Source organism: Tinamus guttatus, unplaced genomic scaffold (assembly GCF_059628265.1).
Source record: "Tinamus guttatus ecotype Peru unplaced genomic scaffold, ASM5962826v1 Tinamus_guttatus_pri_ptg000215l, whole genome shotgun sequence".
NCBI lineage: Eukaryota > Metazoa > Chordata > Aves > Tinamiformes > Tinamidae > Tinamus > Tinamus guttatus.
The window spans coordinates 1947164-2016518 of NW_028288749.1; the positions used below are offsets into that span (position 1 = coordinate 1947164).

General features: G+C 51.6%; 2 protein-coding genes across 3 annotated transcripts; one reads left to right on the top strand and one right to left on the bottom strand.

Moving 5' to 3' along the window:
* Positions 1 to 245: 245 nt before the first annotated feature.
* On the bottom strand, positions 246 to 16887 carry RGSL1 (regulator of G protein signaling like 1). The gene is made up of 19 exons (XM_088524882.1): positions 16875 to 16887; positions 15957 to 16039; positions 15592 to 15666; positions 15168 to 15297; positions 14014 to 14118; positions 13566 to 13727; positions 12377 to 13380; positions 12076 to 12183; positions 10630 to 10861; positions 9364 to 9472; positions 8199 to 8392; positions 7650 to 7767; positions 7020 to 7116; positions 6407 to 6536; positions 5076 to 5256; positions 4197 to 4335; positions 3474 to 3598; positions 3194 to 3306; positions 246 to 473 (listed from the first exon to the last, which is right to left on the bottom strand). The coding sequence occupies exons 1-19, from the start codon at positions 16885 to 16887 to the stop codon at positions 370 to 372; spliced, it is 3222 nt and encodes a 1073-aa protein (XP_088381008.1). The 3' UTR covers positions 246 to 369.
* Positions 16888 to 20834: 3947 nt separating this feature from the next.
* Positions 20835 to 29442, top strand: GLUL (glutamate-ammonia ligase). Of its 2 annotated transcripts, none has more exons than XM_088524844.1 (7): positions 20835 to 20968; positions 25312 to 25502; positions 26491 to 26652; positions 27045 to 27191; positions 27628 to 27755; positions 27902 to 28101; positions 28716 to 29442. In XM_088524844.1, exons 1-7 carry the CDS (start codon positions 20835 to 20837, stop codon positions 29032 to 29034), a joined length of 1281 nt encoding a protein of 426 aa, XP_088380970.1. In that variant the 3' UTR covers positions 29035 to 29442. The 2 variants fall into 2 exon arrangements, with proteins under 2 accessions (XP_088380970.1, XP_088380971.1); XM_088524845.1 differs by lacking the exon at positions 20835 to 20968 and adding an exon at positions 24072 to 24202.
* Positions 29443 to 69355: the final 39913 nt, after the last annotated feature.

The window sequence follows — 69355 nt, forward strand, 5'->3', positions numbered from 1 at the left end:
AGGAGGGCAGCAGAGCCCTCTTTACTCTGTCTCTTTACTCTGGTTATGTCCTTGGTTGTACCTGGGCATTGCGGGGCCTGGCCGGCATCCCGCACAGACCCATCCAATTGCCTGATATTTTTAGCGGAGAATCGTTGTCCCTCCAGTTGCCTCCCAGTGCTTGTGGCCATGTGAGCTGCCCTTGCGGTTATCTGCCTGTGTTGCAGGACAGGAGATGCAGACAGGCTAGACATTTCTTTAAGACTTTAATTTGAAGCTGAGAAGAACAAGAGGTGCAAACTTCTCAACACAGACTAAAGGAAGGGAACTGTGAAAACCCACCTCCCTTCCCTAGAGCTGGACTAGAGAAGGAGATTCTGGTTTCTGCAGCTACCCACCCTTCTGCTTCTTGGGCAGCTTCTTTTTCTTCTGAGCCTTTGGCAGAAAGACCTGGATCCCTTTCCGCAGCGTGAACTGGATGATGGGGCAGTTGCCTGGTGAGGAGAAGCATTGGTATGACAAGGTCAGTAAGCAGATGATCCCAGAGAACCCGCTCCCTTGCTCCGCTGTCTGAAATAAGAGCCCCTTCAGCTCCCTCGGATGAGGCAGAGAGCATGGGCAGCCTTCTCCCCTTGGAATTAAATGGCGTTTGGAGAGATGAGGACCCACATGTACCCAGCTGCCCCACATGCATGGATATGCTCCCAGCCCTGCTCAGTTTTGTGCCCGTGGGGGTGGCTTCTCCCCTGAGCATCACTCTGCTCATACATGCTAAATGTGGGATTCGCGGGATGCATCCAGTCTCAGCAGGCAATAGTCACTGTGCCCAGCAACATAAGGCCACAAACGGTGCCACAGTGACACCTGGCGACCAGCTGGAAGCTGAATCCAAGTGCGGCATCCCGCTAACTGTGCGTGCCGCTCTCCCAGGCAAGAAGAGAAGTACCCTGACCAGCTTCTGTACAAAGAACCAGCCCTCTGCATAAGATAAAAGCAAGACATGGGCAGGAAGAGGACTTTTCTGGAGTTGGTAGATATTTTCCCCAGGATTTTTAGTGCCTTATAAAGACAACATAATAACACAACCAATTTTACCTAACTGAAAAGCAAGGTAAAGGTTATCTGTGATAAGCTGTGATAAGTCCAGGGAAGTTTTCCAAGCAAAGAGTTGCACATGCATCAGTGCAGTCAGAAGCAGCAGTTATTTTTTGGATTGCATGTCCATTGGGTTTGCTTCTGGCGGAATTGGAGATGCTGAATTGGAGTAGGCCTGCAACTCCTGAGTTGGCAGGTGACACAAAGCTGATGCTGGTCTATGCTGTATCCTGCAGTTACCTTGGCCTTCCCATGCCAGGGATGACAGCAGCTCTTCTTGTCACTTAGCTAGGCTGAATATGAGAGAGTCACAGGACAGGGCAGCAGAAATAGTAGGTCTGAGAGATTATATGTGCCTTTCTGTGATATGCCAGTAGAGGCTGCTGGACTCTGATCCAACTCAGGTTTTGGCTGTTTATCCATACCATGGAGCAGGTGCCATGGAGTTGTGGCTAGGGGACAAGAGGTTGTTGCAGGGACATTCACTTCATGATTAAATTTACTGACAGAAAGATCACCATCAATTTAGATAGCCCTGGAAGTGCAATGAGGAAGGCAGGGGTAATTATTTGTTAGTGTAGATGGGAAGTAAGGGAATGTAGATGGGAAGTAATATAGATGGAAAGTCTGAGGAATAATATGGGTTTGTGGTTTCTCTCAGCTGACACTTATCATTTGGGTCAATAGGCCTTACTGTGTATCTCAGCACAGAGACTACATCAAGCTGCTGTGCAAAGTGGAGACTCAGGCTGAACATCTTTATTGAGGTGAAAACTCTGGGTGTGAGAGTAGTTTAAGCTAATGCACTTGTCTTTGCAATTACAAGGAGGGAGGGAAACAATCACTGGGGTCCATTGCCCTAGCTCAGCTGATGAACTCAAGCATGTGACTGAGCCTATCTAAGACTTGCAAGTGTTTTGGCCAAAACTTTATGGTGCTAAATTGCAGAGAGCAGAACACAAGATATTTGACTTTTCTACCACTGAAGCAAGAGTAGTGCATGCCTATTTTGATTAAAGGGAAAATGAAAAATAGATTACTTCCCAGAAGAAACTAATTAAGAATCTAAGCTATTAGGTAGAACGACAGCACTTAATATCTTTTCTTTGTGTGTCCCCCCCTCCTCCACTTAGCATTCTTTAGTATGTTGAAAGTAACTGGATGAGGAGGGGAAAATTCTCTTTTTCTTCAGATATTAGTCTCTCTTCTAACCACTCCTTGTAGGATCTGCCAATCTACTCTCCAGTGAGCATCCCCTCAAATCTAAAGAAACCTCTTCTCCATTCTAGCTGTTCAAAGTATCCCTGAAGTAATGCTGCTAAGTCTGACATTCTCAGTTCTCAGTAGCCTCTTCTTTTTCTGCTTCATCTGATTTGCAGTCCAAAATACTGGTTGGTTAAATTTCTGTTTTAGAACCATGAGTATTTTTAACTTGTTTTTTTGAAGTAAACAAGAGTTATGCAATTGTTCTTTGCTCATGAATTCTCTGCACTCACTTCCCTATTCTCCAAAGAAATATCTAAACTCATTGGGCAATTTTGCCTGCCTTTGACAGGATGGAATGTTTCCAAGGATGCTCCACTCCCTGCCAGACCCACACCACGTACAACCTCAAAGCTGTGTGAGGTTGCAGAGCATATGTAATGTTGTTGCTTGGTCAGCTGGTTGGCCAAAGTCATGTTAGGGGTTGTGAGTGTTGAGAATATATCAGTGAAAATTCATGAGAGACCAAACTAGGGAAGGGAAGCTCAGGTATATTCCAACTCAATGGCTTATTTGGCTCTTCTCTGAGAACTACTTCCCCCTTTTCCCTTCTGTTTGGAAACAGTCCCTATATAGAGCACAAGAGAAACAATTGGCTCATCAGGACTATGTCCTACAAGTGGCTGGTGCAGCATGAAAGAAGCACCAAGCACAAACGAAAAGCAGCAGTAAAGCTGCTTTCAGCACTGGAGGGAGTGTAGCTCTTATAAGGGGACCCACAGCTGGAGATTTTTGGGGAGTTTGGATTCCATGAACCTTTGTGGGACTCCAGAAACTTAGGTCTGGAAAGCTCTGCTTTGGAAGGCCAAGATTGAGAGGACAAATGTGGTGCAGGGGGAACAGGCACTCAGCTTACCTGTACTGTGGATGACAGATGATTTGGGGAAGGTTTTTTTAACAGGCAAAGAGCTTGGCATTCTTTTTTTCTGGGAGACCTGGAAGCCCTTCATTGCCTTCCTGATGCAGAACCTGCATAATAAATACTAAAGTGAAAGCCAGCAAAACTTTGAGCAGACATCTACAGCCGAGCTCCTCATGAGCATCTCATCTGCATCTACATTGTGCCCGAATATGCTGCCAGATAGAGAAGCTGGCATCCCCACAACCTCTGCCGGTCTACCAAGTGAGATAGGTACCTTTTCCAGAAGTGCATCAGGATGGGGAAGATGACAACTGTAGCCCCGTAGTACAGGTTGCGGTCCAGTATCTCCTTGGAAGATAAACTCCAGATTAATTCTTTCTGTGCTTCAGAAATGTTCACCTGGGCGTAGAACAGACCTCACTTAACCAAAGCAGTTTTTGGCACCCCTGGAACACCAGGGTATGTTGTTGTTCCTGACTGCATTGCATTTCATGAGTGTCTAGGGGGAGACCTGGTATACCCTGGCTGATTTTCCTGAATACAAGGGCTCATCTTGTGCTGCCCTTTCCAAAGGAAAATTGGCAGAGCCGTGGCTATACCATGGGGTATACCATGGGGGTAAGAGGTGGCTGCAGTGGGGAAGGGGAAGAGGATCATGCTGACATCTGTGGACCGAAAGGAATGAAATGTAGGGCAATGCTTGTCCTGCTCTGGCAAGAGGTGAACTCACTCTTTCTGTGCCCACACATTTGCGTTGACTGCGTTAAGTGTCAGAGTGGGTCTTGAGGTGGATGAGTTCCCTTCCCATAGAGCCCAAGCAGAAATCTCTAGTCCTTAGAGCATGTCCTGAATCTTCAGAGCATGAGTGGCTGGGGCAGATTCAAAGCTCTGCCCAGTTCCTCTTTTCCCCACATCTGCTGGCAGCTGCTCTGCAGTGTTTTTGAGCAATGAAGAGAGAGCAGCCTCCAGACTTCCTGGGTGGGTCCCAGCTTCTTACCCGCAGTTTAGGCGGAATATCAGAGTCCAGGAAAACATTGCTGATGATGGTGACTTTGTTTTTGAGAAAGGCAACTGCCTGGTTTTGCTGCTTGCTGCAGTCTGCGATAGCTTTAGCTGCATCAGCCAGCTTGAAAAACCTGTGAAGACATGTGCTTGTGTCCTCCTCTGAGAAATGTGCTCTTACTGTTAGGTTAGAGTTATGATCTTTAGTTCACTGTTTACTGGTCCAGAAAAAGCAATTCATGAAATGTGGAACAGTTCAACAGCGGGGATGAAAAGCCACTTCCCTCTTCTATCACCCTCCTACTCATGGCATTCAGCTATGGGATGTAATGTTTGCTCATCTTCAGGATACGAAGGGAATTGAAACCTGGTCTCATGCACATCGTTGAGCGTAAAAACTGCTAAACTATTGTGCATTGGCCATAGCTTGCTTATATAGGCTTGCCACAGGACCAGAAGTGGTCAAAGGAGAATTACCAAAATCCGCATGTCAAGAAAGGCCTAATTAAATTGCTTGGGACTGTTAAATCAGAGATGCTTTTAAGATACACAGACAGAAACTCTTCCTGGTTGAATTGGAGGCCTCTTCAGGGCTATAGGGCAAGTGAACTCAAGCAAGTCAGATATAGACACCTAGGGGGGTGAGACATTGGTTGTTTCTTATGCTGCAGGGTGATACTCAGATACAAGCCTTGCATAGAGGTGCTGATAGGTGTTTAGCTGTGGCAGTGCAGACCTTAGTGTGTGCTAATGAATCACTGATCTGGCCTTTATCTCCTGCCATGGGACAGGCACTACCTGAAGGACACGTTTGGGCTCCTGAGCCAAGGGAGACTTGGTGGCACCTGAGAAACCAGTAGAAAGAAGGACTTACTTGTCAATCTCCAGATAAAAGTGGAGATCATTGACAAGAAAGTTGACAGTAATGAGACGGTTCTTAAAGAGGCGACGTTTCACCAGTATCATCTCCTTGTCCTCTGGGATGGTGGAAGAGGTCGTGTGTGAGCAGCAAGTGCCCACGGTGCTGCCGTTCTGTGTCCCGTTGATGGGCAAGTCTGAGAGGGGAGAAGAGCTGCTGTCCTACTTCTTCCAGCACTGAGTTTGAGGCCATTTGGGCATTTGATCCTGAGGAATACTGATTTTTTTTCTCACCCCATTTGTGCTTGCTTTTTCTACATGCAAATAATTTCTTGAGGCTGTTTCTACCTAGGAGGACTTCACATCCTCTGAGCTGCTTTATGTTCATTGTTTTCATGGAGGATGACCACAAGAGATACATAAAGTCCATTGGTCTGCCTAGGGTATTGGATATACTATATCCTGCCTCCAACAGAGGCCACAAGCAGATAACTTGGGAAATGGAAACGGAAAATATCTGTTACTTCCTCCATATACAATACCCTCTGGCTTCCAAATGTTTTATACCCATAACCTTGAGATAGCTGGGGTTTCTGTTTATCTAGCAGTTTTAATAGATTTCTTTTGCAGTCCGGGTTAATAGATTGCTTTTCCAGTCTTCTCTTAAACCTGCATAAAATTTTAGGATCTATATCCTTTTGCAAATTGTTCATAGGCCAGCTATCTGTTGCATCAAAAAGCATCTCCTTTTCTTTATTTGAAGGCTGTCTCACTGTAGCTTCACTTAGTGAGTCCTAGTTCTTGGGGGAGGGATGCCAACTGCTGCATTTGTATTAGTGTGATGTGCGAGGGCATCATTGCATGGACTTAGAGAAATGAGGGGCAGGAGGACTGGCGCTAGCATCAGAAAGCAGCTGCAGTGCATGAATGCGTATGCGTGTGGTGTGAGAAATTCTGGGCCACATCTCCCAACTCCTGTGCCAAAGCACTGGTGTCCCTGGAGCGCCTGGAAGAGGGTGGCCACTTCTTTTCTAAGCTAACATTGGATACTAGCAAAGGGTCAGTCTAAACGCCCACCTGCAGAACTACTCACCTAAGAGAGACAACCCCATTTTGAACCTCTTCTCCACCCTCTTTTCCATTCTCTGCTCGCTTGGAGCAGATTCTTGCACAGCAATATCAGCCTCCCTGAGACACCTGCTTTTCTGTCTCTCTCTATATGCCACGAGCAGAGGACATGGGGAGAGGAGTTGATATGGGCTAGGAGGGCTTCCTCTGTTTACCTTTCCTAAGCCCAGGGCTGCCTTGGGGAGGGAGCAGAGGCGGGTGGCAGGAGTCTAGACATACTTTCCTTTCGATTTCGTACTTCCTTCCGGAGAAAGTCCTCAAACTCGGCACGGATTCTTTCGTTGTTTATATCCCTCCGGAACTTGCAGATGCTCTTGACGCAGCTGCGAATGGCTTCCCAGGCCTTCCTCTGTAGAGATGCAGCACAGCCTGCGTGAGCCCGTGCCACAGCCCAGGCCCTGCAGAACTGGGGCATGATCGGTGGCAATGCAGCTTGCTCTCAGGGAGAGCGGGGCTATGGTAAAGCCCTTCCTGCTCAGGCTTGTCCCCATGAACTCGAACACCAGAGCTCAGTGCTGTGAGTGGGATTTGTGACCCAGCCAACAGCTTTGTGTTTTGGTATTTCTGCGTTTCTCTCGGGGCTTCGGGATTCTCGAGTTTCACAGCAGATACTGTGAATCAATTAGCAAGTCTTGACTGAATCTAGTCACTTCCGTGCGGAGCAGCACTCCAGTCCTACACCAAAGCTCACAGGACTAAATATTGTCTGGCTTTTTGCAACTCTCCAGGTGCCTAGGACATCCCCCATCATCTAAGTGACTACCACTTGATCAACATTATCTTTCCTGCCTTGAAAACAGCCCCAGCCTTCTGGGAGGGAGTCTTTCCTTACCAGTTCGTGTCTCTTGAAGTTCCTCATCCCACGCTGCAAACAAGCAGGAGACTCGTGGCTACCATCTGGGGGGAACAGGTCCTGGTAGTCCATAAACCTGCCAGATGGGGAGTCAGAGAAAGCATGAACAGCAGGCAGAAGCACCAGCAGGACAGCGACTTGGGAGGCTGGTGGAAGGGCAGCTATGGTGGGGAGCAGCTGACAGGGATCTCCAGGCTTAGTAGTTTGAGGTGCCCCAGGACTTTTATTCATGGAGGATGCTGGAAGAAGCAGCTTGGGATTGGATTCCTTCCTTTGGTCTCTGCTGTTGCTGGCAGCGTGTTTGGGAATGTCCACCCTGCTCATCTGTAGCATGTCCCCTCCTCCAGCCCAGGATCCTGGCACATAGCGGCCAGTTGGTCCTTATGAGACAAACCTGCTGGCCTTGAACAAGTAAATCCATCATCAGCTTCAATGGAAGCTACATTAGGGTGAGGGCCTGGCTCAGATCTGGACATACTGGCTGACACTTAATATGGTACTAGGTAACAGTCGCTGCCTGTCACTTAGGGGGTCCTACAGGAAGAATGTGTTTGTTGACCCTCGGGAAATTTGGGAACCAGCCTTGGGCCGCCCGAGCCGAGTGCTCACCATCGTTCTTCCATTGCTTTCTGGACAAAGGTCTGTGCTGTGATCAGCATGGCCGAGCTGACTACTTTGGCCTCCCTTACTTCTCCAATGATAGAAGCACAGCAGTCCAGCAGCTCCTCTGAAAGAGATGGGCAGTCACAGCCTCCCTCATGCTGCCAGGAGAAAAAACTCTTCCTATCTTTACATCTGCAAGTAGCACCCTGCCCTGTCTCTGCCTGTTCTATCTACTGTTTGCTGAACTTGACTGTCTCATCCTTTTCCTTTCTACACCACGCTAATTGCACACTTCAGGAGTGAAACATCTAAAAGAGCATCTACAGGAGACAAGGCAGCTATTTCTGCCACTGCAGGAATTTCAGCTTGCAGTGCTTGGAAGATGCTGTTGAAGATTTAGACAGCCTTCCTAGAAATGTAAGTGCAGTGGGAGGTCTCAGCACACATGTACTCCATGAGACAGGGAAGGGAGAATTGGCAGGTGCCTGCATCCTGTTCAGGGAAAAAGGGCCCCCAGCATGAGCTGAGTAAAGCACAGGGAGGGAGGGTGCATACCCGCTGGGGTTTTGGCATGGAAGTAGAGTTTGACAGTGTTGTTAATGAGGATGCGTTGCTTCCGGGGGTTGGTCTCTGCGACCAGCTTTTCCACAGCCAGCCAAAAGCGCAGCGGTCCATCTGTGTTGTTCTCCTTGAGGAAACTCCTGAAGAACTCCAAATGGGCAGGGTTGCGCAGTACCTCCATGAAGTGCCTGCAGAGGAGAACACACCGGGAGAAAATGCTCCCTGTGCTGCCAGTGCCCTGGGAAATAGCCAGGACCAACCTGCAGGCCTATTTTTCCAATGAAACACTCCTGAATATGACAGAGATGTGTGTTCTTGTCTGGTACCAGTGAGGTACATCATCTGCAAAGCAGATGGACCAGCAAAGGCACTGACAGAGCACAGCCTCTCTTGTATGCCTTGCCCATCCATTGAGCCATTGGGAATCCTACGTGGGATTCTCCTGGCAAGTTGCTGTGTTTTTTTGCTGTAGTTGCACCCAACGAAAAGCTTTGCTGCTGTGCATGAGGAGGACATGGTCTCAGTCAGAAGAGAGGACTTTAACCAGAGAACTGAGGAGGAGACAGGACTTTAGCTCTTAGCCAGAGCCCTCCGAACCTGCAAATGGACTAGGGCAGCTAAACAGAGCCCGTGGGGAGGAGGAAGGTAAGGATGGGTTACCATGAGAAAAGACTGGTGGGAAAAGGAGGCCATATACCTGCTGAGAATGAGCATGAATTTGCTAGTGGATGGTAGTGGACTTTAAAGGATATTTTCACAATTAGCAAGGATGAGATTTAAGTGCAGTCAAGGGTGATCTTTAAGTACTTCTTTGGAGTTTGACTTGCTATAGTAAAAGTGGTATGTCAGTGTGATCTAGGATCGAGTTCATAAGACAGGAACAAGCTGCAAGGAGTAAAGCTGGCTGGCGAGATGAGTGCTAAAGCATTTTCTCTTTTCCTTTTTCCCTTCTTCTGCAGTAACCCTGCAGTCCAGACCCACATGTCACCCACATCTATATCTGAGAGAGTCCAACTCTGAAGCAGAGAGCAGTGGCACTAGTGACACAGGAAGTGTCACTGTCACCAGCAGTGACACAGGAAAGTACTGGGAAAATCTGCTTCTTGAGAAAGTGGAAATGTCAGAAAATAGTAAAGCTCTGTATTGCAAAATGCCATACCTGGGTCTTACAGTTGGCCTCTCTACTACGACAACAGAGGGCTTTGGTGCATTTACTTTGGTTCTGCTCACAGGAAGGGTCCTCTTCTTTCCATGCTTGAGGTCAAAAGCTGTTGGCACAGAACAGATTTGGCCACTTACTCAGATCACTGCCAGAGCCTGCACACAACTGTCCTCAGGGAACAGGCCTCAAAAAAGCCCAGGCTTCTTGGTTGCTGTGGGAATTCTCTGCCTCTCGTTTGATTTCCTCAGTGTCTGCTGAAAAGTTCTACTATTCCCACCCTTTCTGACTGGTTTTACATCTTGAAGGACATGCTTTTCAAGAGTGACTAGACCTCTCTCCCTCTGGAGATGTTCTCCCAAATGATGGGATGGAAGTGGGGAAGTTCCCTGCTTGTCCCTGTCTCCCTAGGGTGTGCTGGGACGCCTTCAAGTGTGTGCCAGTTATGAGTCCACCTTGGTTGTAGGTTGCCCAGACTCAACTCACCGCGTGATGGAAATTTTAGACAGAAAAGCTTGTAATTCTCGCTTAGCAGATCCATAGCCAGCAAGGGATTCTTAACAGCCAGCTCATCAAGTGTCATGTTCTGGAAGTCTGTATAAGATAGAGTAGAAGGGATGGAACCAATGTTTATTCCTCCTGTCTAAGCCCATCAGCACTTACTCAGAGTGCTATATCGTAATCACAACTCATCCTTTTTTCCCTTCTCTTTCCTATTCCCATCATTTACTAATGACACTGCATTTCTCAGATATGACCAAGACTCTACAAATTACCCAAAAGTTGTTAAAGGTGGCAGCAGTCACTCTCTCTGCACTGGCAAACACCCAGAAATTTGATGTCAGGAAGGTGATGGGGGAAGACAAAACTGAGGTTTTACAGCAGCGTGGTCAGCCCTAGGAATTCTTGGAGCAGGTCGAGGTGTGGAAGAACGGTGACGAGGGATGTTTCTGGCTTTGAGGTTCATTTACTTTGCTGTAGTTTATTTGACCTAGTGACCAAGGCTGGTGCAGAGATAGATGCACCATGTGCTGCTTCTGATGCTGGGGAACTTGGTCCCTAGGTCATTGCCAAAGCTTGGATTACAGCTCATGGCTGGCAGATACCCTGTTCCAGACTGCCCCATGTTTTCCATTTACCGTCAATAAAACAGCATGTACCAAAAACTTCTCTGTTAGTGGCACTGGTCAATATTGTTGCATGTACTTATGCTTTGTCTGCCTGAGTCAGTCTCAGCCCCAGCAGACATTCAGATGCTCTTCTTACCAATTCTGCACACTGGAGGTTCCAACTCCACCTGAATCGAGCCTCCTTTCCGGAGGTCCTGAGTGGCAACTAAGTGCCAGTGCTCAGAGGAGAGATTTTCCAAGTCCCTCATGCCATACAGGGCTTGGCTCAGCTTCAAGGATTCATTTATCCGCTTGACTAGGAGGATACGTTCTTCTTTCCCAGCAGCGTGTTCTTGCATCTTGCGCATCAGGAAACTGCTCTGTGGAGACTATGGCAAGAAGAGCAGACGCTGATTACAGGAAAAGAGCCAAGCCTGAGCATTTTCAAGGATCTACAGTGCTAAGAGAGGTAGGCAGGGTTGAGGTGGTAGCCTCTCATGTCCTTTTGAGTTGGCCGCTTTCCGTACGATGGGCTCTGGCCTTGGGGGGATCCCTCACTCCAGCCAGACTCTGCTGCTGAGACCCCCCTGCGGGTTTTGGCCCTTCACCAGTGGTGAGCACTTGGCACAACTCACCAAGCAGCGAGGTTGCCGTTTTCTGACTGAGTTACATGCTGCTGACAGCAAGCACCAAAATAGTCCTGCTAAGTCCCTGAGCACTTCCACTGCCATCAGAGCAGTGAAAGCCATGAGCTTGGCCTAGGGCACGGTGCCCTGCAGGCAGCAAGGCCTCAGCACCTGCTGAAGTGCTAATTGCACTCCCAGACCCGGTCTGTGCTCTGAGCAGTAATTTCCTTGCTAAGGGATGCTTAAAATCCTGGGCAGCTAATTAACTTACAGCCGGGGGAATTTAACCAAGCAGGGTCAGGAGCTGATAGATGCTAAGCAGCATTTCTGAAAGCACTTATTTCTCACTGACTGAGATGCCTAAATCTCTTCCCAAGCCAGGTCTTTGGGCACTAACCCTGGCTAACGCTGCTGGTTGATGTGCAGATAGTGGCCGCAGTGAGTAGAGCTGCCCAAGGAGGCTCTTCAGGAGCCCTGGGTGGGTGGGCTGCCCTGGGGTTCCTGTGTGTGAGGAGCTTTCATGGTGCAAGGCCAGCATTTGCAGTGCTGAGAAGCATGAAACTGGATTTCTATTGCTGGGAACGGAGGTAGTTTGTAAGATGAGTGTTTATGTGACTGTTTCCTTAAACCTCTCCTTTACACAGTGGAAAAAGTATGTGGAAAACTTGAGCGAGATGGAATCACAGGCCAAAACGCAGTGTGCCCTCTTTCCCCCAGCACTGCTTCTCGGACGGGGCAGCGCGCATGTGCGTCTGCCCATGAGTCAGACTTACAGAAGTATTTACTGTAGTCAAGGAAAAAAGGGGCAGAGTTTCTTCCCAGAAGTGTTTTGCTTGTGAGACTATTGTGGTTCTATGACACGGGACTGCGGCTGCTGAGTTATGGGAAGTTGTGATGGAGGAACTTTGCTCCAGGGAGCTGGAAAAGGTTTACCCTTGCATCCCTCTCATCTCCTTTTGAGACCCAGTGGTTCCTGCGTGCCTCTCTGGGGATCTCTCTGCCCCCCACCATGTCCCCTTTACCATAAACTGAAGGAATGTCGCATCATCTTCAGCCAGAAATTCGTCATAGAAGAACTCGAGCACCTGAGGAGGAGAAGGCAAGGTGGGCGATCAGGAGCACGCCGATCTGATCCAGCCGGTGAGGCAGCATGAGGCTGAGATGAGGCTCCCGCAGCCCCATTCCCCTTCTGCAGAACCGGGCTCTCCAGGGCTGCCCACCAGCCCAGGGAGGTGAAGACCAGGGGCACATCTCAGCCTGAGCACGGCCACTCTGTACCTTGCAAATCTCTTCCTGGGCTTTGAATATCCAGGGAGTGACTTCTCCAGAAGGCAGGCGGTCCTGCAAGTTCCTGAGGGTCCTCATCTCCAGGGGAAGAGGCTGAATGGAGCCTTTTCCCAGGTAAGTCTTGCGTATCCTCACCCCTATCAAATGGCGCAGCAAGAAACTGCCTTCATTACTACAACCCAGCACCACGCACAGAAAGTCCTCGAGATCATGCCACAGGTCCAGGAGACAAACTTCCACGGGCCGTTCCCTGCGCTTCAGGAACTCCCTGAAGGGCTGTCCTGCACAAGCCTCAGCACTCAGCGTCCATGCAAGGAAGCTTAAGGAGGAAGAGGCCTTGCCTGACCTTTTCAGGGCTAGTAGGGACGGCCGCCGGACAACCGGGGTAGAGAAACACATGTTGGAGAGCAATTGCTCCTCACCGAGTTCTTCTAGTTGAAGAAAGTGCTCTATGGTGGGGCAAAAGCTTTTGGGAGAGGTGTCTCCTCCGTTGTCTCCAATGGCAGTGTATGAAGGACGATCTGACTGCTGAGAAATCAGTCCCGGAGTACCTTCCTCCAGGTATGATTTCTCCATGTCCGATCTACACGTGCTCCTGCCTGGCCCTGGCTTTCTTTGTGATTGCTCCTTAAAACTAATTTCTCGACTCAGAAACATTTCCTGGGTGCCTCTTTCTTCTTTGATGAGAGTCCAGATCTCCTCTTTGGCCTTCTTGCTGCAATAGGGCCCCGATGAAGCCTGGCTTTTTTTAATATGCATTATAAAGAGTTCATTAAAAGAGCCGGGGGGCTGCTGTGAGTCGGCCTGCAATCGCTCCCGATACTCCTGCAGAAGAGGCCAGCAGGATTCCTCCTTCTCCATGCTCAGCTTGCAGTGAATGAAGAAGTTAGGGAGCCAGTAATTCTGAATCTTAAGCAGGGCCAGCGCCTGCATCTTGCTCAGGGTCTCCCTCCCGGTGCTGGTGGGCTGCATGCGCCAGTCCGTGCTTTCCTGCACTGAAATAGACACAGAGAATTATGCATGGCCCCATCCAGACCTGTTTGTGCCAGTGGAGCTCCCCAACCAAGCTGTATGGGTGAGGCTATCCCATTTCTGCAAGGGTAGGAAACCTAGGAGCAGACAGAATAAGGTCAGAGTCCCTGGAAGGGCGCAGCTTGTCACTGGCTCTGATGCTTCTTACCGATGGGTGTCCTGCAGAGAGCGAGAACTCTGGAGCCTTCCCGCAGGTGCGTGGCCTTCAGCACGTGCAGCAAGGACAGGTAGAGCTTCCTCTGTGTCGCGTCTGACTTATCGAGGCCCAGGATCCTTTCAGTCGTGAGCCAGAACTTGGTTAGCTCTTCCCCTGTGGATCAGACAGACAGAGTGAGGCGGTGGGAGGGAGTACCTGAAAGCCTTGCCGATTAGCAAAGTATCCTTCATTTTAAAGCACAAGGAAAGAAGTTGAGGGAGCAATGCAGAGAAGAGCCAAGGCAGTCTTGCTGTACGTGAGCTGCAGCTCTGCTGTTGGTTTGTCTTCCAGAGAGGTGTCCAAGACAGCATTTTCTCACGTCGCACCAGTGCTTATCCAGCCCACCAGCTCTGTGCTAGTCCCTTGCTGGGGAGGACACCAGCGGCTGCCTTGTGCCCACCTGCCAGTCCTTGGACAAAGGCTCGGAAGCGCCACATGCCCCGGCTCCCGCTGATGCACTTCTCGAGCAGCCACTGGTCAGCCCTCTGCCAGTTCAGCAGTTTTGCTGTGAGGGAGAGAGTGCAAAGTACAGTATCACACGGGTGCACACAGGGACAGGCCCAGGGCAAGGCCTCCAGCCTCACCAGCATCCTCCGGTGTCCCCCCGCACAGCCTTTGCTGCTGGAGGGAGCAGTGCTACAAGCCAGAAGCCCAGGGAGCCACATGGAAATGGGAGTTTTGGACAGGGTTGTGGTTATAAGATGTAGTGGACCTGCTCATGCCCATGATAACTTGCCCAGCTTCTCCATCCTGCCTCTTGCCCTTGCAAATTTCCATCTGTTTTGTCTGCACTTGGGATTCCCTTTCAGATGCCTTCATCCTGATGGTAAAATCAGCTGAAGAAGCAGCAGCAATGTATCCAAAAAAAGCACTGGAGCAAGCCCTTGGGCCTCGATAAATTGCTCCTTTCCCTGAAATGACTTGCTGAGTCATTGAGCCTTTGCATAACAACGTAGCTCGATGGGTAACTGTGACCATGCTTGAGTTGCAGCAAAGACTTCTGGGACTAAGTCTCTGAGCATGATTGAGGTTTTCTGTTTGTGGGACAGCCCGTGGGGTAGGTCAGCAGGGTGTTTTACCAGCATAGGGCACACCTTCACAAGAGGAACGCAATGCAGTGAAGTGCTGGAGCTGTGGGTACCTTGCCTGCCAGCAAACTGAAAATGCCATAATCCCAGCTTCCCACCTGTAGATACCCTCTGCTAATAGCATACACAGACTTTTCCATACACTGAAAAGATGAGCTGAATTTGGGCTGAAATCCTTCTCTATTTGTGAAGAGATCGGAGGGGGCTGATGAGAATGTGCAGGGCCAGAGTCTTCCAGCTGCTGGTCCCTTGGGCATAAAGACCACGCTGCCTTTCCACCCCTGAGCTTCAGAGGTCGGCCCCTTCTCTGCAGTGTGTCTTGGGAGCAGCGGGTGCTTCTGCCGTGTCCCACTGCGCTCGGCGGGCAGCAGACGGCGACAGGCGCAGCTGGAGGAAGCCCTGCTGAGCAGCAGAGCCGCCCCGCGCGTGTGGCGGCTGCGATTGCCTCAGTGCCGCGATGACTCACCTGCTTCCTCCGACCGAACGAAACTGAGGAGCTTCTGGCAGAGGACGAAGTGGAGGCACAAGCTGGATCTGCAGAAGTGAGGCAGCCGGTGCTTCTCCAACCAAGCCAGTAAGCCTGGGAGCCTGGGATCCTGCGTGGCACCCCGAAGGGAGGAAGAGGAGGCTGTGAGAAAGGAGCCGGCTCTTGCCCAAGGATTAGGGGGTGAGTAACAGGCTCATGCCATGGGGGGAAGCAGGCAGGCAAGGTGCCCCGTTGCTAAACAGTACTGCAAGACATCCCCTGCACTGGAGAGAGATGGGGACATTCGAGCTGTTGCTTCTGCCACATGCCCATGAGGCTGGATTGCTGCCTCTCCCCTCTCCTGCCTCCTTCCTCATCCCTCCCCTGTCCCCCCAGGATCGCTGCCCCGTGAGTATCTTCTCACCAGGTGGCTCGGTAGCTCTGGCCAGAGGTCCCACTGACCAGTGCTGCTGATGTAAATGGGTGTCTGGCCAAAAATCTGTATCAAATGAGAAGAGGAGAGCTGAAAGAGATGAAGGTTGGCAGGAGAGCGTAGATTCCAGCTGCTCTGGCTAGTCCCTTGTGAGCAAAAGGGCATAGTCTTCCCTTCTTGACCTTTTAGGCTCCCACTACCTCTTCCAAGCTGAGTGCCTCTGATTTTTCTGGTTTGCCAGCCTGAAAGTGGTGTATCCCCAAATTTTCTGGGACCCCTAACACCATGGAAGCGTGAAAATCCACCTGAGGAAGATTCAGAAAGGTCCTGGGCTTTATAGTGAGGAGTCAACTTACGGGAAGGTTCAGAAATGTGTTGAAAAAGTCGACAAACACATCATCTTGCAGCAGAACCCCCATGTTCGTAGAGGCTATGGTTGCTAGGGAAAGAAGAGAAAATTACCTGGGGTTTGCTGCCAGGCATGACAAAACACGGGAACCAAAAGAACAGTTCTGAGAAGCTGGAACAGCTGTAGAGGATACGTGGTGTGGGCTTGCCCTCTGCACGCAGGGGAGGATTTGGATCTGAGGCAGCCTCTGAAATGCTTTAGCTCAGGCTGCATCAGCTCCAGGCTTTGCTCCACTGTAAGCCAGAGGGTGCCCAATAGGATTATTTAGAAAATGTAAAGCTGTTCTCTCAGAGAAACGTCAGTGGGACAAAGTAAAGGAGGCAGTGTGGCTGGGAGGAGATGGAGCTGTGCTCCAGACCCCAGGAGCAAGCCTGAGGAGGAGATGGCTGTTGTGCTTTGGTGCAGCTGCTCCAGCCTCTCTGCCTTGGTATGTTGATGTCCTGAAAGCTCCTCTTCAAGTGGCACTAGGCTCCTAGAAATCACCAAGCATCGCTAGGCTGGAGGCAGACTGTTGTTCTGGTTAGCGTTGACAGTGACTCGCTGCAGACACCCTGTCTACCCGGGATCCCAAAGTCAGGATTAGTAATACCCAAGACTTTCCGGATTTGTAGTACCCAAGACTTCCTGTTATCCTGTGAAGTTTAATTCATTTCTGAGTGACGGGATGTAAGGGGGCAGATGGGCATGCGAAGGCTGCAGCCTGCTAGTGGAAGGACGCCCTTGAATCTTGAAAATATCCATTTTGGTGAAGGCACAGAGCACAGTTGTGTCACAGACAGGACCTAGGTTTCTGAAGCCTAAGACTTGGCTTTTCCCTGCTGAGATGGGCTTGGAGAAGCCAAAACCTCCAGAAAAGGTAACTCACCAGTGGCCGTCATGTTGCTGTGCCCAAGGGACTGGTCTTTACAGAGCATGTTCTAGAGCGCGGCTCTGCTTTGTGACGTGCTTGTCTCGCTGCTGCTGTGCTCTGTGGAGGCACAGCAGCCCGCAGCGCGGGCTTGGCCGTCCTTCTGGTGGGTTCCCAATGAAATGTCTCACCTTTTTAATTAGTAGCCCTGCAAGCACACTTGGACAGTCCCAAATGAAAGCTCTTCTTCAACATGTAATGTTTTGGGCAACTTCTGGGTCTTCAAATCAGGTTCTTGGTGACACCTTGTGATGGTGTGTGGTTGGTAGCAGTGTGTTTGCTCAGGTGGTGTCCAAAGTTTCCCAGGAGACACTCCTAAGTGTGCCCTGGACAACGGAAACCCCTCTTCTGTTGCCCTGGTTCGGCTTGCCTGGGCAAGAGGGACTCCAGCAGGAAGAGGGGAAAGGAAAAACTGCATCTTTCTCTTTTGGCAACGATGACCTCTTTCCTCGCTTGGGTAAAGAATTTGCTCCCCATGGGGAATACTTGATCCTCCTGATTTGTAATGCTGTGGTATCAGATCGGGCAGTGATACTGCAGCAAGCTGGAGAGGCACAGGGTATGTGAGAAAGGAGCTGTGCCCAGAGCTGTGGTGCAGGATAACGTGTGACTTCTGGATGCAGTAGCTGGACTAAAGTCTATCTGGAGAAGAAGTGGCAGTTGGCAGGGGCTGTGGGGAGACAGGGCGCCAAATCAGGAGAAGCCTGGTGAAACTACACTTGGAGGTTACACTCCAACCTGTAACCAGAGCATTGGAAAAATCAGGCCAGGGATTAGCCCTCACCCCAACAGCCCTTGCCTTACCTTGGTTATGCATAAAACCAGAGCGGGTTTTGGGACGTGTTTGGGACGTTGGTGCCCAAACTCAAGCTGTCTGCAGCAAGGCTGGTGCCCCTGGGACTTGCCTTGGAGTTGGCACCTGCCTGCAGGGCTACTGGTACCCTCAGGGCTTGGGGCGCCTTGAGGGGAGGTGGTCTGGCCGTGGTGTGGCCATTAACAGAATGCACTCTCATTTTGTGACTGTCACGAACTATTTGTGTCACTGTGGTTGCTATCCCTGGAGTGAGCTTGCCCCTGTTATTTCAGCCGATATGAGCAAAGGTTCCTTCGTGAGCCACCGCTTTTAAGATCACAGGTATCTCCTGCACAGCCTCATGCTGACTCTCATGCTGAAAATGCTCTCTGCACCTTTGTCATGGTGCAGAGGAGTTGGGGACACCTCACGAGGTGGCGCTGTCAAATCAGGAATGCAAAGCTGTCCCCAGGAACGGGTCTGCACAGCAGCCTGGCTCTTGGCCTTGCATTGGGTGTTGCAGCAGATGGGTTAGTGACTTGACAGGCGTGATTAATACCGGGACAACTTCTTTCCAGGGTGGATAATACTGCCTCATCCTCCTGAGTGAGAAATGAGGAGCAGCCTCTGGTTTTACAGTTGTCCCCAGGTGGAGAGTGCTGCAGACAACGTCTCACGGATGAATCACAAGCGTGATGTCAGGAGCCCTTATATGCCTGCATATGTCCACCCTGCACCCATGAGGACAGCCAACCTTTCTAGATTCTCCTCAGGGATGTGCTCCTCTGTGGGAGCATGGAATATGGGGACACCTGCTAAAGAGTTATTCAGAAGAAATCTAATGAGATCCTCAGAGACCCGTACAGCTCCCGTCTGGCTCCGGAGCCGTGCTGGGTTCCGCCGGGAGTGGATGCAGGTTGTGCTCCAGGAAAGGTGCACATGGTTGCCATGGAAATGTGCGGGGCCATTTCCATACGGCCTCTCCTGGAGCGGAGGCCGACTGGCAGCACGTGGACCCTGCTGCCCTCGCAGCCATCCCAGCCCGCACTGTCTTCTCGCGGGGCTGTAGTTCAGCCCTTGGCCGGCTCTGGCCCAAGCACAGGTCCCCTTGGGAAAGGCCACCCAGGTCTTTTCTCTCCCCTCCTTCCCCAGCTCCCCATTTCTGTTCTTTCTGCATTTTTAGTTTTTTCTGTTTGCTGTGGCTAATCTCCGGGACAGCTTTCAGCAGAGGCCCTGGAGATGGTCAGAGCGTCTGCGAGGGAGACGAATATTTTTTAAAAAAGGAGGCAGGCATGTGAGCAAAGATCAGATTTGGCAGGTGGCTCAGAGAGGAGCTTGGAGCAGACAGACTCTTTGTACACACAGATAAGGACACCTTTGCAACACCACGCACGTCACACAGGCTTCATTCCCCTTCGGATCCAGCCCAAGCCATTGGCCCTGCCGCATGGGGACCTGCCCACCCACATTGGCTATGGGGACATGGGCCACCAGGTACTTCCTGGCTGCTGACGCTCCTCACACTGGTGGGGTTGCGGAGGGGACACGGTTGGTCTTAGCCTTGCCCAGCGCAACCTGGCGCTGCTGCCAGGGCTGGCGAAGTCCAAGGTTGCCCAGATGTGGGGTCAGAGAGGCCTGGCTGCGGCGCCCGATGATGGAGCCGCACGTCCTCCGCACTCGTGGCTGCCGTCACGTCCCGCCGGCTGTCCCTCCGTACCTCCTGTGCCAGGACCAGCCCGTTCCCTCCTCTGCAATGGCCAGGCTGTAAAATCTGGTGTTGGTTTGGCACAAGGATCACGTACAGCACGAGCTCTGGGGGAGCCTGCTTTTATCCCCATGCACTCCAGGGTGTTCTTGTACAAGATACCTCGAAGACTGCAATGAGTAATGTGATGACACGGGTGGTGTTAGAAGGGGGCAAGATCCTTTCGGGGCCTATAACACCTTAAACTACGGTTGTGCAAGGTCCTAGGTTTGTACTCCAGCTTTTACTATCAATTTCTTTCTTGAATATGGTAGATTTTTTTTTAAGTCATTTTAATGCTTGGTTTACCGGGCATGTAAGACCTACTTGACTCAGCAGGGACACTTCTAGAACTTCCCATGTTCCTGCAGCTTCGTTGCCTGGTATTTACCATGAGGACCTGACCTTTTGCATTATGTAGCAATTACCTGTATTAATTGCCAGACCCTGATCCTACCACTGAGCCCCCTTGTCAGAGCGCTGAGCATTTCTGCGCCCTTATGTACTAAGCTGAGAAGAGTATTTGGGCTGAAGTTAATCTGCCAGCCGCGGCTAATGAGGCCCTGACCTAGCTGGGATCATATTTAGCAGCATGAATAATACTAATAAGAAAGGAAAAAAAAAATTGCCAATGCAGAGTGTGACCAATTGCCAACTGCGAGGGAAAGGCATGTGCTTAGCAGTCCCTGGGATATTCTCCACCCTTGTACAGAGCAAACAGGGCCAAGCAATTTCTAGGTCTCAAATCCCCGCTCTTGCCTGCTGTTCTCATCTTCCAGCTTCCCCAGATGCTTCTGAGGGAGAGCATGTGCTCTCCTCGCTGAGGACGCTCTGCTTCTGCAAAAGCTGCATGCCTGCATGCCTGCTCCTGCATGCCTGGCAGAACCTGCAAGAGGTAGGTTGGGGCTGCAGGGCTTCTTGGGGATGGGCTCTGAGCTGGTTATTGCAACGTCCTCTCTGCAAAGGGGACATCCTGTGCACGGGAAGGCCATGGGATGCCACGTCTGGCACGAGGGTGGAGAGCAAGGTGTGCAGGGCTCTCCCTCTCCGTTACAGGCACCGGTGGGCGGCTGGGCACAGTGACTGCCACCTACTTGCCATCAAGCGCATGATGGGTATGGGGCCACTGATGGGAAGAGAAAGGGCTGGAAAGAGAGGGTTTCTGGTCTCTCAGGCCTTCCTGGATGCTGGGGTTTGGCAGCAGCATGGGGAGGACCTTTCCTTTAGCATGCGCATCTGAGCATTTTTATTTAAGCAGCGTTCCCAAATTGTCCCTCTCCGCAGCACAGGTAACCACCAGCCCGCTCCGCCTTTGGAAGCCCTCTGGTGACCAGCACTCGGCTACCCTTGACCCTGGCAGCACCTTCAAAGGGAGGCCGCGATGGGCCCGCTGCGGAGCCTGCAATGTTTGCTCGCTTATCGGGCGGGCTGGCATCGCCCCTCTGCCGTGGGGGGTTTCGTCAGCCTCCTGCAGCGCTCGTGGGGAGACCGGGCGGCCACCGCCGCTTGTGCAAGGTCAGTCAACGCTGCACGGACATTTCCTCTGCCGTGCGGCGAGCGCCTCGGCCCCGTTCGGTGGCTCTTGTGTTTGGCTGTTGATGGGGCAACTTATTAATTGAGAGCTTTGCTTTTCTTGCTGGGGCATTAGGCTGATTTCCTAAATCTTGCTGGCCAGGGCTGTAGGGAGCTGCATCTCCAGGTCGTCCGCCTAGCTCGCCAGATGCTTTTCAGCCCTGGCAATTCCCGCAGGATATAAGCGGAGCCGGAGGGAAGTGTCGGGGTGGGCAACAGAGGTGTTCTCACAAATGAATAGTAGGAGGAAAGAAAAACATGTGCCGGTTGGGACTCGCCCCTGGAGCGCCGCTGCATTGTCTTCTGCTGGCTGGATGTGCCCTTGGAGCGGGGGCTTTGAAGGCCGCTTTAAATGCGCTCCTGGGAGGTGTCACCTGTTGGCATCGCGCCTTCTCCAGCTCCCCGACGAGGTTTTTGTCTCGCCGCACGCTGACGACAATACGGGTCACGGGAGCACGCAGCTGGGAGAAGGGACAGGCTGATCCCTGTTTCCCAAAAAAAAAAAAAAAAAAAAAACCCGCTGCCTGCAAGAGGAGGAGGGGAAGGCAGGCCAGTAAACAAGCTGGAAAGAGCCCTGCAAGCAGGGAAGGAGTCTCCTTCCCGAGCAGCTTCCCGGGAGAGGGCGCTGGCCTCGGAGCAGCAGGGCCAGGCTGTTCTCTGCTGTCTCGTAAACATGTTGTGCCGGAGAAGCAGGGCTGGGAGCTCCGGCTCCGAAATCTTTCCCAGCGGCTAGGGCTCTCCTAGGTTCTTTTTTTTTTTTTTTTTTTTTTTTCCAGCCAGCGTGCGCTTAGCAGGCGGAGCAGGGACATGGCCAGAGGGTTGCAAGCTGCCTTTGCCCTCAGGGCCCTTTGGAGCTCAGTGGGCAAAAAGAAAATGTCCCTGACCCCACGACGAGAATAGCGTGAGGGACACCCTGTGCCAAAGCGACTTCCCTCTGTAAACGCCCTGGGCTTGTTTGCAGCCAGTTCTGGTGGCCACAGTTTCTTGGAAATTTGCAGGTAGCACACTTCCAAGAAACCAGAGATATCAGAGCTGTCAGTGTCCCGATTAAACCCTCTCAGCAAAACTGGATAGAGGTTTACACTGCTCAAGACTTGACAGTCCCCCTTTACAGGAGTTATTTTGCTGCTGGGTCTCCCTGGACGGCTCATAACTGGCCTAATGGGGTCTCAAGAGCAAATCCTTCCTATTTTCTTCTGCTAAACAGCTAGATTCAGGTGACCAGAGCTGAACTTGCTCTGTATCTGGGGTTAAATTCTGCTCAGCGCCCTGGGCCAGTTTCTCTGGGTAAAACATAGGAGGTGTTAGTTCAGGAGGTGACATGAGGAACCAAGTGGTGGGTGGGAATGGAGGGACAAAACAGTGTCCCTCCAGGAAGGAGAGATCCCATACAAGACAGATGCAGTCACCTCACCCTTGCCACCTCAGGTGCCCATGGTGGGGGCACTTTCGTCCCCTCCTAGAGCAGTTCTTGGGGTGCTGGCTGTTTCTTGGCAGCCTCAAAGTCTGTGAGATCCTTTGTGCTCTTTCAGGGTGTTTCTGTAAGTGAAAACTTGGCTTTATGATAGGATGCAGGAACTGGGATATCGCTTCGGGCTCTGCCTTGCCTAAGTAATTGTAGAGGTGAAGAGCAACCGGATTTCACTTCCATCCTGGGCTGCTGCAAAGTGGTGGTGAAGAATGCGCCTGGTTCTGCCCACAGAGAGGGATGGACAGTACATCATGACAAGTCCTTAGTCAGCAGTTACATCACCTCACCCTGCCTGTATGTCCAGCTCTCCGTGGATGCTTCCTCCCCGGCTTCATGCAGCAAGGAGCATTGGGTGCCCAAGCCCTGGTTTTGGGGAGGGCCAGAAATTTTGGTGTCACCCCCCCAAGACTGACGTGGGGATGGGATCTGTTGCAGGGCACTCATGCTGGGTGACGTGCTTGTGGGGGGCCTATAGGTGCGTGTAGGCACATGCACACGTGTGGCAGCTCCTTCTGTCACCGCTGGCATCTGTATCTTGCCCATTAGGTGCAGGCTGGGAAGTGAGGCAGGCTGAGCAGGAGTGGGGATGGCAGAGAGAGCTCCCAGGGTGGAAAAGTACTGGGCAGTCCTTGTATTTTCCCGGGTGCCCCTTGTTATCCGTATGGATGTTTTGAGACCTGCTGCAGAGCTGGGGAATTTCCCCCCCCTCCACTGTCCCTCAGAGTGAGAGGCTCAGCTGCATGTCCAGCTGCTGGAGCCTGTTTCCTGCTCCAAGGGAAAAAACGGGCTCCTTGCAGGCTCTGCCTGTTCCCCCTCCCCAAAACCCAGGCGTAAACACCAAGGGGGGCTCCGCTTTCTCTCTCTATTCCGCTGCCCTGTTTATCCAGGGCAACTTATTTTCATGCCTGGGAGTTATGCAAAGGCAGCTGCTAATGTAAACGCGGCGGAAAGCCCTGGATTGGATCCCATCTCGGAACAGTTCCGAGAACTAATGAGGAGAGGGATTTTGGGGGGTGTGTAAGGGTGAAAATGGGGGGGAAAATCCCCCCTTTTCCCCCTGCCTGCCGCTGGTGTGTGTTCACCTCACCGCAGGCTGTCCCGGGGAGGGATGCGAGACCCTCTTCCCTCCCGAGCCCTTTGCAAGCTCTGTTGCCCAATTCGCAACCCGGAAAACGCTGCTTCCCAGCTGGTGGGGCAAAGTGGGAGGCAAAGCAGAACCCCCGTGCCCGGCCAGCCCCGGGAAGAGCCCCTGGCTGGAGGGCACTTGGGGAATGCTAGGTGGGCACCCAGACTCGCGGATGCTGAGGCAAGCGGGTCCCTAGTGCAGTGGGCCCCCAAGCTGGGTGGGTGGATGGCCCCCGGGGCCAGTGGGCACCCAGCCTGCCAGGGCTGGGGGCTGGCCCCCCAGAGGGGTGGTCGGCAGGGCCGGCGCCGCGGGCAGCGCGGCGCGAGGAGTTAATCCCCGCTCGCTGCTTGTTTTCTTGCCCGGGCGGCCGGGGCGGAGGCGGCGCCGCTTGTTTTTCCGCGCTGCCCCCGAGCCCCCCTCCCGCGGGCGGCCCCGCTCCGGCCGCGGGGCCGGGCCGGGCCGGGCCGGCCCAATGGGGGCGGCGGGGCCGGCGCTGCAGCCCCGTTAAAGGCGCGGGCGGGCGCGGCGGAGGGGAGCCGGGCTGGGAGCCCTGCGCCGAGCGGAGTGCCCCGCAGAGCAGGTAACGGGGCGGCCCCGGGGGGTCTGTGCGAGTGCGGGGGTGCCGGGGGCTCTGCGGCCCCCCCGCCGCGCCGCTGTTTTGCAGCCGCTGCCGGGTTCGTTTCGGGTGTTTCCCCGCTCGCGGAGGGACCTTCTAGGGGGAAGCTCCGGCCTCGCTGCTCTGGGGAGGGCGGGAGGCTGCTCTGTTTTGCTCTTCTGCTGTGGGGGCAACATTTGTTTTTCCTCCCCCCCGCCCCCTTATTTATGTTTTAAATATAAGGCTCGCTGAATCTGCAGCTGTCCAGAGGGCAGTGCTGGGGTGGGGAGCACCCCCCTGCCAGGGGGGCACGCAGGGCAGCGTGACCAGTCCGCCCAAGGGGACAGCGAGAGGATGTCGCGGCATCAATTTCCACATCACTCTTAAATTCCCTGGTGCACACAGATGTGAGCTCCCTGCAAATGCCAGTGACCCACAGCTGGCACAGTCCAGCCCCACTTGGAAAGGCTGGGCTGTTGTGGGTCTCCCCACCTGGGATGGGGAGACCTTCACCCTCCCCACGCCAGGGCAGTTCCCATTGGGATCATTTGCGCTGCCCCTCCCCACTGCTTGCACCCCCCTCTGCTCCGCGACCACCTTTCTGTCTTGCATAACCTCCCACCACCTGATCAGCGAAGGCAGCTTGGGCTGGTGAGCCCCCCTGCTGAAGCCAGACTATTCCAAAAAAGCCCTAGCTAATCTTTCCTGGATGCTCGCCCTGCTCTGGAGGGAGGGCGAGCACAGGGGTGTGCAGGAGGTGAAAAGTTCAGCAGAGGCTGAGAAGCTGTTTTGAAGTCTGCTGCTCGGTGGAAAAGACCAAATTTGTTCCCTTGCCAAAGCAGTTCGTGGGTAGGAGGCTGGCTGTTAACGGGAGGCTCTAACGATTGCCATTGGAGCAGGGTTTTCCTAGCTTTCCCTGTGGTACAATCGGTGTCTTAGGGTGACCTGTTGTTTTTGTGTGTGTGGATGGAATCTTTGCAGGATGGGATCGATGGAGGATGCATCCAGCTCTGTGGCGGAGCAACCTCATTCTCCTGAGTGAAGGGGGGTAAAATCTTGGAGCTCACGGCTGGGGTGTTGTGTCCTCTCTGCAGGCATCCTTTTGTCCACTCTGCAACCATGGCCACCTCAGCAAGCTCCCACTTGAGCAAAGCCATCAAGCACATGTACATGAAGCTGCCGCAAGGCGAGAAGGTACAGGCCATGTACATCTGGATCGACGGCACTGGGGAGCACCTTCGCTGCAAAACCCGCACACTGGACCACGAGCCCAAGAGCCTTGAAGGTGAGGGGACAGGTTCAGGATTCATAGCTCATTGCCCAAGAGCTGCAGGCATGCAGCAACAGGGGATACCACCTTCTTTAGGGGCATCAGGGGACAGTTTCTGGGGAGAAAGAGGGTAGTGTGGGTAGATGTGGGTTTGAGAAGAGGTGAAGACACCACTTCTCAGCCCCCTCCAGTTATCTCATGTCTTGGCTCCTTGGGGCAGGGAGCAAGGGGGTCATTCCCAAGTTTCCAGATGCAGTGGTTAAATGAGCTGCTGGGTGTTGGGAGCGCAGCCCGGGTGTTGCACTGGCCGTGCCCGCGCTGGAGGGGGCTGCTGGCAGGGAATCCGCAGCCCATTGACTCTCAAGTGCTCATTTTGGCCGGAAGTAGTTTGGCAGAAGAAAGTGCAAGGGAAAGAATGGAGCTATCCGGTGTAATTAAGAGCTTGTGTCCCTTAGAACAAACAGTCCCAGCTTACACAATAATAGCATTAGGATTTTCCCCAGGTTGCCATGGTGCTGGCTGGAGACAGTTATGAAATGAAAATACTGTGCGCGACTGAGCAGAATTATCTCTCTTTTTTTTTTTTTCTTTCTTTTTTTTTTTTTTTCCTTCCCCTTTTCCCTCTAAGGGAGTGGTTGGCACAGCTCCTTTGCAATCTTTGGTTCCTTTCCTCCTGCCCTCCCCCGAGGGGATGGAGGAGATAAGGTTGCTTGGGTAGAGTTCACTGCCACTCTGGCTGCGCTTCGACTTGGCGGCCAGTGAGGAGGAGTGGACAAGGGGATGGTGAATCCGGTGCCTCCTCCTTGCAGGCTCTACCGGGCTGCATGGCTGATGTTCCCCCTCTACATGAGACATGGCCACACGTGCAGTTTTTGTTGAGAGTAAACCTACTGTGGCCTGTTCTTGAGGAGCACTTGCGCCTCTATAGTGCTGAGCGGTGGTGGGGAGTCTGTCACCCTCACGGTCAGGACCTCGGTTTACAGCACCTCATTCTCCTCTCCAGACCTCCCCGAGTGGAATTTCGATGGCTCCAGCACTTTCCAGGCCGAAGGCTCCAACAGCGACATGTACCTGCGGCCTGCTGCCATGTTCCGGGACCCTTTCCGCAAGGACCCAAACAAGCTAGTTCTCTGTGAGGTCTTCAAATACAACCGCCAGTCTGCAGGTGAGCGGACCCTCTCGCTTCTCTGGGGGGTGGTGGTGGTGGTGTTTGAGGAGAGGGAAGCTGTTGGTAGAAGAAGGGGAAACAAGAGACCTGTCCAAATGCTGCTTGTGCCCTTGGCATCATACGAGACATTAAATGCTGCCTTGAAAATGAAGTACAAGGGCTAGTGGTGGAGAAAGGCCTGGGCTTGGGATGTTTCTCTCTACTAACACTACAGGGACCCAGATTGTAAATAGGGATGGTAAATGAAGGTAGAGAGTAGACATGGCTGCTGGGCAGATCACCTGGGGCCCAAGCCCCAGCTGGGTGAAGAAGGTACTTTGGGAGTGGATCCCTCTGCTCCGGGCTATGAAGAAGACACTAATGAGCCTTGTGCTCCTTTTCCATTCTAGACACAAATCTCCGACACACCTGCAGGCGGATTATGGATATGGTGTCCAATCAGCACCCCTGGTTTGGGATGGAGCAAGAGTACACTCTTCTGGGGACCGATGGGCATCCCTTTGGCTGGCCTTCCAATGGCTTTCCTGGACCCCAAGGTATCTTTCCAGGAGTTGGTATCGGGACTAGTCAGGAAGCTAAATGTTTTGTAATCCTTGTGAAATAGCTGGAATGCCTTAAATGAGCTGAGAGATTCGAGGTGTTTCTAGAACAGAAGGTCTCCAATAGCAGGCAGGATGTTGGCTAAAACTAACCCACAAGATGATGAAAGGCTACATTCAAATGCTCTGTTCAGCTTGTTAGTTTGCAGATGACAAACTCTTGTACAAAAGTTACAGAGCACAAGTTCAGACTGCTGGAAGGGCTTTCCTTTCATCATTGTGCTGTTCTTCTATTTCAGTGAAAAATGACTGCTGGGGCTTTTCCATTTAGCCTGAAATTTTGGAGAGTTTTATGTGCAATCTTCACAGAATTTGAGACTTTCTTCCTATTGGAAACTCATGTTGCCTTTGCTATCCATCTGTGCCATTGCAGGTCCATACTACTGTGGTGTAGGGGCTGACAAAGCCTACGGCAGAGACATTGTGGAGGCCCACTATCGAGCGTGCCTTTACGCTGGGGTCAAAATCGGCGGAACCAATGCAGAAGTGATGCCAGCTCAGGTAAACTATACTAGAAGTTTTGTGGAACTAGATGGTACAGAAAAATTACATGCAGTAGGAGATTTGCATGCCTCTGGGGCATGTGGCAGCATGCACCTTGCTGCCCATGTCTGCTCTGCTGAGCCCCTGCTTGTTCCTTCTTGCAGTGGGAGTTCCAGGTGGGACCATGTGAAGGGATTGAGATGGGGGATCACCTCTGGATTGCACGTTTCATCCTCCATCGGGTGTGTGAAGACTTTGGAGTCATTGTGTCCTTTGATCCCAAACCCATTCCTGGGAACTGGAATGGTGCTGGCTGTCACACCAACTTCAGCACCAAGAGCATGAGGGAAGATGGAGGTCTCAAGTAAGTATTTTTTCAAGCTGGGCTCATGGCATCAGCTTGCTGGGAGCAAGCTGGGTAGTAGCAAGCCTTTTGCAGAGCTTTGGCCAAGGGAAACGTCACTTTGCATTTTCATTCCTGAGGAGCTCTGGATTGCACACCGTGTGGTTGTCCATCCCCTTCTCCCACCCCCTTCCCTTCATATTGGCGCTGGGTGGGAAATTCAACCAGCAGTACAGCTCTACGCGTGCTGGTGGAAGTATGGATGGACAGGCTGCAGCTACCCTTTGCAGGTTGTCTAGCTCTGGACCTACCAGCACTGGTGGTGGGTTGGGGACCCTAACCTTAAAAAAGAAAGACTAATGCCAGGCTTAAAGAGCATTTGTGGTAACAAATGCTCTTGGCCAGGCTGGAAGCAAATACTGCATTCCTTAAACATGAAGATCCTGGAAATGTAAAACCCAAGTTGTTGCGTTTTGCTGGCCCTGATGTTCTGAGTAGCTTGTAGCAGATACGGCATCATCATGCGACTTGGGGAGAAGGTTGGACTTTCACTTGGACACTCAGTCCGGTGTGGCACAGGTATTACACTCAAATGCTTACAATGTTTTTTCCCCTCTTCCTTGCCCTCTTTGCAGGCACATTGAAGAGGCCATTGAGAAGCTGGGCAAGCGTCACCAGTACCACATCCGTGCCTATGACCCCAAAGGGGGGCTGGACAACGCCAGGCGCCTGACGGGCTTCCATGAGACCTCCAGCATCCATGAGTTCTCTGCTGGCGTGGCCAACCGCGGCGCCAGCATCCGCATCCCCAGGAACGTGGGCCATGAGAAGAAGGGTTACTTCGAGGACCGCCGGCCTTCTGCCAACTGTGATCCCTACGCAGTGACGGAGGCCCTCGTCCGCACGTGTCTCCTCAACGAAACCGGAGATGAGCCTTTTGAGTACAAGAACTAAGCGGACTGTGCCTACAGACACCGCCTTCCCCCCACACTTCCCGCACCCCTAAACTTCCCTTCTAGATGTAATTCTGAGGGCACAAGATGCCATGTTTCGTGTCCCAATAACTCTTGTTGTCTTGGGGTGGGGGAGGAGGGAGAGTTTAGTTTTATCAATGTCTATTTGTCATTGACTCTTCAAAAGACAAGAGGAGGAGAGGATGTTAGAAAACTTTTAACCACTGTTTTTTCTTTTGTCTAATTCATCTGTACATCTGATGGGGATCCACTGGCTTCCAGGGACAGACCACACAAGCAGAAAGTGGGCAGACAAGTGAAAAGCTACCGTTGTCACTGGCTTCCCTAAAAGTCATGTTTGGACGTTAGCCTCATTGCTGGCTCTTGAAGGTTAGAGCTCTTCTGAGGAGAGGGGCTGTGATGGAGCCCAGCTGTCCCACCTGCATGGTGTGATGGAGGAATTTTCCACCTCTGGCCACCTTGAGGTTTCCAGGAATCTTCTAGCATTGAGCTCAGCATAGGAGCATTTGGAAGAACTCCTTGTTCTGTCACTGGAAGTCAACTGATCTCTTGCTCATAACACAGAGTGAAGTAGTATTTTTCTATTTAAATATAAAAACAAAAAAAAGAAAGTGTTTTCTTTTTTTAAAAAAAAAAAAGAAAAGATGACTATGTTCCAATGACTTGGCCGGCTAGAGCAGGCAGGGTTCCTGAGGTTGCTGTTGGAGGGCCTCCAGGTAGGATTGAGGGTGAGCTTGGAGGGCTCCTTGGGGGAGAATTGGATGAGGATTTTTGGCATGGCATGCAGTTTGCAAGCAGCCGGTTCCCAGACTTGGGAATCCAGCACTAACGTTTATCAGTGAAAGTTGAGCAGCCGTTAACTGCTCGACTGTGTGTATCGAAACAAGGAAGGTGTTCTGAACTATGAGTTGGCTGGTCAACTTAAATATGTTCTGGACAGAGCTGTGGTTTTACCTTTCCAGTGGGGTTAGCATGTCACTAAAGCAGGGCTTTTGATAAAGAAACACGTTTTAGATTTTTTTTTCTTTTTTTCGTTACGTTCTTGGTTTCTAAAACTGAATGGTTTTACAGAGACCATCAGTGTTACTGTTGTGTTCTGGCTCTCAGACTGCCTGCCATCCAGCCATGACAGTGCTCGTGAGAATGGAGAAGCTATCAGCCTTCCCAGCCAGCCCCTGGCACCTCCCAGCTAATGCCAGGGGGTTCAAACGTTCCGGGATTTTATACTTGGGTATCTTAGATGGTGCCAGTTATTCCGTTGCATTTGGACTTCGTCAGAATAGTTTTTTATATATATAATAAAAAAGTGAGAACAAAACCTTAATTCTGGCTTCCTCCTCTGTGATTCATTTTGGCAACTTCTTTATGTGTTTTCTTGACTAGCCGAAGAGAGTTTGACCTTGATACTCTGTGTGCTTTGGCTTTTCATTTATTTTTGCTGTAGAATGCCATGTATGCTTTCCAGCAAAATGGGAGCTTTCTAGATAGAAGGGTTTTTTTTCTTTGTGTGTGTGTGATCTTTTTTTTTTTTTTTTTTAGTGTGTGTGTGTCTTGGGATGGGGTGGGGGGAAGGTGTTTGTTTGGCTTTTTGCATCCCTGAGTGGTTAATACTTGAGCTGAGCCTGGACTGGTTTTTTTTTCAGTTGGGGGAAGAGGCTTGTGGTGCAGACTTCCAGCCCCAGACTTGCATGTTCCGGCCAGATGTTCATGCACCTTCTTATGCTCTTCAGCACCAGCGTCCCAGGATGCAGCAGTCCCACAGAAAACAAAATGCCATCAGCTTTCATGAAAACTAGGGCTGGATAGAGAAGGGCTCTTCCCCATTTTCTCAGTGGAGGAAAATGCTGCTAGATTGGACCAGCCCTTGCTAGAATCCAGGCATCTAGAAAGGGAAGTGAGGAGCTGGATGTGCCACGCTGCTCCCAGGGCTCAAACCCATCTGCTTGTCTTGTGGCTCTGCTGCCTCAAGGTGCTTCCTGTGGGAATCAACAGATGCTGGGACGGGGCTGAACATTTCAGTGCCTTCCAGGCCTAGATCTGGATGAAGACAAGCCCCGAACCTCTGTTCTTGGAGGGCTCCCCAGGCTTGCGGTCACACCAGGAGTCTGGAGCCAGAAACACGAGCGCTGAGCCCAGTTCCTGCTGCGCATCCTTAAGCACAGTCATTAGCAACTGGGTCCTCCCCGGATGCTGCCAGCAAGCGGGGGAGTGTATTTAATTAATAGCCTGCAGTGGCTTGGGTTAGGAAGGGACTGAAGCAAAACAGGCACCGAGTCCCTTCCATGCCCATAGAGACAAGTGGAGTCACATCTGTGTGAGCTTTGCAGTGAGCTGCCTGGAGGATGCTCTCCTCCAGGCTAGCCATCGGCGTGGTGACAGGAACAGGCTGAAGTCCTACGTTCTGTCACTTGCTTTAAATATAAATTTAGGACAGGTGCTTAAGATTAATGGTATCTCTTGTGCTCTTCTGAAAAAAAGCATTTATGCATTCACTTCACAATTACCCAGTTAAAATGCAGCCTGAAACAATGAATATTGTGCTCTAAAATGGCTCTTCAAGTGAATATTAACAAATCTAAAAATGATAATGCTGAGAAAAAACACCCTCTTAGAGAAAAAAAAAAAGAAAAAAAAACCCTCTTTTTCTTTAGAAATTGTTTTCTGCCTCTTGCCTAAACTTCATGGCCAAAACCTACTCTATAGTTACCTAAACATTTCTTTCTAATCATGCATGGTGGAAAGGTGAGCTCTGGAAACCCGGAGATATCGACACTCAGGAGTTGAATTTACTGCTAATGTAATTATATAGAAAGTTTTGGCTTTTACTCTAAGCCTCCTAGGAGGAAGCAAGTCCTTTTTCTATGTATTTTGAGGACATGGGAATAAACAATGATACAGAAATAGTCATTGTACAGAAGAAAATGTAAGTATCAGCCCCAAGGGCTTGCTAGGCACATCAGCATGCCAGGGAACTGCTGACTTCCCTGAATGAAGCAGGAAAAATAGCACCATTTTTTTTAAGTGTTTGTTGGTTGCATTCCCTTTTAATCAAATACCAGCTTATGAGACAAAGTCGCTCCAAAATGCTTAATAGATTTGCTAACAAACAGGCCAGGATTCCCCTCCTCCCCCAATTCCCCAGAGCTGAATTTTAAGGCAATCAAAACAAGCCTAGCCCCAGCTCCCTTCACATGGAGCCTGCAGCGTCTTTTAACTCTTGGCTGTGCCACTCCAGCTACCTTGGGCATGCGAGGCTCTCTTCCTGAGAAGCTTTGTGAAGCAGGTAAGCCCGGCTGGGTTTCTTCTGACCGTTTACAGTTTCACACACTCTACCACCACTTGATATTTACATGCCCATCTCCCCCTCTTTTTGCGTGTGTTTCCATACAGCTATTTGATCTCTCTGTATCTGTCATTTTGGACAAATTAGCCTTAATTTCTCTGTGCAGTCTCAGCTCCTAGATGTGACCTGAACAGACTTCCTTGAGGAGATGCAAGCTGACCTCAGGTGGATAAAATATTATTGAACTGTCTTCTGGATGCTGTTTCTTGGGGAAGGAGAGGCATTCCTTGCTGTCGTTAGGCAAAACAGTTTGTATTTCTCTAGATGGACCATGAGGGCATTTCTCTGGGGAACCTTGGCTAAGGCCTGTAAGTCAGGGGTCTTTGGGGAGCATCTGTGTTGTCCTGGCTTGACTGTGGCCTGTAAAATCATGGTAGAGTTCCTGATGTCCGATTCAAAAACAAGCCACCAGGAGCTTTGAGAGCCTGTTCTAAAAACCCTGTGTGGTTGTGAATGCATGGCCACAGGACTGAGCCTGATGTTATCAGAGCAACCCTGCCTCGTTCTGTTCAGATGCAGCCCGGAGGTCCTGCAGCTCATCTGACTGCTCCTTCTTCCTGTGAACGCGCAAAAACTTCTCTAGATGGAAGAATGATAAATACCTCAATTAGCCGGTGTGCTTCCAGCCTGGAAGCGCTCAGCCAAATAACAGACCTGGTCAAAAACATAAAACTCTCTGGACACCTCTGAATAACTTGTGCCATCACGTGGAGCCCAGAGAAGGTGGTTTCCCAGCCCCAGCTGGGATTAACTCTTGTTGAGCTGCGTTGTTGCAGACTGGTGAGGAGCAGGAGGAGAGGGGCTGGTGATCCTTGCCCTTCTCGAAGGAGGACAGCAATCACTCAGGAAAAGCACATCGGACAGGGCGAGGGGACACAGATCGAGTGTGGCAGCTGGGCAGTTCCCATGCTTACAAGTTCATGCTGAGAAAGGTGGTGGAGCTGGGAGGGGAGGGATATCAATAATTCCACTTTAGATCAGCCGGGATTTCATGAGGCCTGTTCAGTAAGCTGCACTGGAGACACCCACTCAGGAGATAAGTGTGCCTGGTGGGAGCTCTTGGAAGGGGAGGGGAAGAGATTTTCTTAGGACTATGTGGCAAGTGCGCACTGGTGTGCTAGCCACCTTGTCTGGCTACTCCAGTCACCTGATTGCAGAGCCAAGACCCATGGTAGCCATACCACCAAGAAGAGGTCCTCTGCACATCAGCGATTCTTCTGCCTTCCTCCTACCTCTTGAGGAGTGACCAGCCACCATGCAGTGTGACCTGTTTCATGGTACTGGCTCTCACAGCTTTTAAATTGAGTCCTGAATCTGTTCCCTCATGCTGCTTTTCGGACGGGAGTTATTTTGAGGAGTGACTGGGCCAGCACTCATGGAAAAGCAGAGCAGAATCAGCTTTGGGTTATGCTTGATCCCCTGTGCCTGAGAAGAGGGAATAATGACCCTGTTTCATTAGCATGGACCTGTTTGGACCTCTTTGGACCCATTTACTGATAAAAGGGCAAATCCATTCATGGGAGTTAAGGTTCAGAGAGAGAAATAGCTTTCCCAAGGTCATGTGGAGTGAGGGGTGGCTATTAGTCACCAAGTGATGTCACTCATTTGGCCCATTTGGATGCCTAAATGCATCACTTCTTAATTGTCCAGTTCACAAATGATGGTGATCTAATCTCCTCGTGACTTTGCTCTGACCTAGTGGGGAGATGTGCAGGGACTGTGCTCATCTCCTGTGCAATGAACATGCAGGAGAACTTGCAGAAAAAGGGTCTGGGCAGTCCCAGCCTCATTGCTCTCCAATGTTTCCAGGATTTCCTTCCCTGCTGGATGAAAACATGGCCTGGGAACTCTCCTGGTTGCTTCTGGACCTGTGTTCGGACCCAAGACTGGGTACTTCTTGCACTTAGCCTCCCTAGACCTTGAGGCTTTATGTTCCCAAACCCCTGGCCAAGGGTCAATTGAAATGGTGCCCCCAGACAATCCCCTCTTCTGAAAATGCAGAACCTGCAAATCACTTGAAACCCCTTCCTCCCGAGTACTACTCTCTTTTCCATGAGGCTTCTGGCTCTGGGATGAGGCACTGGGACTAGGCAGTGCTCTTTCATGGCCAGACCTTTGCTTTCCTGAGGCAATGGGCCCTTTTCCTGAGACGCCCGTGTGGGAGATGCTCTGCAGGCCCTCGTGCTAGGCTGTAGCGATAAGGCTTGGCTCTTTGCCAGCATAAACCGTTCTCTCAGAGAAGGTGATCAAAGCAGTTACACGCTGGCCTGTACACGGTGCAGCCAGCAGAGACCTGATCGCTGATCCTGAGCCGGGTGTGGGGACCAGCCCGCGGGCTGGTGCAGGTGTTTTGGGGACAGGAGCATTTGTTCTTCTTTGCTGTCTCTATCTCTGCTGAATTCCTGCAATTTCTGGCTTTGGGGAGAAACCCAGTGAGTTGCCACCAGCAACCTGCCCAAGCATAGAGGAACCCAGAGAAAGAGGTGGAAAATGGAGAAAAGCCGTGTTTTGCAATGCCAACAATGAACACCAGGGCTTTATGCAGCCTTGTAGGAGAGCTGGGCTCTTTGCCTCTCCTCTCACTTTTCCTATGGTTTTCCTTTCTCCTGCAGGATACTACCAGAGTGCGGTGTCAGTGTGGGAGATGGCTCAAGCTTCACCCTGCAGAGCACAACCCCAGGCAGAAATCCAGTTTGTGATGGGGGTGTTTTTCCCCCGGCTCCATCCTGGCCTGCTGAGAGGCTGGCACTGCCAGGCTATTTTACTTTCATAAGCTGCATTATGTAACCTGTGTCTTGAGTGGGGACGCGGTGCCAACTCGGAATCCGTGGCGGGAAGGAGCCGCATTCCTCTCTTGCTGGGTTTAATCCCTGCCTGGTTTGCTGGGAGGAACTGGAGCGCTGCACTGAGGATTTTAATCTCTTGCCCCAGGTGGAACCAGCTCGTCTGTGCAGAGTCAACAGGCTGCGCCGTCCCTGCGAGCCCTCTCCCTGGATGCCAGGGGAGCTGGCCCGGGCATGCACGCCATGCCTCGGGGACCTTCCTCTCCTTCCCTGTTTGGTGACCTCTCAGTGCCCTGTGGTTTGGGCCGTTCCCGGGTGCCCAGGTGCCACCTCTACCACCCCTTGTCACACCAGAGCCCAAGAGCTGGAGGATCTGGGGCAGCCCGGGGCATCCATTGAGGGACCAGCCGGGGTAGGGGACATGAGAGAGCAGTGCCTGCTTGGCAGAGGGTTGTTGGCTCCCTGGCAGCCTGAGATGCCTGTACTCAGGGCCAAGGAACTTCTGGACCTGTTATGATTCATGGGCTGCACAGGTTCATGAGCAGAGGTCCTCTCCCCCCACCCTGTTTGGATTTTAATGACTGCACTAATTCCTTGCTGTGTGTTTTCAGGTCCTGTAGGTGAATGAGGCACAAAACTCCAGAATCATTGCTGGCAGCTTTCCCCAGTGCTAAACATGCTATTGAAATGAGAATTATTAATTAAACCCAGTGTTATGTTGCTTGCTTCTCATTGCAAAGTTGGGTGATGCTGGTGCCTTGCAGGGATGTTGAGCAGCTGTCCGAATTGTCCAGCTGCTTCTGTCCTGAACTTGGGTTTGGCCAAAATGCCTAAAATAGTGGGAAAGCGAGAGGATAGGATGCCTGTCCTCCTCCCTGGCTGAACTGAACCTGTAGGATTCTGGGGAGCAGGCTGGCACGCAGATATCTGGTAACCTAAAATGCTAGGAGTTCAGATCAACACTTGCTTCACCCACAAGAACGTGACTGTCCAACCCTCTCCTTGTTTAGGGGACCCGAGCAAGCCCAGTTTGACGTGAGGAGATGTTGTGAGGCTCCCATCCCTGTTCGGGAAGGCTGTCTTGGGACAGCTGGGCTTGGCTTGTCCCTGAAGCCATGAGGCTGCAGCTGGCTGAATCACCAAAAGCTATGTGCTCGCTCCGAAACGCAAGATATTTTCAGACATTTTTGCATCCAGCCACATAACACATGCAGGGTGATGGAACAGCTCCATTTTTCCATCTCTCTTTGTGCTCGGCTCTCCTGGCAAGTTCTCCATCCATTCTTTAAAATGCTCTCACTGTAGCATGGCCTGCCCTTCTGGCAAATAGCAGTGCCAGCAATCAGCAAATGACACCGTAGCTGTTGCTGCAGATATATGAGGAAGCATTGATCAGTGGGGAAGCATTTTATTAAGAGATTATTTTGGCATGGAAACTTTTTTTTTTCCTCCCTACTTTTGTTTTGTCACTTCTCTCTAAGATGAATAAAGTTTCTCAGAGGTGAGGTTATATCCCCTGTACTCCATGATGCAGGAGCCTGGGACTCTCCATGGACAGTGATTTCTGCCCGAATAGCATCCTAAAGATTTGTGGGATTCTGACATGGAAATGCCCTGGTCAAAGTGAAGTGTTTTGCCTTGGTTATCAGGTCTGTGCTCCAATGTGGAGGAAGAACAGAGTTGGGAACTATGGTATCTAATTCTCAAAATGCGAGTTGTAGAGCTCATAAACCCTTCTCATACTGGCCTCCCCACATAGGGAAAGTGTAGCTCAGAGAAGCTGTGGGATGAAGGGCCATATCCAGGGTTCTGTAGAAGGTTTCTACATGTGATGGAGAGCAGCAGAGATTAAACACAACTTGTGCTGCTGTGCACACCTCTGCATGCGGGTACCCAGGCCCTGGCACAGCAGGAGTGCTCTGAGTCGCTTCTGGAAGCCACCACAATGACCCCAAAGTGCTGAGATGGGATCAGCTGCAGAATTTGAGCCTGCACATGGGCAGACACAAGTCTATATGGCTCCTTCCTAGACAAAAGCTAGCAGCTGGTATCTGTGCATCCTTCAAAGAGGCACCCTGCATTTGCTGCGGGAGCTCATGCTGTGGACAGGTCACCTAGCTTGAAATGTGAGTGCTGGTGCTGGATGAGCTGAGCTTAGTAAAACAAAATCTTGAGGCAGACAGATGGGGCAGGGGAAAGGTCCAATGCACCAAAATCCATGATCCCACGGGCATCTGCAAGCCTCACATGACCGGGTTCCCCAAGAGCTGGAGCTGAGCTTGGTCGCTCCCAAAGCACCCATGCAAACAGCCAAAGAGCTCTCGGATACCCAAGGACTTGCCCTGCTCATCCTCCTATCCAGCTGATGGAAACTGCTCAAATGAAATCTAAAGCAACTGCTGCAGTACTTATTTTTCCTCTTTGTCATAAAGAATGGCAGTCTTTTAAATTTTTTTCTGCATGCTATTAAAGCAGCAGCTGTATTTCATCCAGCTGGCTGTGCTTTGGGAGGGGATCAAGTGTTCTTAGCCAGATCTGTGGCTGGTGGAAATTGGTGTAATTCTGTTCGAGCTCAGCACTAAGCTGCTTTGTATCGGCTTTGAATCAGGTTCCTGGTTTGGCAAGGACAAGGATTTGGGGAATTTTTGTGGAGGAAACGCTCTCGGTGCAGGTGAGAGAGTCAGGCATGCTGTGAGCAGAGCATCTGCTGCGGCAGGAGGGCTGAGGAACTCGGCAGCGCGGCGCGGTAGCGATTGCCACCCGGGAGCATTTCTGCTGCATGGAAAGGTCTCCGAGCACTTGCTGTCAGACAGCCCTTTTCTGCAGCATGCAAACCAAAACTGCCACAAGACTGTTGTGTGGAGAGGAAAATGCACGCATGTTCCGTGCATGAGGAAAACCAGGACGCCAACCTTGCCAAAACCGCCAGCCCTTCTGGGAAGCGTTAGCAGCACCATGTACTTGTCCCAGGGGGAAGCTGTGCTGCCTTTGCCAGGTACCGCGAGGCAGGCGCCAACCGTTCCCCGGGTTTGGGAACAGCTTGTGTTGAATGTCGGCAGCAGATAAAGCTGGAGCAGGTGTGCCCATGGCACTGCTCACCCCACCACAGGCAGATGCTACTCCTGCTCTGCAGGCCTTGGGTCACCTCCTTTGGCAGCACTTGGCTTAGCCAGGAGGCACTGGTGCTTCTTGGTGGCAGGGAGTCACGTCTGCCTGTTGTCCCAGCTGGGTTGTCCTCCCCAAAGGGCAGCGCTGCCCTGGCAGAAGGCAATGTGGAGCCACCACAAGCTGATGAGGCTTGCCCAAGAATATACCCTGCAGCCAGAAAGTGCCCATGGACCAGGAGCTGCCCACCTCGGGCAGCAATGCTGCTCCATGTCCTGGGCTCCGCTACGCTCTCCTCTTGATGTTCAGCTTTGCTCTTTCTGTTTGCTGAAGGGTAGCTCAGAGTGGAAAACTAAATCAAGAAAAGCAATGAGAAGGCCATGGGGGACTGGAGAAGGCTGGAGGGAGTCAGGAGCCAGGAGAGAAGGAACATGCTCAGATAACAGTGCATTTTTTTCCTTTTTTTTAAATGTAGGTCATGTATTCTGGTAATGAGGAAATACGCTTCTTTCCTCTGTAAGAAAGCCCCTTTTTTTCTTTATTTTTCTTTTTTTTTCTTTTTCTTTTTCTCCTCTGTGCACTGGGGCTGTTCCTTGGGAGCAGTGCAGAGGTGCCCTTGACGCAGCACTGAGCTGCATGGCAAGGGGAAAAGGTGACTTGTGCCCAGCCAGGATGTAGATGGCAGGAACAACAGCCCCTGCTCAGCCTGTGGAAGGGAACAGCGGCCTGGGCGCTTTCGCAAGCTTGCCTTCTCCGTGAGCTGAAAAGGAGACAAATGCACTGAATAAATCATGCCCCTGGATGGCTTTTCTGCATGACTTGGTTTGTCTTTACTAGAAATTATGTGAGGTTTATTTCATTACATATCTCCAGGTTTGCTTGGGTACACTGGGTTTGTCGTTCATTTGCATGGCTGCGCTTTTCCGGCGCTGTTGACATCTGCTGATCTCAGATTGCTTTCCAACCATTAAACCCTATGTGGCAAGAGAGAATCGAAGGAGGGGGAGACACCTCATTAATTTTTACTCCACCCTGCATCCTTCCCATCTCTTTCCTCTTGCAAAGACAAGGAGGAATATTGTTTTGCTCACCCGAGGGGGAAATGGGATGCTGTTTAATAGCCCACCACCACGTAGCACAGCTGCTGCCATCATGAGCTGTGCTTGGCTCTCTCTGCATGGCACTTCAAGCAGGATGGTGCATCTGGAACTTGAGCTTGGAAATGGCAGTTATTGCTACCTCCCCACAAGCTGTGTGATCCCACTGGGTCCTTCCAAGGACTGTGCAGGGAGAACTGGGAGCAGAGCGGTCTCAGGAGCTGGTTCTGGCCAAGGAGGCTCTTCACTCAGCCCAGCTCACGCTTTCCAAGCCCTACAGCAGCACTGACAGCAGCCAAATGAAGCTTGAACAGCCAAGTCCTCCATCCATGGGCAGTCGCTTTCCTTTTTTAATGCCCCCAGCTGATGTCTAACAGGAGTTGCAGGTGCTTAGTAACCAGGGGCATTTATGCCGGGGGGGTGTTTCTTTCCTAGGCAGGGAGTTAAAAGAGCAAACAAATTGCTCAATGCTAATATAAAAGCGGCCTTATTTTGATGCAGCTAAATCTAGACACTGTTCCAAACACAGGTTCATTTCTCAGCGAGATCTTCTGCAGGAAGTCACACGATGCTTTGGGAGCAGTAGCAGCGTTGTTATGACTGCTCTGCTGGTGTAAGACTGTCCGCAGAGGTAACACTTTCATTTAAACACGCCAGATAGCTGCAAGAAAAACAGGGGACCCACTGGCACAAAGGGAACAAGAAACACACAGGCAGCGACATGGCCAACTTCAGACTAGTACCACAACTAACTCCTCTTCCTCATCTGCACTTGGCTTGAAGATTTGCTGCTTTGTTTCAGATCTGAAGAAATATTTGTGTCAGAAGCTCTTTGGGGCTTTTCCTAGCTATCTCACTATGAGATAAGTCCTCTCTCTTCAAACTTTAAGTACTTGGCACTTACAGCTTATTTGCCTTAACTTTCCCATGTAAAGAAGGCTTAAGGAGAGAAGAGAAAGTGACTAGGGAGTTTTCACAGCTTTAAATTCCCTGGCCCTGGGAAAGGGGCATATGAGGTGGGAGGCAACCCTGGCCCTTGGGGAGACAGCAGAGATGAGGGCAGACATCTGTGCCGGGAAGGAGTAATGAAAACATCTGACAGAGCCGATAGCGCTGGGCTCCCCGGTGAGCACACGGATGCCGGATATGGCTACCAGTTCTCCGGGCTCCCGGGCTCCCAGGGGTGGTGCCCAGGGAAGGGCTGATGTTTCCTGGCACTCAGCACCCTCCAGGGTAACCTCGGCCCCACGACTGTGACGGAGCATCTGGGATCTGCAGGAGCCCTGCCGTGAAAATGTGACTCCACCTGTGCTGGATGGATGGAGATGCTGTGGCTGGGATAAAACAGCAGGAGAAGCAATAAAGATCCTTTTGTTGTCCTTTTCTGCCCAGTTTCCTGAAGCCATGCCAGTGGAAAACCTGGCTCACCACCTAGGCAAGATGCTTAGGGGTGGTGGATTAAAGAGCTGAGCCATTCCCAGATCTGAATTTGGTGGTAGCTGCTCTTCCTTTGCCACAGGGCCAGGGAACGACCTGCCTTGGCCACCGAGCTGCTGGAAAGCTCTGGGCTGAGCCACGAGGCACTGGCGGGCGGCTGCAGACATGGCCGTGCCGTGCAGGGCGAGCGGGCACGCCGGCTCCGGGAGCAGTGCGAGCGCTGGCGCACGCGTGGGCAGCGCGCGAGCAGCTCCGCGCTCATCACCACCCGCGACCGCCCCTGGCCCAGCCCGTGCCAGACCTGCATCCCCAACATGGGGCCACCCCCTCGGTGGCCTGAAGGGAAACCTCAGGGATCCACGTGCTCGGGACACCGTGAGCGGGTGGAGCAGGTGTCGGGATGCTGTTGTTTGCTCTGGAAGAAGATGTGATGAGTTCTTCTAGGTCTAGAATGCTCCTGGACATAGAAACATCAAATTCCAGGTAATGAGGTAATCCCAGCTCCTAGGCTCTCCAAGCAGCTTCTTCCACCTGCAGGGAATCCATATAGAATCCAACTGCTTTTTCAGGGTTGGGGAAGGTTTACTCATCTTTGGGACCATGCTTTCCCCCATGTTGAGGCAGCAGGGCAGGAGGGAAGCAAGGAGCCTGGAGGTTGACTTTGCGCTCACCCCTCGGCGCTCCTCAGACATGGGCACGTACCCGTGTGTGTCCCCCATTCCTTGCAGTGCCACTTCACCACGTTGCACGCCATGGCTGCTGTTTCCCTCTCCTGGATTTGGAAAGCCCCTGGGACTGCAAGAGTTAATCCTTGATCCCAGTTGCTTTCCTCCAGGCTCAGCAGGAAGCGGGATTGTGCTAGGCAAGGGGCACCACGGCGTGGGGGGAGGAAAGAGCTTCGTGTTCGGACCTTTTACCTAATTTCCAAAGGTTTGGACCTGGCAGCCCTAGCAACACGCTGCCAGCGGCGCGATTGGAGGCGACGTGACTTCCCGGGACGTCCCTCCAGCCACCCAGGGCTCCGGGACCGCATCCTCGCTGCCCCACGGCACTGAGGCCACCCCTGCCATCCTGCTCCCCTTCCCCGCGTCCCAGGGACCAGCTCGAGGCCTGCGGTGGCAGCTCGGGGCCCTGCACGCTGCCCATGGCGCGGCCCCGTCTTTCAGATGGCTTTTTTTCTTGTTCAGTTCCAACGTTCGTGCAAAATGCATGTCCATGATCCCTATGAGTTATTACAAAAGTTCCTGGTACTTGTGAAATCATATGGCATCCAGGAAAGATTGCTCACATAAAGATCTGGCTGGAAATCAATATAGTGTTTGAAAACTCAAAATATATATATACATATATACTTATATCACTATGCAGAGGACCATGTAGAAGTGAGAGGGGGTATCACTGTGCATCTATAGAGTGCGACCTAAAGGAGCTTCGGGCCAAAAGTGCAGCGTCCGAGGACACTTCCCAGTTTCTGAGGTCAAACAAGTCTTTGCGAAAGTAACAGGGCCTCTTGCAGGCCAAAAGCAAAGATGTGGCTTGGACTTTAACAGCCAAGATGGTGAGATGTTCTCGTTATGCCTATAGCTATTCTCCTTTTGGGGCTATTCTTTTTATTCAAGTACCAAGCTTATCTCAAGTGCAGCCTGTGCTTGAGAAGTATTTATGAGGAAAGTATATCAGATGAAACTTGGAAATACAATTAAAATTGTATTTTAATCTGAAGAGACAGGCGTTTCTGACCTCACCAAACCTGTTAGGGCAGGGAGGAAGGAAGCAATAGAGAGGGTTAAAAGTTGCTACTTTTCTAGGGAAAAGATAGGTATTTTAGAATGAACTGAGTTCACCTAACTGCAGTGAACCTGAACTTCTCTCCCCCAGTTCTTTAGTCTCAATCCACAGAGATGTGAAATACAGTTCACTCCATGGAGCTGTGTGTGGAGAGGATCAGCTCCCCCCAGGCCCTACTAGGCTGCAGCACTGGATATTAGGCTGTTTGCATTCTCTATTACTCTAATTTGAGTGCATAAAAAACATCTGCAACTTCTTGGCCGTTCATTTTAGAGACCCATCTCAGTATTTCAATTTTTATATGTCCTCTGAAAGTAAGGTTCTCTCTTCAGCTATATCCTGAACTAGTGCTTATGAACCAAATAATGGTCACATACAGTGGCCCTCAGCATGAGGAGTCTGGGTTTGTGCTTGAACAGATTTTTGAGGAAAGCAGTTTTTGGTGTATGACATTACCTGGTGTCATGTTTTGTAGGGGGTGATTCCCCCTTGTTTCCTGCCCATTTCTTTTATTTATTATACCTCATTTATTGCTATAATTGGTATAATAAATAATAATATATATTGGTATAATTCTCTGTACCATTGCATTTGTGCAAAACAGCCTCGAAAGCTTTGGAGCATCTCTCTTTCCCAAGGGACACAAGCCTGCATGCATGTTTTCCCCTGGCAGGCATAAGGCAGACAAGAACGGGATCGATCACGTGCATGCAACTTGCAGTTCGTAGGAATTGTTGGAATATGAATAGGATCCTTATCTTCCCAGGTTCATCCAAAGGACAAGGGCATATTAATTGTTTGCAGAACTCCAGTGGATAAACAGCATTCCTCTTGCTTCCTTACATGCCTGCTTTAACGCCAATAACCAACTCGAGTGGTGGTCGCGGAGCTCGACAGAAGGGGGGTGAGTGAATTTTGGCAGGCTGTGGACTAGGCCCAGCTTCCCAGGTGGTACGTTCAAGCACCGTGGAAACAGCTTGTGGTTGGAGCCGGTAAATTATGTATTTGGGGAAAAAAAGGGTGTCTATCTGATCCGGTGGTCTAAATATAGAGCGGAGAGCTGCAGAGCAAGGTTTTTTCTTGAAGCCTATTACTGTGCTGTGGAGTAAAATGAGGAAAAGAAGAGAAGTGAAAAACAATAAGCTTGGAGCTTGGTTTGCTTTCTAGGCAAGGAGTGTTGCCCTAAGGCCTAAGGCCTGGCGTACGAGAGACCAAAAGCCATAAAGGCGCCCCAAAAGAAAAAAGCAGGAGGTGACAAAGGCCATTGCCAGTGCTTTGAATTCCCGACATCTCTATTGCTTGGACAGGTTTCTGTGATCAAGTTGGTTATCTGCCTGAAGAGAAAATAAAAAAATTACAAGCGTCCTCCCTTGTCACGATACGGACTCAACGGTCACATACCGACAGCCTTGTTCTATGCCACTGATTTGTCCCGCCACTGCTACTCTCCGGAACATTTTTGGGGTGGTTTCTTTGCTGATGAGTGACTAGATGTCACCTTGAAACATGTCACTGCTGAGGTTGGAGGGCTCAGGCTCACGGGGAAGGAAGGGTGCAGCTCGGTGTGCTGCATGGCAGAAGCCAGTGTTGATGCTGGCCACGCTTCTAGCTAACCATAAAAGCTCGTGTCTGCAAAATTTCAAACTAGGGCTAAATTTAAACACCGAACTGTAGCATTTAAAAGCCCAGAAAATAGCCCAGCCCTTGTCTCCCGTGGTTGCTTCTAGCCAGCCCTGCCTTTGGCAGGGAAGAAGCTTTTGTTTCGCACAGACTCCAGGCCTGTTTTGGAATAATAATACCAGCAAAACTCTCCTCCTGCCCTAGCACAACAAAGTAATGAGCTCAATTCCCAGATGTGCAGGAGGGAAGTGCCCAGCATGCCTCTTCCTGACACTTCCCTTCCAGATGTTAAGTGGTGGGGAATGGGTTGGCTGTCCGGGAACGTGACTCTTTACCTCGGCGCCCGCGGCAGGAGTCCCGGAGGAAGCCGGAGGCAGCCCGGCGACAGCCAGGAAGAGGACAGTTGGCGTGGGGAGCAAGAGGTGGAATTTTCCTCTGGAAATCCTTTGGATCTCACTGTGCATGGTCTGGAGTAGTCTGGGTTGCCCTGCCAGCTCTTTGTTGTGTTGCAATAGCTGCACTGGCTCTTCCTGTGCTGCAGTGAGGAAGCGTCCCTCAGGCAAAGGTGAGGATGCCCTCCCTCCCAAACCCACCACTTCCTCTCTAAGCAGCCCTTGGTCCCCATCTTCCTCCCCCTGAGCAACATCACTAAGGCTGAACTTTGTAGGACAGGTATTAAAACCATGTAGATGGCTCTATTGGTCAGAGACACCCAACATTGTGCAGGGTCTTGAGGAGAAGGATCCACATAAACCCAACTGATGCACAACTGAGTGTCATGGCAAGGTCTTGCCCTGGGCCCCTCTTCTCCTTCATTGTGTTTAGCATGTTGGATCCAGTATGACGCTGATTGCAACCTTCCCGGGCCTGCTCTGTGGCCATGGTGCTGGAGAGTGCCAGGACACAGGTGGTTTTGGGGGATTTCTCCTGGAGCTCAGCCAAAGGTTGAGCTTGATGGATGATCTTCATGCACATATGACAGATTGTCACTATGGCGGCAAACAGTGGTCCAACCTGCAAAGTGGGGGCCTTCAAAGTGGTGTTAGGGCCCCAGCCAGGGTTAGCTCAACCCTGTCACTATAGGGACCCTCGTGCCTTTATCCTACTTGCAAGTTGGTCTTTACCCAAAGGACAGGCTGGGACTGCTCCCTTCATAGTAAAAATCTCTGACTGGAGTCATCAGGCCTTTTGAAATATGACATGAGTTAGTGGCTGCATAGGATGAATATGAGGATTGGACCTGACTAAGCTTGGCTTTGCTGGAGCTCACCCTGCTGCAGTGAGGCCAGAGGATGCTTTGGGTCAGAATGGCCTGCAAAAGGTGCCTTTCTTAGGCAATGTCACAGCAGAAGTCACACATCACCTCTTTCCACAGAAACGCCCCCCTCGGGACAGGCTATCTTGAATAGCACTTGTGCAAGCTAGGTGGCAATGCCACCACACTTGGAAATCGCTCCGCATGTGCTTCCCATTGGCAGAGGAGATCTCCTGCCCTGCTCCCCGCACTCACCTTCACTCCAAATACAGCCGAGCGCTGAGGCTGGTCCCAGCCCTCTGTACCCGCATTGGCCCCATGTCCCTCATTAGTGACCTCATTAGTGAGGTGGACCCAGCTTGACCGTACCTATACGTCTCCCTGCCTTTATTTGTAAGCGGTTGCTAAGAACGTGGTTAGCACGTGGAGATAAGAGGTGCTGACAGGAGGCTGGCTGCCCATGGGGTTATAATTACCATTATATTTGTAATGAAAGGAAGGTGGGAGGGAGATGTGCTGGAGGAAGGGGACAAAAGCACACAGCTGTGAGTGGAGCTTGCAGGGGAGCTGGGGGCTCCCTGGTTCACTCACTACATGCACACATACATGAATAGCGGTGCTCCGTAGACCTCCTTCTTCTCCCTTCTTGCACCCTTCCCTTTCCCTCTCTTTTCCGCTTGTTTCTATGTGCCTACAACCTGCAAAGCCCAGCCAGTTGGGCCTGTTAATGCCTTGCAAAGCCAGTCATTTATTTTCAAAGCTTTTATTTTTGTTCTGCTCTGAAGATTTTGTCACCAGGAGGTAGAAGTGTGCTTGGCTCTCTGTTGACCAGGAGAAAATGCACATTGCAGGAACAACCCTCGGGTGAGGCTGACTTTCGGCTCACAATTGTTTCTCTTGACTTAAAAGGACCCGTGCCAGGTGTCTCCAGTTCAACACGTGCGAGAGCCCTGGTGCGATTAGATCTTGCAGTTTGTCTTCCTGCCTGTGTAAATATAGCTGAGGGGGGAGCTCATGCCCTGGTGGCAAACTCACAGCAGCCTCCAGTACACCTTCAACAAAAGAAATCTTGCCTGAAAAGAGAAAGACTTAAGCACGCACAATTCAGAGATATGCAAGATGATCAGCCCTGGGTCCTGGCATTGGTGCCTGTCTTGCCAGAGGGGGCTGGCAGTGCTCTCCTCTACCCCTTGCCCTCTCCCTCTGGTTTCCAGAGGCCAAAATCTCTCTTGGACGCCCGGCCCGGGCAATGCTGCCGCGTCGGGGCTGTGACGCTGCTGCTATCTCCCCGCTGCACAGGCGCCAGGCCTGTGCTCTGCCCAGATCCCTTCCCCGGCCTCTCCGCGACCGAGAGTTAATAAACAGCATCCTGCTGGCCTCTGTTTATCTCCGGAGCGCAGTGTCAGCCCTGCTCTTGGAAGCAGCTGGAGCAAACGGCCGGCGTTGCTGTTCGGGAATGGCGACCCGGCAAGGGTTCCACAAGGCTGAGCCTCACTGTGCTCCCGGCCTCTCCTTTTGCACTGGTGTCAGAGCTCTGCTGGGTGCTTTCAACACCCAGAACGTCATTTTGGCTTCTATTAGATAAATGAGGGTTATTCACCTGGAGGAACAATTGAAAATTAGAGGAAGGAGATGCTGCTCCAAAAGGTAAGGAAGAACAAATGTAAAAACAGAGTTGTGCTAGACCATGGAGCTGGTTATTGCTTGACATGACTTGTGTGATCCCTGTCCTGAGTGACTTACTGCAGCAAACGGGCCTAAAGGCACAGGGCCATCCTGACCAGGCATCCACAGGCATCATCCTGCTCTTCCCTACACCACTAGGGATGAAACTGATGCGGAGGTGCAGGGACGGGGGCGCGGGCAGATGCACGCAGACTAGCGAGGAGCCCGTGAGCACTCTGGCCTGAGGACGCGGATCTTGAAACAGAAACTGTGATTCCCAGCTGGGTCGCACTTTCCCAGAACCATTTCTCAGGGGTGTTGCCGGGATGATAAATGGATGCTGGAAAGTCTGGCTGGGAAAAATTCAAGTGATTGCTTTTCCCAGGCTCCTCTGTCTCCCCAGAAGTGAAGAATTTGTGCAGTCCGAGGCTTTCCATCTCACTGCAGCAGGACATCAGGGAGAATACGATCCCCAGTGAAGAGTTATTTGCAGGAGGTGGGTAGCAAACTGCACCTGCTAGGACTTCTCCAGACCTGGACTTGAAACCTCATGGAGGTACTCAGAGGCAAAACGATGACACCAAAATCTTCTCTCTCTTCCTCCTCCTTTATCTGTTGAGCATGTTGCAGCATCCTCTGCCATGCAGAAGGGTCCTGAGACTGCTGCCCTGAGGTCTAGGTTTGCAAATGCTGCTTAGGGGAAAGGCTGGTTACTGACTGTTTCCCTGAATTGTGCCTGTGTGAGGGAGTGAATATCCTGCTTAGAGAATCCAGACTCCAGGACTTTGTGCATCACAGAGCTGAGCAACAGCACTGGAAATGCCCGGTGACTCAGGCAGGGCTACCTCTGCTTTAAATTAAAGAGGCAGGAAAAGCTAAACACGAAAAGAAAAGAAAAGAAAAGAAAAGAAAAGAAAAGAAAAGAAAAGAAAAGAAAAGAAAAGAAAAGAAAAGAAAAGAAAAGAAAAGAAAAGAAAAGAAAAGAAAAGAAAAGAAAAGAAAAGAAAAGAAAAGAAAAGAAAAGAAAAGAAAAGAGAAAAGAGAGAGAGAGAGAGAGAAAGAAAGAAAGAAAGAAAGAAAGAAAGAAAGAAAGAAAGAAAGAAAGAAAGAAAGAAAGAAAGAAAGAAAGAAAGAAAGAAAGAAAGGAAGAAGGAAGGAAGGAAGGAAGGAAGGAAGGAAGGAAGGAAGGAAGGAAGGAAGGAAGGAAGGAAGGAAGGAAGGAAGGAAGGAAGGAAGGAAGGAAGGAAGGAAGGAAGGAAGGAAGAAAGAAAGAAAGAAAGAAAGAAAGAAAGAAAGAAAGAAAGAAAGAAAGAAAGAAAGAAAGAAAGAAAGAAAGAAAGAAAGAAAGAAAGAAAGAAAGAAAGAAAGAAAGAAAGAAAGAAAGAAGGAAAGAAAGAAAAGATGGGGCCAACCCCTTGCTGGAGCCCAGAAAAAGGAAGTATGCAGCTGAGGGGGAGGAGGAGGAGGAGGAGGGATGGCGCTGTCAGCCGTTTCATACATCGGCTGCTGTCACGTGGCAGGTCTGCTGTCACATACTCGGCACGTTTGCACGGGCACGGGGGTGCAAAAGCAGCACCCGTTTCCAAGAGTTGGCGCGCTGCAAGCGGGGGGCTGGCGAACACGGTGCTGTTGCTGGCCTGTAACCCAGTGGGCTGCTGACAGGAGCTACTCCTTGTCCAGGAGCGCATCAGACTGGGACTCTTCCACAGCCCAGCATGTCAGGGAAACACCAGCTCCCTGGCCAGCGCTTGTGAAATGTGGGGAAAACGCAGGTCTTGCAGCAGTCCGACTTGCTGTGACTCACTGGGAGCCACCTCCCAGTCCGGTATATGCCGTGCTTGGGGTTTTCCTCCTCCTCTGCAACTTGTCCATGACTGTGCATAGGAAAGCTTCCTCTTGTGCAGGGGAAGCAGCTGCTGCTCCAATGCAAAGGCCAGGAGAATGCAAGAGGTGTTGGGAAAATTGGAGTTTGTGGTACTGGGAAGGGAATTTGGAGTGGAAATGCAAATGTTAGTGGTGATTGGTATGAAAAATGTCTTTCTAGGTTTCATAAAGGCAGCTCCAATGCCAGCCCTGACATAGGGGCCTGTCTGCAGCCAAGGGATTTGGAGGAGAGCAGCTGCAGAGAGGGGCAATGATGGGGCAGACAGAGGGCTGGGAGAGCCTGTCTTGCCCGAGGAGATATGAAGAGCCTGGTGGGTCTAGCTTAGCAAAATCAGTGATGTGGAGAGTCTCTGTAAATCCACGGGGAGTGAACGATGGAGAGGGAGGAGAGCTGCTTTGGCCTGAGGACAGCATTGTCCAGCAGAACAGATGGGTGGGTAGGAATGGATGGAGAAGGCAGCATGGCAGAGATTTTTTTGGGAGAGCAGCTGAGGAGAGCAAGGTAAATTGATTTCTTGGCACCTCTCCTTTACTACAGTTAGAACTTGGCCTACTTAGGAAAGAACTTTAAACAATATGGTGAGGTGCGAAAGCAACTTCTGGGCCTTTCTGCTGTGTCCTGGCTCTGTGGATGGGCATCACTGTGGGTCTGTGCAGCCCTGGGCAAAAAAACTGCCCACGACCATGGGCCTGGAGACCCTGTCCCTCTTGGGGCCACCATGCCCCAGACGCAGGCCCTGCCTGATGATGGTGGAGAGGGCAGAGCCAATCCCATCCCACGTGCCCCATTCTGGACACTTGAGCCCAGTCCTGGTGTATTGTGAAGCAACTTCATAATCTCCAGCTCCAGAAGGTTTCCAATCATACTCAGAAGGGAGATGAGTATCCGATCTTCCTTTTAGAGCTTAGCTTGGTTCTGTTTTTGTTAAGTATGACACAGTCAGGGGAGGCAGGGCATGGCCGGCCATTCCAGCCCTCTGGAGAGAGCAGGGTGGGTTTCCTTCTTGGCTTCTTATTTGTATTTTTAGACTGTATTGAAGGCACAAGGTCACTGGAGTGAGTGAAATTCCACTCTGGAGTCTGCACCATCTCCCCGTCCGCCTTGTGCCGTGTCCCTGTTCTGCTCCTCCGGGGACAGTCTGGAGTGAACAGCTGAGCCGGCGCTCAAGTGTCGCGGCCGCAGCCGTGCGGGGCTGACGTCAGCGCGGGCAGTGGCAGGGGCCGTTCTCTGGGCACAAAAACACGGCTGCCCCGTCCATTACCTCACGGCCTCGTGTCGCCTCTGCGGAGGGAGGGCAGGCCTGGCCCCGGCAGCAGCTGCAAGCTCTGAGGAAACAAGATCCGTCTGTTTGCCGGGGCTGAGTTCACACCAAGAACAACAACAACAACAACAAGCTGGGCCGGGATGAGCACGGCTCCCAGCAAATGGTGGGATTGTTGTCACGAGGGTCTTGGTGCTCGGCCGTCCCGTTCTTCCTCCCCTTCCTCTACCTCCTCCCACCATGTTCCCCTGGTTTCATCACTTGGACAACAGCCACTTAGCGAAACAGCTGGGGATGGGCTGTGCTGCCCTGAGGTGATGGAGCCATGGGACTTGCCTGGTGAAGCAGCCTCACAGCCACAGGGCAGAGCCATATGCAGATGCCAGTGCCACATCTCAGCTCCTGGGCAAAGCAGCCAAGGGGATCAAGTCCAGGGATGCATAGAGGGCATAGAAATATAGAATCATAGACTCACTGTGGTTGGAAAAGACCTTTAAGATCATCGAGCCCAACCACAAAACCATCACCACCAGGCCTTTTAAACCATGTCCCTAAGTGTCTCATCTACATGTTTCTTTAACACTGCCAGGGACAGTGACTCCACCATTACCTGTGCAGCCTCTTCCAATGCTCAACTATGCATTCCGTGTAGAAATGTTTCCTAGTATCCAACCTGAACCTCCCCTGGCCTTATCCCTTTGCTCATTTGGATATGATCTAACCCTGTTGTGCCTTTGATGCTTGGTGGGGCAGAGCCTTCTTTAGCTCTGCTGTTTGCCCTGCTTATTTGGCCTGGAAACCTTGGGCCAAGAGTGAGGCACATGGCTGGGCCGAGGCTGAAGCGTTGTTGGGTGCAAGGCTCCGGTTTCAGGGCTCTCAGGTGTTTCGCATAGCACAGAGGTCAAATAAAGAATGTTTCAGAGCCACAGCAGGGATATTGAAATGGCGTCTGCAGGCAGAGCAGATCCTTGGCTGTGGCTCAGACCACTCGGACCTCTAAGAGGGAGCCTTGGGACTGCTGCATGGCCTCTTCCCTGGAAAGCTTCATGCTGCAGAGCCGCATGGCTGCTGGGAACAGCGCTGCTTAATCTCTCCTGCATGAGCAGGATCAAAGTCCCTGCCTGTGGCAGACGTTCTGGAAAGGGCTGTGACCTCAACAGAAACGTGTGGGTTGTGGCGCTTTGGAAAACGTAAGAGGGCACAAGGGAGAAGCTTGCAAATGGGAGTAGGAGAGGTCTCCACCTGTGGTTAGACCGACCACATCAGTGTGCTCATGTATTTTAGTCTGGAGAGAACGGGATCCGAGGGGCTGTGATGGGCTTTTCTCTAGGTGCCCTCCAGGGTCACCCACCCAAGAGAAGTGCAAAGCAGGGAAGAGCAGAAAGCTCAAATAGAGCAAGGAGAAGGCCAGAGCGTACCGTGTTGGCTTGACAGACCAATGATTTGGCAATGTGGTGAGTCCAAAGGAAAGGAAAGGCGGAAAGCTAGCAAAAAGGAATGTGTGGGGGACTAAAATGGCACAGCCCATCTCCTCTTGAACGTGTCACAGTGTTCGCTTGGTCTTCACATCTGAGCTCTTTTATAAAGGCCTCCCACTGATTCCTTTCTCCAGCAGCCAGAGAAGCACATGTCAGAGTTTGAGCAGGCTCTCTGTGTTTTGGGCTGAGCAAGGACACTGGCAATCAGTTCAACCAGTCCATGGACTGAGTCCCAAAAAGCTCGATGGGCCACAGAGTAACCGTCAGTCACTACTCACTCCTGAAACACCAGCAGCTCCTAGGTGTAATGTGAGATGGTTGTTTCACCAGCAGCACAACACCACGCTTTACTGACTCGACAGAGACCTCACCTCCAACAACCAATGTCTTGTAACATCCAGACAGGGCTGGGGTTCGGCAGTGAGTCAGGCAGACAGGAGTCCCACATCTTGAGTGAGCACTGATGGTGCTGCTGAAAGCATTCTTGTTGCTGGGAATTCTGCCTGGTAGTGGAGCCCGTCCACCCGCTTTGACTTAGCAGGGCGATGGCCTCATAGCCTGTTGCGCTGTGGCTGTAGTGAAAAAAAAGCATCTCTGTACAAGCCAGCAAAAGCAAGGCTTGAAATAAAGGGAGAAACCGTCCCCTGGGATGCTGACTCAGCTGGAAACTGTAGCAAACAGTTGCTTCCAGGAAGAGCAGAGAAGGTCTGACCTTAGCTTCAAGGCCACCAATTTTTTTCGGTTATTAGGATGAGGCATGCTGAGAGTCATCATTCCAGAGGTGCTCCTTGTGGAAAACCTTGCTCTGCATTTGCTGATGACCCTACAGGAGACAGTTATCCCTGCACAGAGTGCCCGAAAGACTGGAGTCACCTGGCTTGGGTGGCCCAAGCACTCAGTGGTACCTTGTCATCCCACCAGTCTGTGATAACTGTCTTTGTCATAGCTCTGCAGGACTTAGTAATTTTTGCCAGCTATGAATCTTTTTTAACTCTTTGATTTAGGGGCCACTTCCGAATTTCTTCTCCTGGTGTTTGAAAATTCTTCTGTTCTCCCTACTTTATCTGTATGGTGCATATACATGCACACACGTGCAGGGAGCAGCTGCTTTGATCTGAAAGCTCAGCTCGCCAAGAACCTTTCCTGCACAGGAGATGTAAGGTTTGGTAATGTTCAAATAAGAGCTTGAGCCTAAAGCATAGTGATGAACCCTGCATGAGAGCAGCTGGACACGAGGAGAAGGAGCATCGGAGACGCAGAGCACTGCTGCTTTATCAGAAACATGAAGCAGCCTCTGGCTGTCCAGGCTGCTGCGTGGCAGGTTTGTAGGCTTTGCATCACTGAATAACAGCCACTCTTTCCCATGCACTTTTTGATGTCTCATTAGCCCGTTGCTCTTGTGACAGCTGGAGTGAACATGCTATGGCTCAGCACTATTTTTATAATTTTGAAAGTGTTTCTTTTTTTAACCATTTTTTTTCTTCCTTCTATCCCTTGGAAGATAAAACTTCCAGACCTTTGTCAGAGCTGGTTCAGGGCTTCTTGGAGATGAGACAAACGAGCATTTCAGTGTGTCCAGGATGAGAGGAGAAGCAGCTTGTAGGTGGCAGCAAGGCTAATGTTAGGGCAGAGTACACCCTCAAACCTGTCCTTTGCTTACAGGCAGTGGCTTTGCTTCGGATTACTCCATTTTTTTTTCCAGCCCTTCTTTTTGGACGCTCATCCTCTTTTCCACAACAGGCTGTTTCCCCTAATAGCAAGGGCACAGCCACCAGCAGGTGAAATGGTTGCTTTTACTTCTGCACTAACTCTTCCATTTGTGCCTTTTGTCCATGCAGGAAATGTCTGCCCTCCCGTGTTCAAAGTCCTCTCCGAAGAGAAGCAAAGGGTGCACTGACCTCACGGAGTAAATATTTTCCATGACCTTCCTCCATCTCCTTCCGAGCTCAGCACCTATAGGTGAATCCGCACTCTGTGTTTGAAGCTGGCTGGCTGCACCTATGGCTGCACCTATGTCCACCTGCTTGCAGGAGGACATCAGGCCAACTTTTGCCCTCTCCCTGTTTCTACACATGCTGCAATGAAAAGAAAAGCCCAAAGGACTCCGCTGCCCCTCTGAACCACCCTATTCATGTGGATTCATGAGAAAGCATGTCACTCTGCCAGCAGCAATGACAAGCACGTGTCACACACTGGCAGGTGTTGGGGGATCCTTGCACCAGCCTCGCAGGCAGCTCTTGCCTTCTGCTTTGGCTGTGCAGAGAATGATGCGCCCGTTTTTGCCCACTGCTCATGCAGGATGTGTGTCTTTGCTCTTAAGCAAGTGCCGCGTTCCTCCCTGCAAACAGCAGAAGGACTTTTCGCTCTTGAGCAGATGTGAAGACCATTAATTGTGCATTGCACCTGAAGGCAGAGAGGCAGCGCTCAGTGTCCAGGGAAACAGCACTAGGAGTGGTCCTCCTGTCAGAAACCTGCAGGGCTGAGTTTGCATCGTGTGTCAGAGGATCACACTTAGCTAGGTGTATAAATCTTGTCTGTCCTGGAGGCCTGGGTCTTCCCTGGGGCTGCTCTTCTCTCTTCACACATTTCTGGGGAAAGGAAGCTGTGGCTAACCTCACTGCAAACAAAAATTAGGGATTTTTTGTTGCTGTTGTTGCTGCTTTGGGGTTTTTCTTGTGCTCAGTTTGAAAAATAAAACATCTGTTCTTGAGGCCGGCAGCTGGACCAAAATGAAATGACATTAGCATCAATTATCCTCCGGGATGCAGAGCATGACAAAAGAATGGTGCAGATTTCCTTGGCACTGAATATCAAACGAGCACAATGGCTTAGAGAGGCATTTCATGTGCCCAGGCAGCAGGACTGCTCGAATCCCCGAGCTGAAGTGCCCACATTGGGCACTGCTGCTTGGGCTGCCCGAATTGCTGGGTGTTTGTGTAGCCCCTGTGCTGCTTCGGCGTGTGATGCATTTGCCCAGCCCTGGTGCAGAGCACTCGGGAGACCAAGTCTCGCTCTCAAGGGCATTCCACGAACTCATCTGCCCTGAGCATGGGCCTGGGCATCACCTGCTGCAGGGCACCGGGCTGCCCGGCCTGCCCCAAGGAGGGCGCCAGTGCTAGGGACAAGGCGGTGGCAGGATGCGGAAAAGGGCAGACCCGTGGGCACTGTGTGTGTGTGTGCAAAACACTGACAATATGAAAGAAAAAAGAAATCCTGCCGCTCCCAAGCAAGGTTCTTTGAAGGACGTTATTTCTGTGCACCCTGGGATCACTGGGAAGAAAGGTACCTGTGGGAAAATGCACAGAAACTCTCTTTGAGGAACGTTTTTATGTCTTATACCTGTGTAGCCAGATGCCTGCAATGCAGGCTTCTGGAAGGCATTCAGGCTGCTGCAGTTTTGAAGTCTCTCAAATAGCTTTCCTGCTCCCTGGAGAGTCGTGAATTTTTAGGCCTGACAGCTTAGAGAGCCCTGGGAGCGAGATACAGCTGTTGGCTGCAGAAGACCCTCTGTGGGGCAGGGTTTGGGGCCTGCTCGTGGTGGAAAAGCAGGAGCTCGTGCAGGCCTCGCTGCGGTTTTGCGAGGAAGGTAAATGTTTGGGGCGAGCAGCAGGGGAGGAAGAGCCTGCCTCAGAACAACGGCTGGCTTTGAAACGCCGCCGGCACCCGCCCCTCGCTTCCCGTGCAGTATCCGACTATTGGGAAGCCCAGCTGGCTGCGGGAACGCAGCTGAGCCGAAGCGAACTGCAGAAGAAACGCGGGCACCGCAGGTGTTATAGGTGGGTTTCTCGGGGCCTCTTCCATGAAGGCTGCAGCCAGCTGCCCCGTGTGCCTGCAGCCCATGATGTGCTCCAGTGCTCCAGCTCCGTGGAGCTCTTAGGATGCTCAGGAGCATCACCCAGCAAAGACACATGGAGAAAACGCCCTCGCTTCCTTGTCTAACATATTTTTTTTCCAATCCCATGTTGCCTTTGGCCTCCAATGTTGTTTCTGTTGAAAAGCCACAGCCACCCCAGCCATCATGTCCCCACATGCGTCACTTCTTCCCAGAGCCTGGGCTCTGCAGAAACTCCCGCACTGCCCTCTCCTACTGGAAAATGAGTCAAATGAGGAAAATCTCCACTGGCTCCTGGTGGTGGCACCAGCGTGAGCACAGGGCCCCGGGCCAGGACCTCTCCTCCCACCCAGCCCTGCGGGCAGCCCCCTCGACCCATCGTTTCAACACACACCTCCACCTCCCTCCCTGTTTGCACAGCTCGAAATGTTCTGGGCACTATCAGTGTTTGCCCTTTTGCCACTGTTTGGGCTAGCTGCACTTTAAAGACAAGAAAGTCAAGCTTTGTTTGCTCACAAGAAAACGATACTTTTCCCTCGTTAGGCAAACCACCGTGGTCTGAGAAACGCGGCATAAACCATCTCCATAATTCCTAAGCCTTCCTGGGCATCATCCATCGGAGGATGGATGATGTCCTAAGAGCCAAAGGTGCCCTATAAAAACGCCTGGTCCATGCCATGTGTCCCCACCTTAGCTTGGTTCTTGCACAACGTACTCGTGCCCTTTGCACAACGGAATGGCCAGGTACCTCTGCAAAGAGCAGCATCGCCTTGGTCTTCAGGGACATGAAGACATGCTCTGCTGTCCCTTGCCATCTGCGCAGGCTTGTGTGCTCCTATTCTGCCTTTTTAACTTTATTTTATTGGAGTGGAACTGGAGAAAAAGCAACACGTGCCATCGCAAAAGAAGAAACGCTGCTGCCTTCAGCAGCTGGTGAGCTGCACGCTGTTCTTTCCTTCTTTCTTATAAACAAAGTTCTTAAAAAGCAAAGTTCTTTCTTACAAATTCTGCCCGCAGTGTCTTTTCCACGGGGCCTTGCACCACCACTGTTCGAGCAGCTCTGCCTCGACCCAGTCCTGAGGCTTAAGGGAGCAGGGTGAGTGCCGCATGGTGCTGGCCATGCCCCGGGGTGACACGGCCTTTGGGTGACACCTCTCCTGTGACGGTGCCTGCAAGCTTGCTCCTGTCCAGTGGGTTAAAAATTAACAGGTTACGTTCAGCTCGATGCCGAATGAGACTAGAGGGAAGGGAAGGATGTTATTTCTGAAGAAAGCCGCTGGCCCTGTTGCCCACCAAAGTGCCTGGTACAGCCCCAGTGTCCCTGTGCCCATCGCACTGGTGCTCCACAGCCCTCGAGGCTCAGTGGCATGGGCTTAGTTGTCCGTGTTCTTGGAAGGGCGACTGTTCTTGCAGGGGATCCTTCCATTCGTGCAAGGTATTTTCTCCACCCTGCTGGGTATACGTTGGTTCTAGAGAAAAAGACATCTGTGGTGGCACAGCCCCAGGAACGCCATGTAAGCAAAGTGTCTGCTCATGCCCCCGCTCTGGAGGATCAGCCTGGGCTGGAATGGGCCAGCAAGGTGCAAAACAAGCTGCTTTACAGCTCTACAAATGGCTTTGAAGCTCCCAAAGTGAGAAGGGCTGTGGAAAAGGCAGAATCCATCTGCTGGGCCTTGCCTAGAAATAATGGCACTAGATGGTCCCGCCTCTCAGGAAATATCATTACTATTTTTCAAGTGTTACTGGCTTGCATGGTATCTAACCCTGCCCTCTTCTGGACACGGGCTGTCTGGCAAGGGGCAGCATTTTGGAAATGCCCTGAATTTTAAGTGCTTCAGAGAAATGCTGAACCAGCTCTTTGCTAACTCGAGGAGAGCAGGTTCCCTTGTAAAAATACAGCAGCGCTGGAGAGCAGAGAGACTGAGCAGCCCAGGGCGAAGGGTTCCCATTTTTCCAGGGTCCTGACTCGTCTTCAAACCCCTGTACTCTGCATTTTGAGATGGCCGTGAGGCTGGCGGGTCTTTTGCAAGACAGGGGGGTGCAACTTGTTCCTGCAGGGAGGCACCTACGGCAGCCTCTAGTCTGCAGAGCAGCCAGGAGGGACCCGCCAGGGCCTGCCCCGCGGGACAGGAGCGTGGAGAGGAGAGGCCCACGTGCCTGAGCAGCTAATTGCTGCCTGTACGCTGAGGATTAAGTTATCTTGCTCTTTATACGTCTCCTGAAGCTCTCAGCTCTGTGCCTTCCCCCAGGCCAAACCAGAGCACGGCAGGGCTGGGGAGCACGTTAAAATCCTCTTGATTAAATGTCGTTGTGTTTCCACATTGCATTTTAATTCAATTTGAAATACATGGCATAATGTATCGACTACTCCTCCTTGCCTCCCAGTTAGGTGTTCTCCTTATAATGCCTCCTTCCGTCCAGCTCGCAGCACGTCTCCATTACCTTCAGCAGAAAGTTGCTGCAGATAAATATCCGTTCTGAGCAAACACTCCAAAGTGCTGAGAGCAAGTCCCACCACGGAGTACACGGCCAGGCCGTGCTCCAAGGGCAGCTGTTCCCTCCTCCTCCTCCTTCTACCATTCTGGCTTGAAATACGTAGGTTTAAACTCGTCCTAGCTCTCTGAAGCCAAAGCGGTAAGAGGCAGAAGGAGAGAAGAGCCTAGCACACCCTCTGGAAGGTGAGTGATGCTCTTGCAAAGTTTTCCTGAGCAATTTCCCCACGAGCCCAGGTGCATCCAGGGTGCTGCATTTGTTCATGCTCTTCTCTGCAGCTCCCCCTCCTTCTCACTTCTATACCAGACCCTCAGCAAGAGAGCAAAGCTCAGAGGGAGCCTGCAGAAGAGGGGGCAGAGGGGCAATGGCCTTCTAACACCTGAAGGAAACTTAAGAGGAAGGGAATAAAGTCTTGCCCACCATGGCCAAGCAGGGGAGCAGGAAAGCAGTAAGACGGAGATGTATTTGGGATGACACCAATCTCCAAGGATTGTATAAGAGCAGGGAGAATATGGGATCTCAGGGCATGTAAGTGAGAGAGAAGTGGGGAGGATTTGATTTATGTGCACACCGCTGGCAATGGCACATACTATGGACGTCTGGAGATAAGCACGTGAGTTTTGTACCATTTGGGGCAGCTGAACGCATATATGTACAAATACACACATATATACAAATATATAGAGAGACACGCATATATACACACACTTATATACATAGATATACATAAATATGTATATGCACACATTTGTGTCCTTTAGATAGCACTCAGTGCACATGAGCATCAGTTTTATAATCAGAGAGGCTGTAGGGGTAAATACTTGCTCTTCCTGCATGTGACAAAAAGCATTCAAATTCTTCTCATCTCTTCTAATAGCCAGATATCTAGTCTCACGCTTCATTGTCAGAAGAGCAGATGCATCTCTGGCAGGCATTTAGAAAAACACAAAATGAGCAATTCTTTTTTCTGCTTCTCATCTCTGTGCCATTCCTCGGTGTTTGCAACTGCGCAGTGTAATCAGCCGCAGCTTGTTTCTCCTGCTGGAGCTGCAGAAAAGCAACAGAGAGGAGCCGAAGCAAAAGGAAATTCTGCGCCTGCTTGAGAAAAAGGCAGAAGAGAAGGGCGCAGTTATAACTCTCCCTCCTGGAATTTTTATCCTTTATGCTTTCCTCCTCAGGGAAGCAAAACCAAGTCGATTGGGATCATTATTTTGCAGTAGATCTTAGTAAGATGTTGGCTGCCTTTTTTTTTTTTTTCAGCACAATTTACAAATGGCCATGTGTAATCTTGCACCAAGATTATGGCAAGGAATGGCCTTCTTTCTCTGACTATTTTCTAGTTGCTCTTTGATCAATCCTTCCTACAGGCAACAACTTAGCACATATCCGCAAGCGGTGCCAAATGTCAAAGTTGCCAACAGGTAAAATCTGGAGCCTGGCACACAGTTATAGACATTTGCTATGCTCTTTACCATCACTGAGGTCAGGCTGGTTCTCCAGATGATTTATTTCATCAGCTAAATATATGACCTCCCCTGACCTCCCGTCACCTGGAGAAGGAGCTGGTTGGGAAGAAGGTGATATTTGATCCTAGGCAGAGAGCTGGACACCCCCAAAACCTGGCACATTGGCCTGGCTTTCAGATAGCACCCCCGGGCCCCTCAAAACATAAGAGGGAAAGGGATGGCACAAGTTCAGGAGCCCAGAGGGAAAGATCTCTTGCAGGGAGAGTGACAGTGACTGCAAAATCCTTTAAGGAAACTTGCTTTTTTTTTTTCCCTCTCTTGTTGAGTGACTTATATGGTTCATCTGGGGACAGGTAACAACAGAACATGGCTAGAGAGTGACTACGTAACCCTAGCACCAAGGACATGATGCAAATATCAAAAAAGTGCAAGGCAGCGTGTCCCTGCATTGAGTAACGCTTGCCCTGCCGTGTTTGCGTAACACCATTTACGTGTGATCCCTCGCGCTGGACACCTATGGACTAGCTCTTTGGAGCAGCTCCTCATAACCTTCCCAATGGGACAGACAAGGCAAGACTTGCCCTCCCAGGAAAGATCCCGAGAGCAGAGGAAGGATTGGGAGACCCATTGCTCCGGTTTCCCACTGTCCAGCTCTCGGCTTTGTTTGCAAGCTCACTGCATATTAAGCCCCTATTAAGCCTCCTGCCATGATGCTCCCCTGATTAAAGGGTGAGGAAAACGGTCATGCAAGCCCCTGCTCTGCCTGCCTGTGAAGCTAAAGCACTACACCTCTCTTTTCCTTCTTTTCCCTCTCCCCTTGCTTTAACACTTTCCATGCACGTGCACTATTTCCCCTAGCTCTCTCCTCTGCCTTTGCCTTCTGCCCTCCCTTCATGGCTTCAGCTCACTGCTTTCCAAAGAGAGCAGGATGACCAACCTGGCTTGCTCGTTTGGGGCTCACGACATGCAAAATTTGCCTTGCCAGAGCTCACAGGGCTGCAGGAGCTCCGTGTACAACGCACTGCTCGTTAATGCCCGCAGATGCAGTCCGGGTGCCTTGCCGGACCCGCGGGCCGGCTGTGTCCAGGCTTGGTGGCATGCACGGCTAGAACACGGCGAGGAAAGCGCTGGGATTTGCGCCCACTTGGAGCCCTTGGAGAGACACGGTGCATGTTCCCTGCAGCTCCCCAGCACCAGCCAGCGGAGCGGCGCCATGCAGGCCTCGCAACTGTGCTGCCAGCAGCGTGGCGAGAGCCGAAACCAGGCTCTCTGCAAACACAGCCGGCCGCCCCGTCCCCTGGTGATTTATCTGCCAAGGGACAGGCTGCACCGGGCCTTGACGCCCTGCTTTTTATTCTACCCACTCTTCCAAGCGGGTGAGCAGGGGCCCAAGAGTTCAATTAGCGGAGCTGGGGTCAGGTCACAAATCAGGGACTTTTAGGCAGATTTAGCACCCTGGATCCTCCCGTCTCGGGCTTCCTGCCTTGGACTCCAGTGATTTATTTATTCGTCTGCCATTGCTTTATTTTTAGTCCATGTGCCTCATCATTAGCTTGCAAGATCTTATCTGGGGCTCCCTGGCCTCCTTAGCACACGGGAGGCAGCCCCTGCGCTGGCGCCTGTGGGATGCGGACACGGGGAGATGCTGCTTGCAGTGGGGCCCTGGCGTGCACGGGATGCACGGGGGTTTTGCTCTCACTTGTGCAAACCCACAGCGTGCAGGAAAGCTCACCCAGCTGAGCACAGATGTTGTGCCTTTAAATCCCATCCGGCATGTCGGGGCTTGAGGAGGTTTCGATGGCTGCTACAGCTCAGCGCCTCTCGCTTGCTCCTGTGTCAACAGCTCTGTGCAGGAAAACATCCTCCTGAGGGAGGAACGGATTGGTGTGGCTGGGGGACTGGATTTGTTTGCCTTTTTGCGCTATGTGCACGGGCATGTGTGTGCGTGCCTGCTGCGGGGGTGTCTGCGGGCAATGTGAGCCCCGTGCGGGCGCGGAACGGTGCGGGTGGCGCGGAGGGGACAGCGTGACCCCAGCTGCAGCCACGGCAGTGCAGACAGACCCAATAGCTGCACCTTAGTTCTGGGGGCAGAAGCAGAGAAGGTGCCTGGGGTCATTTCCCCCCGCCCCAGCAGCTGGGCTTTGCACATCGGCCACCTAATTTCGCATCCTTCGCGACTTGTCGGGGGAGCATTTGGTGCCATCCTGCAGCTGTTAATGAAGAGGCTGCAGCGTCCTGGCAGCAGGATTGGCCCCTGGGGACACTGCGGGTGACCAGCTTCCAACTGCGCTTCTGCTGCTCGCTACAGCCCTCGGAGCTTTCAGGCCAACTCACTGCCCAGTTACCCAGCCCAGACTTCATCAGCTTGTCTTTAAGGAAGAGATGGGAGACAGTATCCGAAGTGTCTAATCCGTTGCTCATGCAGTTTAGTTGTTTTCAGCAGTAATAAAATGAGGATTTCCTTTCTCCGCTGCCTGGGTTTGCAGGGACCGATGGCCTTGTGAACTACCCCCTCTTCAGGCAGAAGGGTTTAAGGCCTTGCTCCCCAACCCCTTTTCCCCAGAGAAGTTTTCTATCTCCTATCAAACAGGAGCATTTCTCCTGAGGTGCAGGGAGGTGGATTTACTGATGTAAACACTCTGCTAAAACACTGTCCTGCAGAGAGGATCCATAAAGACACCCAGGAAATGATAGTTGCAGTGGGTGAGGCTTAGGCTGAGCCATTCAGCTTTGCTCTATTTGGGGCTAATTCAATTTACAGGATCCTGGGCTGCAGCCCTTAAAGTTGTAACTTGACTCTGCAGCCCTATAAATATGCCTGCTGCAAAACAGTAACAGTAACTGCAGTAATAGTCCTCTAATCCAGTTAAATATAATCACTAATCCAGCAGATTAGCTCACTGTGGACGAGGATTTGTAATGACTCCAAGCAGAGCACAAAAGGAAAGTTCTGCTCTGCTCTTACTCTTCTTACAAGGAAGATTCTCATCCAGCCTGATGCCAGAGCAGCCCAGCAGAGACCTAAGCTGCGATTTTTATCTTTTTTTTATATGTATATTATAAAAATACACTGTTGAGGCGGATGGGTGAAGTTTTGCAGTGGTGAAGATGGAGTGTGACTGGGTGACTGGTCATCCTGAAACTGGTTCCTAGAGAGGTTAATGGGAAACTTGTATGGGTCCCACTGGGCACAGGGTCTGTACCCACATGGGCAAAGCTCGCTCCCTAGTTGGGCAGTGCAGGGGTTGCCTGTACGTGCCGAGAGCAGAGTGCTTCTTTCTGAAGCAACTGTGCCCTGCCACATACCCATCCGAGCTCGTTAGCTGCTTGGGATTCACAAAAATGCCCAGCTGGTGCCTCCCTGGCACAGTCCGCTCATCATGTGGGCTTCTTACTGGGAAGTTGTTTCTTCCCTTTATATAACCCGCCTAAGCATGGATTCCTAGAAGAGCGATCAGATGACACCGGGAGCAGGGACAAAGGGCTCACAAATGGATGTTTCAAAGCCTCTTTCTTTCTTTCTTTCTTTTTCTGCAAGAAGCAGGAGGCTGATAGCCACAGAGAGAAGCGGGAGGGAGACTGCAGGCAGCAGTTGCTTTCCAGCCGTAATTGCTCCTCTGCTCCTTATCTCCCTCCTAAGGTCTCTGCTTGCCCCTGTCTCCTGTAGTGGCTCGTGCTAAGGCTCCTGCCTGCAAGGAGATGCCACCCTTCATCAGAGAAGTAATGACAGACCCTCACAAGCCCTGCGAACGCTGACATGAAGCAACCTGATTTATGGTGACTGTTCTGCCCCTAGTTTCTGGCTTTCTTCCTCCCTTTAGGGCTCAGCTTGCTGCTCCTTGCCATCCACACGTGGTAGCTTCATGAGACAGGAACTGGCAATGGCCAATACTGCCTCTCTGTGATTTTTCCCTGCAGGTGATATGCCTGTGTATGGGAGGAATCAGTACCAGGATGAGCAAAGAAAGTGGGTGAAGCTGTTGACCTAAGAAGAGAGAAGCTGCTGGGAAGAGAAAGCAGCTCGGGCTTGATGGGGAACTGCAGTGCTCAGCTACTTTGGCATCTGGCCAAAGGAGATTTAGCATCCAGCCTTTCTTAGCATTGCAAGCACAGGCATGCAAGCCCGACCACCACGACCATTCCTGACCATGGAAGCACACGCTCTTAACTGCATCCAGAGTGGCTCTGTTGGGGAGCCTTGATTCTTCCCCTGGCAGTCTGAGGGCAAAGATGGGTGAAGGAGACCTGGGAGAGAGCAGGGCTGTCACGCATGCACAGCAGTGGGGTACCGTGACCCAGGGACCACAGTTTGGAGCTGATGGCAGTGAGGGATCAGGAGGAGGCTGAGAGCCATCGGTTCCTGAGAGCTCCCATGAGTGCTTGTCTGCACTTTGATAAGCCAAAAGACCTTTGAGAGTCTGGCCCTGAAGTTCCTCGGCCACCCTCAAAACTGGCACCTCGCTGCGCTGTTGACAGACTTGGTCAAGTGCCAAATGTCCCCTTCCTGCAGCAGTGGGAAACGTTTCTGTTTGCCAGACCCTCTCCACTGGGATGAAAACTGCTGCTGACTCTGCCGTATTTCAGTAGAGGACAAGGCTGGAGAAATGCCAGAGCTGGCAGTTGTCGGGGGGCTCCTGTTGCAGGACAGCTGGGGAGAGGCAGCGTCCCCGGCAACCCCCACTGCCTTCCCTTAACCCATTGGCAAGGAGGCTGTGGAGAGAGGCTAACCGGGAATTACCGGGAACAGGGGCGTTCAGTGGCTCGAACATAGACCCTGCCATGGGTACCTGCACGCTCCCAGGGATGCGGAACACTTGAGGTGCCTCCTTAGGGCATGGACAGTACTGGGTTGCAGCACAAGACACATTTTATTTGATTTTTTTAAACCATTCTAGGAAATTTGTGGAGAAAATCCTGGAGCACAATCCTGGGCTGGCTTCACAACATGAGAAAAGCAAACAGGAGGGATGAGAGCAGCAGAGAGACCAGAGAAGCGGCTCACCCCATACAGACTGCTGAAAGGGCTGTGGGAAGTTTTCCGCGTGCGCTTTGCCAGGGTTGTCTTTGCAGCCTGGGAAACACTTCTGGAAGAGAGGTTGTTCCATGAATTTTGAACGTAAGGCAGCCCGGAAGAGGCAATAAATGTGTTCCCATGCCGACACACATGCCCACTTTCTCACCTCCTCCCACTTTGATACCCAGCCATGGTACTTGATCCCTGGACTATATCCTGCTCCATAACCAGCTGTTCCTCCTGAGCCCGGTCCAGCTTGTCATTCCCAAAGGTCACACTCCTTGTAACCTTATTACCCTCCCTGATCCTCCTGTCACGCCGAGGTTAGCTCATGTCTGGGTGTCTAGGATAAAAGACGAGAACCAGGAGGATATTCCCAAGATGGGAATTGTGGGACCAGTGGCAGCAGTTTATAACTTGTACTGCAGTATAACTTGTACTGTTGAAAAAAATACCAGCCTACCTTAAAAAAATAATAATAATCCTTTCCCTAGGCATGTTCTGCAGTCCCTGCATCCTTTCTTCCCTGCTCCTCATGTTCCCAAACCTGACAGCCCTGTGCAGGTCACCCAGAAGAGCATGGGTCCAGCCCCACACACTTTCCATGAGCAGGAGCAAATAGGCAAGAGCTGGACCTAGAAGCAGGTGGGTCCTTGTGGGCTCATCGTTGGAGGAGCAGTGAGCGACGTTCAGGGAAGGCCACTGCAGCAAGGCCAGGGCTCAGGGCTGCTTGTCCAGCTACCACATGGCTTTGCAAGGGAACTGGCGCGAGCAGACATCCACACCGCAATCTTTGCTGCAGGAGGACGCGGAGCAGGGATGGGGGCACCTTCAGAGATGCCCCTCGGAAGCACAAGCAGGCCCTGGGGCTGCGAGCAGCGAGCACAGCGGGTTCAGCCTGCCGAGCACGGCGGAGGAGGCAGGGCCGCTCCTGGCGTGGCGCTCCCGCTGCGTGCCCCTTGCCTGGGCCTTGCTTTATGCCTCGGATTTGAAAGGATTTCAAAGCACTTGGCACCGCTTCTGAGGAGGCACAAAGAGCGGGCCCTGCCACAGGGCTGGGATAAAACAGCACATGCTATATCGCTGCTCTGTACGGAGGAGCGCTGGGAAGAGGAGGCCCAGGAAATGAGGGTGTATTTCATGTCGACTTTGCTATTTGGTGAAAAGCCAGGGCATTCGGGAGTGGGGGAGGAGGGAAAGATTAGCTTTGCTGCATAGAAAAAGAAGCCAATCCACCACGGAAATCTCCTCAGAGAGTTGAAAAATGGTGTGGAAGTCACTTGATTATCTGGATTGACGCACTCATGCCCTGCTATACGGTGCCCGCCGCACCAGAGTGTGCAGCCCTTGGCCAGCCAAGCTGGGAACCTGTTGTACAACCATTTATCTTATCCTATCTCAGATCATCCCCTACATAGAGACTGGGTCTGCCCTTCACCCTTCTGACAGCAGTTGCCTCCATAGCTCTGCTTTTCACCCCATCTCTGCTGGCTGCTATTCTGTTACCTGGTAGGTATCATTGCCACAGATAGGATTCAAAAAGGCAGTAAGTGCTAAAAAGTCTGGGGTTTTGAAACCTCATGGGCTCCTCTTTTGGCTTTGTGCTCTTAGGGGTGCAGAACTAGTAAGCAGTGGCTGGTTTGGATTATCCACACAAGATACATGCTTTTAAGGCCAGACACTGTGTGCCCTGATATAACTTGATGGAGTCAAAGAGAGGGGGAGATGCTGAGGAATGAGTGACGGATGCAGGACATAAGAGAAATAGGAGGAAGAGACGCCCATTTCAAGGAATAACATTGATGCACCTATACACACAGACCCTTGCTGGTGCTGCCTACCCCATCGCTACAGAAGGGAGATGCTGCAAGGGTCTGGCTCAGCACAGACATGGCAAGCAGCACTCCCACTCGTCCAGCAATGCCCCTCGGGATCCCAAAAGAGTCGTGTCTGCAGGAAAGCTGCCATGGGATGCCTGATCTCCAAAACTCCTACTGAAATAACTGCGAAACACAGGCAAACGGTTGGGTTTGGATGTGCTAAGGGAGGAAGCGAGGAGCAGTTCAGTGCTCAGCTGCACTGGAAAATCACTGAGGTCCTTCAGTTACAACCCCAGAAACGCTGGCTGCAAGATGCCTTTTCCCCACCAGCGCCTCCACCAGCCATTTTCTGGGGCAGTTCATGAAAGCAGCAGAGTGCAGCCAAACTGATAGCTCCTCCTGATCACCTCCGAGTGCTTTAGGACTGCTCCGTTCCACTAGCCCAGCCCCCTGCTCTGCAAAAGCCGGCAGCTGCAGCAAGCAAAGAGCCAGAGATGAGGAAAAACAGCAATGCTAAGGAGAGGAAAAACAACAAGGGAAGGGGCGCGAATGCCCCTTTTCCAGTAGTGTTCCTGGGACAGCGTGCGGGCAGCGTCCAGACCCAGACCCGCATCTCCTCTCGGTCCCGGAGCAAAACAAGCAACGCTGGGGGATGAAGTGGAGCGCCCGCGAGGCGAAAACATGTTGTTCCCTGCAACCCGATCGAGCCCGCGCGCGGCGGCGCCCGCAGAGGCCCTGGCCCGCTGGCAGCGCGCGGATTGGCCGCCGCCTGGGAAAGGGAGCCCGCTCCGGCGTTGCCGGGCAGATTGGGAGATTTTTTGGGAGACGGAGGGAGGGAGGGAGGCGCGCGCGCCCGCGCAGGGAGCAGGCACAGGGGTTGTTTTGTGATGCTGGATTCCAGCTCGCCTCCGCCAGCGCGCCGGGACACGGCGCCCGCCGCTTTGTCTCCCGCCATCGCTCTTTGGGAGGCGGCGATCGGGGGCACTTGGCGGTGGGGGGGAAAGCGGGGGCTCCTCTCCCTCCCGGGGGCAAATGAGCGCGGGGCTGAATGTCCCCATTGTGCTGGCGGGCAGGGAGCAGGAAGCAGAGCCCTGGTCCCCGCGGGCGGCCGGGCACCTCAGCATTCCCGCCGCGCCAGGCCAGGATGCACCGCGGGAATGCGATGGGGCAGGGGGAAAAAAAATGATCGAATAAAAAACAAAATACAAAGGCTTTGAAAGAGAAATGTCACCAAAACACAGCAGAAACACAGCCCTCCTTGGTGGGATCTCCAAGGCTAAAATATTCCTGGTGTTCAGGGGCTGCCTCACAGCCGCGAGGACCCGCAAATGCTGCTGTGGCATAGCAGTTTGTACCAAACCCATAAACATGCATTTTACACCAACCTTTTGAATGCCTGGCAAATCTTAGCCATGCTGAAGGGCCTTGGTTCACCTTGATGTTCTCTCCTTCCTCCACCACTGCCGGCTGGGAAACTTCAAAGGCACTCAGCGCTCCCACACAGCTCGAGAGCATGAAATTAAACCCTACAGCAGCAGACAAACTCTTCAGTGACAGCAGGAAAGGATTTTTTTTTTTCTTAAACTTGTAAAAGCCAATTGATTTGTCTAGGCCAAGACCCAAGTGAAAAAGACAAATCCTTTCCCAGATCTCCATGCCAGATCTCTGCTCCATCCTCCCGCGCAAGAGACTAGCTCCCGGGTACCTCCGATCAGAGTCTGTGCTATGCAGAAAGAAGTTCACAGGAGTTAAGGCTCAAAATAAGGGGGACTTTGACCTCCCAGAAGTTATTTAACTTTTTTTTTTCTCTTAAAACACAAACAAAAATGACAAAGATTTTACAGTAACATTTTGAAGGGCAGCTACATGGCTTTGGGGCCCCATGCCATGGGTTTTGTCCTTCAAGGGACCAGTTGTGCATCTAGCACCCATCTAGCTTTTCTTATTTCTTAAATTTGCTTCCTCATTACAGGACAAAACAGAAAATCAGGGTCCAGCGTAGGGCCACAAAGATGATGAAGGGACTGGAACATCTATTGTATGAGGAAAGACTAAGCGAGCGAGGCCTGTTTAGCCTGGGGAAGAGAAGATTGAGAGAAGATCTGATCAACATGTTCAAGTACCTGAGGGGTGAATGTAGGGAGGATGGGGCCAAACTCTTCTCAGTAGTGGCCAGTGATAGGACAAGGGGTAATGGGTACAAGTTGAAGCACAGGCAGTTCCATCTCCATGTGAGGAAGAACTTCTTTCCTGTGAGGGTGCCCGAGCCCTGGCATAGGCTGCCCAGAGAGGCTGTGGAGTCTCCTTCTCTGGAGATCTTCCAAACCCACCTGGATGCCACCCTATGCCACAAGCCCTGGGTGTCCCTGCTGGAGCAGGGGATTGGACAAGATGATCTCTAGAGGTTCCTTCCAACCTGAACCATCCTGTGATTCTGTGAAAATCCACCACCCTATCCTCTGCAGAGGAAATATAAATAGACCCATAGGCCTGGCTGCCATCTAAACAAGTGTGATTCATTCTATGTGAACAACACAGGAACCCACAGTATTTCCAGTTTCCTGGAGTTTATTACATGACTCTTACACTAATTAAATGGAATTTTATAAAGGGAGCAGACACTCGCTTCATTAGAGTACCTTGCAGCTACAGCATTCCTGGGAAACCACATGCATTTTTGAATATGCCTTGTTCTGAAACATGACATGATCCCATGCAGAAGCTAGGAAAAAAAAAAAAAAAAGAATTTTCAAAGAAGTGCCTATTTGCCCAGGCAAAATTTCCCAGATGAGTGCCCATTTCCCAGATGAGTGAACAGAGGGACACAGCACGAGCAAGGGAAAATTCCACCTGGAAAACATACCCAAGCTGTGCCCGTGGCTTTATTCTGAAACTCCAGAAGATTCAGGGAACCCGTGATTCCCCAGGAGGGATATTCAGGCCTCCCTGGTACCTGATT

What these genes read in the sequence shown, in the direction of transcription:
- RGSL1 (XM_088524882.1), bottom strand. An exon ending in ACACATTTCTGAACCTTCCC is followed by an intron (nt 15,667 to 15,956) that starts GTAAGTTGACTC and finishes CATTTGATACAG; the next exon opens with ATTTTTGGCCAGACACCCAT. An exon ending in CTGATGCACTTCTGGAAAAG is followed by an intron (nt 3,307 to 3,473) that starts GTACCTATCTCA and finishes TTTATTATGCAG; the next exon opens with GTTCTGCATCAGGAAGGCAA.
- GLUL (XM_088524844.1), top strand. Translation starts at nt 20,835, where the DNA reads ATGGGCCCGCTGCGGAGCCTGCAATGTTTGCTCGCTTATCGGGCGGGC. An exon ending in CGAGCCCAAGAGCCTTGAAG is followed by an intron (nt 25,503 to 26,490) that starts GTGAGGGGACAG and finishes TCTCCTCTCCAG; the next exon opens with ACCTCCCCGAGTGGAATTTC. An exon ending in CAGAAGTGATGCCAGCTCAG is followed by an intron (nt 27,756 to 27,901) that starts GTAAACTATACT and finishes TCCTTCTTGCAG; the next exon opens with TGGGAGTTCCAGGTGGGACC.